This window comes from Pelophylax lessonae, assembly GCF_965119305.1.
Source record: "Pelophylax lessonae genome assembly, chromosome: 6".
Taxonomy (NCBI): domain Eukaryota; kingdom Metazoa; phylum Chordata; class Amphibia; order Anura; family Ranidae; genus Pelophylax; species Pelophylax lessonae.
The window spans coordinates 22703832-22760515 of record NC_138773.1 but is presented as its reverse complement, the minus strand read 5'-3'; the positions used below and the strand labels follow the sequence as shown (position 1 = coordinate 22760515).

The 56684-nt window shown below is 48.5% G+C and overlaps 1 protein-coding gene across 1 annotated transcript; it reads right to left on the bottom strand.

Moving 5' to 3' along the window:
* Positions 1-942: 942 nt before the first annotated feature.
* Positions 943-50091, bottom strand: MAPK7 (mitogen-activated protein kinase 7; the record flags this gene model as incomplete). Its single annotated transcript, XM_082260171.1, is given in 8 exon segments — positions 943-1180; positions 1843-1970; positions 8552-9486; positions 11202-12388; positions 19490-19655; positions 19761-19962; positions 49896-50003; positions 50005-50091. Coding segments are annotated over 8 exon segments (2967 nt in total). The 3' UTR covers positions 943-1026.
* Between the last annotated feature and the right edge of the window lie 6593 nt (positions 50092-56684).

The following is a 56684-nucleotide window of genomic DNA, read 5'->3' as shown; positions in this document are numbered from 1 at the left end:
TGCACCTTGGTCCTTGTTCACTGGTTCAGGTGGCTCAGTGCACCTTGGTTCTTGTTCAATGGTTCAGGTGGCTCAGTGCACCCAGGTCCTTGTTCACTGGTTCAGTGCACCTTGATCCTTGTTCAATGGTTCAGGTGGCTCAGTGCACCTTGGTCTTTGTTCACTGGTTCAGGTGGCTCAGTGCACCTTGGTCATAAGATACAGAAGAGGACCTGTCACACATACATGATAAAAGCAGTGGTTAACTTTGTAAGTCTCTTCCTCTTCAGGGCCCTCAGTGAATGTGCAAGGTCTGTAAATAAGAGGTGCTCATGCAGCAGACAAACCCATAAAGGTGAGGGGTCACTGCCGTGTGCTTTAATGCCATGACTTGGTGCGCACACACAGAGCAGTGCATGGCGCTGCAGCTCCTGGATCTGCTGCGGCCGAAGAGCTGATGCCCCCACCAGCACAAGTGATATGTAACCGGAGTGTGAGAAGATGGCTGCGCTCCTGATCCTCGTCATATTTCATCCTCTATTGTCTTTCCATGCAAAAAATAAGTCCGTACACAAGCATAGACCTCAAATACCAATCCAGATCTGGCTCCTGGAGACTACGGGGCCCTCACCTACCAAGAGTGTCCGGAAGAAGAACTGCCAGTGTTGCCCAGAGAAACAACAGCTAAAATCAGGCTTGTAGTGGGAGGAGCAGCTTTTTAATATGGGTGGGATGTGGAAGTACCTAGGTTACCCTACAGGAGGGAAGGGCTCAGGGTGGTGCCACCAGTGTGGTGATGACTACTAAGGGGCCAAAGAGCTTACAGGAGGCACTCCGGGACTATGAAGAGAAAAGAAGGTGAGGGATTTCATGACCAGTTCCTTCTAGTCTTCAGCCATCCCTTATTTTAATAACTGCAAATTGCCCTTTAAATCCCCGTATGGTCAATGCTCATAGAGCCAGGGGCAGATCAGACAGTTCTCATTTCAGACACACAGGATAAGTCAAGGTTCTGTCCCTCCATGAAGACCTTTGTTCTGCGTGTCCTCAGCCGTCTTGGAGGTCGGGGATGTCGGAGAGGATCATGGGAGATCCCAGCTGCAGGTCCTCCTGGAGGGCGGTAAGGTCTGCGGGATTCATGCGATGAACTTCCAGCCAATCGGCTAAGAGTGATGCTGAAAGAGGGGCGGAGTCTACCAAGCTGAAAAAGAGACAGACGCTGTGTCAAGTAAGAGGACTGCAAGTCTGGATTAATAAATCCCTGACATGTCACATTATATAATAACAGGGACCCACTGAACAGTACCAAGCCCTAATGAAGAGAGGGACCCACTGAACAGTACCAAGCACTGATGAAGGGGGACCCACTGAACAGTAAAAAGCCCTAATGAAAGGGGGGCCCATTGAACAGTACCAAGCCTGGATGAAGGGGAACCCACTAAACAGTACCAAACCCTAATAAAAGGGGGACCCACTGAACAGTACCAAGCCCTAATGAAAGGGGGACCCACTGAACAGTACCAAGCCCTAATGAAAGGGGGACCCACTGAACAGTACCAAGCCCTAATGAAAGGGGGACCCACTGAACAGTACCAAGCCCTAATAAAAGGGGGACCCACTGAACAGTACCAAACCCTAAATTAAAGGGTTACCCATTGAACAGTACCAAGCCCGGGTGAAGGGGAACCCATTGAACAGTACCAAACCCTAATGAAGGAGGACCCACTGAACAGTACCAAGCCCTGATAAAGGGGGACCCACTGAACAGTACCAAGCTCTGATGAATGTGAATCCATTGAATAGAATGAGCCCTGATGAAGGAGGAACCACTGATCCCTTCCAAGCCCTGATTAACCCTCTTACCTCTCGCGGCTCTCTGATGCCATATCGAAGGACTGGTTCAGGAACTCCTCAAGATCGAAGCCCAATCCGTACCCAGCACCACTTCCTTTTGGTGTAACAGAGAAGACGGGGGGCAGGACATCCTCTACCTGGGAGTGTTCAGGGAAAATTAAGGAGTTAAAAATTAATAGAAGAATGAAATAAGACAAGTTCATCATTACAGACTGGAGATCCAGTGACCTAATATAGACTGCCATGGGGTAAAACTGGGTAAAGGTTAACCGATTTCGGCCTAAACACCATTTTTGTAGGATGGCCTGTACCTTACACACTAAGCCTTATATTATGCAGCAATTAAAGGCTAAGTCCACCTTCAGGACCATGTTCATGTTACTGTACACCAATGTTTAGGGTGTGTCAGAAAACACTGTTGCACCCCCCCCCCTTAAACCACCCCCATTAACTTACCGCCCAGGGCCAATAATAAGGCAGTACAGCCCACCCTCTTGTACTGGGCCCAGATCCCATCAGTTCAAAAAGGGGGTCCCAGGCACCTCGTGAACAGGAGGTCCAGCTGTACTACCTTACTGCAGACACCGATCCTCTTCTGCCTTCCCCTGCAGCTTTGCCGGCTTCCATTTTGCTCCCTTCCTTCAGCTGTGCTGCAGGGGAATCAGTTCTAGAACCCGCACCCCCATCCCTCTGCTTTATGGGCCACCCTGTGCACCCCTTTTCCCCACAGCTTGGCCTTCTTCCCTCCTCTCCTACCAGCAGCTGCTGTGGGCACACAAGGAGTTGTTTTAGGATGAAGAACGGAGGAGGGCGGGGGCAGAAAGCATGTCATATAATGATTTTAGTGTATTTTTAGCAAAAACATGATATACAGTGGGTACGGAAAGTATTCAGACCCCCTTAAATTTTTCACTCTTTGTTATATTGCAGCCATTTGCTATAATCATTTAAGTTCATTCTTCTTCCTCATGAATGTACACATAGCACCCCATACTGACAGAAAAACACAGAATTGTTGACATTGTTGCAGATTTATTAAAAAAGAAAAACTGAAATATCACATGGTCCTAAGTATTCAGACCCTTTGCTGTGACACTCATATATTTAACTCAGGTGCTTTCCATTTCTTCTGATCATCCTTGAGATGGTTCTACACCTTCATTTGAGTCCAGCTGTGTTTGATTATACTGATTGGACTTGATTAGGAAAGCCACACACCTGTCTATATAAGACCTTCCAGATCACAATGCATGTCAGAGCAAATGAGAATCATGAGGTCAAAGGAACTGCCTGAAGAGCTCAGAGACAAGGCACAGATCTGGCCAAGGTTACAAAAAGATTTCTGCTGCACTTAAGGTTCCTAAGAGCACAGTGGCCTCCATAATCCTCAAATGGAAGACGTTTGGGACGACCAGAACCCTTCCTAGAGCTGGCCGTCCGGCCAAACTGAGCTATCGGGGGAGAAGAGCCTTGGTGAGAGAGGTAAAGAAGAACCCAAAGATCACTGTGGCTGAGCTCCGGAGATGCAGTCAGGAGATGGGAGAAAGTTGTAGAAAGTCAACCATCACTGCAGCCCTCCACCAGTCGGGGCTTTATGGCAGAGTGGCCCGACGGAAGCCTCTCCTCAGTGTAAGACACATGAAAGCCCGCATGGAGTTTGCTAAAAAACACCTGAAGGACTCCAAGATGGTGAGAAATAAGATTCTCTGGTCTGATGAGACCAAAATAGAACTTTTTGGCCTTAATTCTAAGCGGTATGTGTGGAGAAAACCAGGCACTGCTCATCACCTGTCCAATACAGTCCCAACAGTGAAGCATGGTGGTGGCAGCATCATGCTGTGGGGGTGTTTTTCAGCTGCAGGGACAGGACGACTGGTTGCAATCGAGGGAAAGATGAATGCGGCCAAGTACAGGGATATCCTGGACAAAAACCTTCTCCAGAGTGCTCTGGACCTCAGACTGGGCCGAAGGTTTACCTTCCAACAAGACAATGACCCTAAGTACACAGCTAAAATAACGAAGGAGTGGATTCACAACAACTCCGTGACTGTTCTTGAATGGCCCAGCCAGAGCCCTGACTTAAACCCAATTGAGCATCTCTGGAGAGACCTAAAAATGGCTGTCCACCAACGTTTACCATCCAACCTGACAGAACTGGAGAGGATCTGCAAGGAGGAATGGCAGAGGATCCCCAAATCCAGGTGTGAAAGACTTGTTGTATCTTTCCCAAAAAGACTCCTGGCTGTATTAGATCAAAAGGGGGCTTCTACTAAATACTGAGCAAAGGGTCTGAATACTTAGGACCATGTGATATTTCAGTTTTTCTTTTTTAATAAATCTGCAACAATGTCAACAATTCTGTGTTTTTCTGTCAGTATGGGGTGCTATGAGTACATTCATGAGGAAGAAGAATGAACTTAAATGATTTTAGCAAATGGCTGCAATATAACAAAGAGTGAAAAATTTAAGGGGGCCTGAATACTTTCCGTACCCACTGTATGTAGCAGAAAACAAATAGATAAAAAATTAGATTTTTTTTAATTATTTTTATTGGGAATGTTTTATAGCAGAAAGTAAAAAAATAAGTTTTTCTCTTAAAATTGTCTCTCTTTTTTTGTTTATTGCGCAAAATCTAAAAACCGCAGAGGTGATCAAATACCACCATAAGAAAGCTCTATTTGTGGGGAAAAAAAGGCCATCACTTGTGTTTGGGTACAGCGCTGCACGACCGCGCAATTTTTCGTTAAAATAACGAAGTGCCGAATCACAAAAAATGGCCTGGTCATTAAGGGGGCAAATCCTTCCAGAGCTGAAGTGGTTAAAGCGTGACATGTTGGGTATCAATTTACTCGGCGTAACATCATCTTTTATATTTTACTAAACAATGGGTATTATATTGTGTTTGATTGCATTACAATTCATTAAAAGGAGAAGTACAGCAAAAAGGTGAACTAGCTGTATTCTCCTGTGGATCACAGAAGTGCAGATCGTTCTGCACTCCTGTGACCCCATTGACAGCCCGCTGGCAGCTGACATTACTAAGCTGGTCCAGGCTCGGGAAAGATCACGACCATATGATCAGTATCCACCCACATGCCTGAACCTGCACCCATCTCAGCCTCTCAGCAATCTACTGAGAGCCTGAGCTGGCCGCTCCCGCCCCCTCCACAGCCCAGATCCAGTGAGCCATCCGCTCCCGCCCCCTCCACAGCCCAGATCTAGTGAGCCGGCCGCTCCTGCCCCCTCCACAGCCCAGATCCAGTGAGCCATCTGCTCCCGCCCCCTCCCCAGCCCAGATCTAGTGAGCCGGCCACTCCCGCCCCCTCTACTGCCCAGATCCAGTGAGCCAGTCGCTCCTGCCCCCTCCACAGCCCAGATCCAGTGAGCCATCCACTCCCGCCCCCTCCACAGCCCAGATCCAGTGAGCCATCCCCTCCCGCCCCCTCCACAGCCCAGGTCCAGTGAGGCGGCCGCTCCCGCCCCCTCCACAGCCCAGATCCAGTGAGCCGGCTGCTCCCGCCCCCTCTACAGCCCAGATCCAGTGAGCCGGCTGCTCCCGCCCCCTCCACAGCCCAGATCCAGTGAGCCGGCTGCTCCCGCCCCCTCCACAGCCCAGATCCAGTGAGCCAGCCGCTCCCGCCCCCTCCACAGCCCAGATCCAGTGAGCCGGCCGCTCCCGCCCACTCCACAGCCCAGATTCAGTGAGTGAGGAGGTGGCAGAGCTGTGGACTGACAGTCACCGGCTCTCTGCACAGGGAGCTCTGAGAACCACGCGAACGGCCGTATTTGATCACTCGGTTCTCAGTGTTAGAGGGGCTGGGGACAGATGAAGCATCGGGCCGATGCTCCATCCACCTAGGTAAGTATGTTTTTAAATAAAAAGAAAACCCATACTTCTCTTTTAACCACTTCTGGACCGGGCCTTTTTCTGACACTTAGGCCCCTTTCACACATGCTGTCCGTTTGTCCGTTTTTCATCCAATCCGTTGACGGATGAAAAACGGACATCAATGCATCTCTATGTAAAAACTGATGACAACGGATGAAAGACGGATAACAACTGACGAAAAACGGATAACAACTGACGAAAAACGGATAACAACTGACGAAAAACGGATGACAACTGACGTAGTGTGGAAGGGGCCTTATTGTTTACAAGCTAAAATCATTTAACATATATATATATTTTTTTAGTAGAGACCCTAGAGAATAAAATGGAGATTGTTGCAATATGTTTTATCACACCGTATTTGCGCATCGGTCTTACAAACGCAAATTTTTTGGAAAAAATTCAATTTTTTTCATTTAAAAATAAGAAAACAGTAAAGTTAGCCCAAAATTAGTAAATTTTTTCTATATTGTGAAAGATAATGTTACGCCGAGTAAATAGATACCCAACATGTTATGCTTCAAAATTGTGCAATCGTGGAATGGCGACAAACATTGGTACCTAAAAATTCCCATAGGCGACACTTTAAAAATTTCTACAGGTTACCAGTTTAGAGTTACAGAGGAGGTCTAGGGCTCAAATTATTGCTCTCACTCTTTCGCAGCGATACCTCACATGTGTGGTTTGAACACCGTTTACATATGTGGACGCGACTTGCGTATGCGTTTGTTTCTGTGCGCGAGCTAACGGGGACAGGGCACTTTCATTTTTTTTCCCCATTTATGTGATCTTTTATTTTTTATTTTTACACGGTCCTTTTAAAAAAATGTTTTTTGATCACTTTCATGTTGAAAAAAAATGAGCTCTCTAAAACCGTTGCTAGGAAGCGACGTATGATGTCATTCCGGTCCTCCAAGGTCATAGAGTGGAGTGGAGGCCATCTTGCCCTCACTCAACTTCCTGCCTGAGAAGAGAGCGGACCTGTTTTCCCGGTTACGGACAGCTCCAGTAAGCAGGGAAAACGTCCGGGAATCGGCGGGAGGGGGTCCCCTCTCCCGCTGCCCATAAAGGTGATCCTGCAGCGAATCCGCCACTGGGGCCACCCTTATGTTAAAGCGGACCGCCCGCCGTTTAAAAAAATACCTGGGTTATGGCAGCTATCTGCTGCCATAACCCTGGTATTTAACATCAAAGTAACTACATAAATACAGGGTGGATGGTCCAGAAGTGGTTAAAATGTATTATGTCCCCAAAAAATTGTGTTTGAAAAACAGCTGTGCAAATACCGTGTGACATAAAAAAAATTGCAACACCCTCCATCTTATTCTCAAGGGCCTCTGTTTAACCTGTTCCCGACTGCCTGCCGCCTAGATCTATGTTGGTCACACGCCTGCAGCTAGGGGGCGAGCGCGCGCCACCAGGCTGGTCCCGCCCCAATTCATCAGCGGGGACTCCGATGCACGGGGCAGGTGGCTCCAATTGCTGCCTGACACCTGCGATCGCTCCCCACTGAGAGAGAAGAACGGTCGGCTGTTGTAATCACATCTCCCTGGAATGATCACAGAGCTCCTGTGATCCTTCTATATAGGATCACATGTCTCTATGATCATTTCACAAGCCACACCCCCCACAGAATCATTCCCTAGGCTCACATTTAACCCTTGATCACCCACAGTGTTAACCTATTCCCTGCCAGTGTCATTTTTACAGTAACAGTGCATATTTTTAGCACTGATTACTGTAGTAATGTCACTGGTACCCCCAAAAGTGTCAAAAATGTCAGCTAGGGGTCCGATCTGTCCGCCGCAATGTTGCAGTCCCGCAAAAAAAAAAAAAAAAAACGCAGATCGCCGCCATTACTAGTAAAAAAAAAAAAAAAACAATAGAAATGACATAAAGTTTGTAAACGCAATAACTTTTGCGCAAACCAATCAAACTACGCTTATTGGTATTTTTTTTACCAAAAATATGTAGCAGAAAACAAATTGGCCAAAAATGTTAAGGCTCCGTTCACATGTAGGCGTTTTTGGGGAGTTTTTCTGCTCTAGGATCAGCTCTCAAAACGCCCAACAAGACAAATCCTATTCATTTCAATGGCCCCTGTTCACATCTGAGCGTTTTGACGCTGTAAGCTCAAAAAAGTACATGAGCTTCTTTTTGGGCAGATTACAGGCGTTTTCCATTGGTTTCTATTCAATATAAAAACGCCTGCACAAAAAACGCCTGTAAATCGCGGTAAAAATCGCGGTAAAATCGCGGTAAAAATTGCGGTAAAAAACGCTCAGGTGTGAATGTAGCCTAAAGAATTTTGATGTTTTTTTGGAGAATTTCATATAAAAGAATGTGAAAAATATTGTTATTTTTTCAGAATTGTCGCTATTTTTTTGTTTAAAGCGCAAAAAATAAAAATCGCACAGGTGATCAAATACCACCAAAAGAAAGCTCTGTTTGTGGGAAAAAAAGGACGTCAATTTTATTTGGGTACGGCGTCGCACGTCCGCGCAATCTCACGTTAAAGTAACGTAGTGCCAGATCACAAAATATGGCCTGGTCATTAAGGGGGCAAATCTTCCGGTCCAAAGGTGGTTACAAAAAATATATAATGTTTGTTGGTTCTAAGTAATTTTATAGCAAATAAAATACAGATTTTTAAATGTAAACCAAAAAAGTGTGAGAATTGGCCTGGCCCTGACTGGTAAGCCCCCATATATGACATTTCCAGGGTTCAGGTATAGTGTCCCCATATATGACATTTCCAGGGTTCAGGTATAGTGCCCCCATATATGACACTTCCTGGGTTCTGAGAGACGCAGTGATGGACGCTCCTACCTGAGACTTTGAGAACTGTTGGGTCACCAGGTTGATATCTGGAGAGATGGAGGTGGAGGGGTCGGTTGCGTTGAAGGTGGTGGGTCGGAGAGGTGTCAGATCTTGAGTCTTGTGTTCTTCTTGAAGGCGGCAGTCCACCCCACCGGGGAACGTTATTCCGGGGACCTGGGTTGGTTGCTCAATGTCGGTGGGGTTGCGTAGGAAGAGAGCGGGATCCACAGTGACGGAATTCCGCTTCCCGTCTCCTGTGTCCGTCGCTGGCCAGTTTTCCTGATGCCCCCCTCTGCTCCATGTTGGGTTGATCCTGGCCTGAGCGGGGAAAGCCCCAGGAAGAACCTGCCCACTGGAAATAAATTTGACTTCTGGAGGAAGCTGATTGGCAATTGGAGGAGCCACCGGCTTCACTTGGGGAGCTAGGACCACAGGGGCAATCTGGAAAGGTGCTGGGGTGGGGGGCACATAATGGAGCAGGTTGGGCACAGGGCAGGGGTTCAGGCACCTTGGAATGAACTGGATATTTGGTGCGACAGCGGGAGCGGAGATGGTTCCGTTCTGCTGGCATCGGACCTCAGGTACTGGAGTGAGATTGGCCATGCCGAACACTGTCTGTTGGGGAAGGGGCGGAGTCATGGTGCTCATGTCTGGACATGGAGCTGGTTTTGGCACGGTTGGGGTTGGGTTGGTAGGAGGCGGGGCCAGCTGCGTTTGGTCAATCATCCGTGTCCACCGTTCCAAAAGGTTCTTGTCATTTTCGCTCAAAATCAACCCTCCGAATCCGTCGGCTTTCTCACGCCGCTCCTTCTCTTTCTGCTTCTTCTCCTTCTCCCGGGCACGCTCCTGCCGCCGCCTCCTCTTCTCCTCCCGTTCACGCTGTCGCTCTTGTGCCGTGATTGGCTTCTTTGTTTCGGGGGTCTCAGGAATGGAAGTGGGGGCATCTATGGGAGAGACAGGAAGGAAAGAATTAGGGAGAACAGATTATTGGGGTAAAGATACAGGATTAGGGTTTTTGGGGAGCTTCCAGTAAGCGAGGCTTCATCCAAGTTTTACCTTTTTCCTGTCTGCATGGAGCAGCTCTCCTTTGTATGCCACTGGATCATAGGGGGCAGGGCTGCCATTAGAAAGCACTTTTATGTAGGATTTTAATTATATTTTTTAATTATGATGTTTATGTGAATGTGGACTTCAGACTTTGTGATGTATTAGCACTTTTTAGAATATAAGATTCAGTCAACAAAGAGAGGAATACAAAACGTGTGCTGACATTTTTTTATTTTTCTACATTTTTTTTTTATTGGCTGTGTTTTGTAGCAGAAAGTAAAAAATATATTCTTTTTATAATTTATGAGCAGCTTCTCATGTGGTGAGTCAGTTTGGGTGACACGGTGGAAGGAGCACGTTGGGTGTTTTGCACACGTTGTCACAGAAGAAACATATTTTTTCCTCTTTTTTTTTTAACTTTGGCACTTTTTATATCACTTGGGACTCTTACAGATTGTTTTTTAAGAATATTATAGATTTTTATCACTACATGAACCTCTTAATGAATTAATTGTTTTTTTAATAGGAATTTTAAACAGAAAAACTTTTTTCTGTATTGTGCATTTGAACAGAAAGGGCTTCTTTGATTATGTTCAAATACAGTCTTTGTAAACAAAGCCTAATCAAAGAAGCCCGTTCTGTTCAAAAGCGCAATGCAGTGTTTGTAAACAAACCCTAGCTAAAAAAAGCCCTTTCTGTTTAGCCCCCGTTCACACTGGGGCGACCTGTCAGGCGACCTTGGACCCATTCTAATAGGAGTGACACAAGTCGCTCCGACTTAGAAAAAGGGTCCGGAGCTTCTTTGGGGCGACCCGGAGCGACCTGCATAGACTTCAATGTTATGAAGTCCGTGCCGGCCGCTCCGAGGTCGCGGTGCGAGCAGCGCGCCGCGACCTGTGAGGTCCCCTGGGGAAGTCGGATCGCCCCAGTGTGAACGGGGCCTATATTGCACAGTGCAGTGTTTGTAAACAAAGCCTATCCACACAAGCCTGTACTCTAAGCTTTGTTAACAAAGACTGTATTTGAACATAGAGTGCATGCTTATGTGGATAGGCTTTGTTTACAAACACTGCATTGTGCATTTGAACTGAAAGGGCTTTTTTTTTTACAATCACTGCATTGTGCATTTGAACAGAAAGGGCTTCTTTGATTATGTTCAAATACAGTCTTTGTAAACAAAGCCTAATCAAAGAAGCCCTTTCTGTTCAAAAGCGCAATGCAGTGTTTGTAAACAAAGCCGAGCTAAAAAAGCCCTTTCTGTTCAAATACACAATGCAGTGTTTGTAAACAAAGCCTATCCACACAAGCATGTACTCTGTGTTCAAATACAGTCTTTGTAAACAAACCCTAGAGTACATGCTTGTGTGGATAGGCTTTGTTTACAAACACTGCATTGCACTTTTGAACAGAAAGGGCTTCTTTGATTAGGCTTTGTTTACAAAGACCATATTGTGCATTTGAACATAGAGTCCATGCTTGTGTGGATAGGCTTTGTTTACAAACACTGTATTGTGCATTTGAATGCAGCACAAAGCGAGGCAGTTCAGACCAGCCTCCGCGGGGTCGTCCACAAAGCATAATAAAATGGATACATGAAATGCCTTTAGCTCACCTTTGGATTTATTGCGCAGGGCTGACTTCAGTAGAGCAGCTTTCAGCGCTGCCTTGGTGTCATCCGAAATAGCGCCCTCTCTCTTTGGCACTGGCTCAGGATCAGTCTTAATTGCGGGGGCCTCCTCTTTCACCTCTGTACTTTCTCTTGGTGGCACAATATCTTCAATCTCTGAGGGAGAGGTCAAGTCAATGGTTTCCGGCTTCACTGGAACTCTTGGTGACTCCATGGGGAAATCGCCTCTTTCCCTGGCAGAGTTGGCACTTGGCATATCCACGTCGAACCCTTGAGGGGGCGGTGGGAGAGGCGGTGACTGAAAGTCGTCTGACCTAATGACGTTGTCAGTCACTGGGTCCTCCTCTGCCGGTTTTAGGACGGGCTTAAAGCTGATCTGCCGTCGGATGCCCTCTCTCCTCTGGTGGAAGCCGTCTATCTCCGCCACGATGGCCTCTTTGATCTTCTCTTTGGTCAGGATCTGCTTGTCGAAGTCAAAGTCAAACGCTGGCACGCATTCCGGCTCGTCGTCCGGGTCATGGTACTTAGACAGAAAAGGGTGCCGCAGAGCTTCGCACACGGATATCCGCTCACGCGGGTCAAACCTCAGCATTTTGGAGAGTAGATCCAAGGATTTCCTGTCTCCTTGAGGGTACAGGCTCGTCCAGGGTACCGGCTGGCGAGAGGGCAAGCTCTGGATGTATGCCCGTACCCTCTCTGCTCCGATGGCTCGGATCACCTGGCTGGATGGCGTTCCAAGCACCGTCATGATGAGCTGAAGCTGGTGGATATAATTCTTGCCAGGGAAGATCTGTTTGCGGCCCAGCATTTCGGCAAAGATGCAGCCCACAGACCACATGTCGATGGCCTGAGTGTACTCGTGGAGCGACAGCATGAGCTCCGGGGCGCGATACCAGCGAGTGGCCACATACTCCGTCATGAAGTATTTGTACTCGTCGGGCTTGGTACAAAGTCCTCGGGCCATGCCAAAGTCGCCAATCTTCAGCTCACAGTTCTCGTTGATCAGAAGGTTACTTGGCTTCAGGTCGCGGTGAAGAACGTTTGCTGAGTGGATGTATTTTAGACCCCTCAACAGCTGGTACAGGAAGTAGCGGGCGTGTTCTAAGGTCAGGGGCTGCGAGGAGTGGATGATCTGGTGAAGATCGCTCTCCATGAGATCCAGCACCACGTATCTGAAAATCAGAAAATAAATACTTTAAGAGCAGTGAAAATCTGCAACAGTCTTCCGTCAGAGTTGGTTGTAGGGAACAGAACAGGCCAGGGTGGGTTTCCGGTCACAAAAATTCAAGTTAGACTTACCGGTAACTTGTTTTCCAATAGTCTTTCAGGACAGCACCTTAGAGAGATGGCTCCTCCCTCTCCTCATTAGGAAACACCCCATCCACCAGATTTTAAAAGGAGGCTTCTCCCACCATTCATCAGTTTGTAGAAGAGTACCTCCGGCCCATGCTGGAACACATAAACAGATATGGTTAATCACAGCAATACATTTTATACAATAGGGCGGGATCCTCCTGCTGTCCTGAAAGACTATTGGAAAACAAGTTACCGGTAAGTCTAACTTGAATTTTCCCTAAAACGTCTTTCAGGACAGCACCTTAGAGAGGATTATCGAGACTTACTCAATTTAGGGAGGGACCACAGCTTGCAGGACCTTTCTGCCAAAAGCCTGATCTTCAGCTGCCAAAAGGTCCAACCTATAGTGTCTTGCAAATGTAAAGTAGCTTGACCACGTAGCCGCTTTGCAGATCTGATCTGGAGTGGCACCAGCTTTCTCTGCCCATGTAGTGGCTAACGCTCTAGTAGAGTGAGCTCTGATCCCCTGTGGGGGAGACAATTTCATTTGGGAGTAAGCCTCTGAAATAGCGGATCTGAGCCATCTGGCTATTGATCCTTTTGATGCCTGGCGACCTTTTTTGTTGCCAGAGAACAGAACAAAAAGAGAGTTTGATGATCTAAACTCTTTAGTAACCTCCAAGTAGTGTATAAGGACCCTTCTTACATCTAGGTAGTGAAAGCTTTTTTCCTTATCTCCTGATGGATTAGGACAGAAGGTAGGTAACACAATTTCTTGTGAGCGGTTTCTCTTGAAGCTACTTTTGGGAGAAACCCTGGATCCGTCTTGAGAATTATCCTATCTGGATATATGGACAAGAAAGGTTCGATAGCTGATAAAGCATGTAATTCACTGATTCTTCTTGCTGATGTTATTGCCACCAAGAAGACTGTCTTGAGGGTAAGGTTTTTTAGTGTAACCGTTTCTAGTGGTTCAAAAGGTTCCTTTGTGAAGGCCTGAAGGACCACCGACAAGTCCCATTTGGGGAAACTTCTAATAGGCACTGGTCTGGAGCGGGTAAGGGCCCTGAAGAATCTGATTATTAAAGATTCTGAAGAAATGGGCCTTTCCAAGAATACCCCCAGGGCTGTAACTTGTACCTTGAGGGTACTTACTGCCAAGCCTTTTCCTGCGCCCTCCTGTAGGAACTCCAAAATTGAAGTAATACTGTTCAATTTTTGATCTTTCGATTCACACCAGGTATTATATGTCTTCCAAACTTTTGCATATATACTCCTTGTGACTTTTTTCCTACTGGAAAGTAGAGTAGCAATTAATGCATCTGAAAATCCTTTCCTTTTCAGCAGTTGCTCCTCAGATACCAGGCGGTGAGCTTTAGCTTTTCCACTTCTGGATGATAGACTGGACCTTGAAGCAGTAGGTCTTGACGAAGAGGGAGCTGAAAAGCAGGTTTGACTGATAGTTGAAGGACAGTCGAAAACCAAACCCTTTTGGGCCAATAAGGAGTGATCAGGATCACTGAGGCTCTTTCCATTTGGATTTTTCTCAATACCAACGGAATGAGCTGGAAGGGGGGGGAAGGCATACCCCAACCTGAACCTCCGGGGATGTGCCAGGGAATCTACTCCCAGAGAGTTGTCGTTTCTGTGGAGTGAGAAGTAAAGTGGAAGTTTTGCGTTTTCTTTCGTTGCAAACAGATCCACCTCTGGCTTTCCCCAAGTCTTGGTTATCAACATAAAGACTTCTGGGTTTAAGCTACATTCTGCTTCTCGGATCTTCTGCCTGCTTAAATAATCCGCCACACTGTTTAGTGTACCTTTTAGGTGGATTGCTGACAAGGAAAGTAACTGCCTTTCCGCCCATTGCAGAATTTCCATTGCCAACAGCTGTAGGGTTTTGCTTCTTGTGCCCCCTTGCTTGTTTAGATATGCCACCGTAGTGGCATTGTCTGAAAGGACTTGAACATGAGTCCCCTGAAGATTTTGAGAGAAGGCAGCTAGAGCCAGGCCGACTGCCTTTAACTCCTTCCAATTTGAGGATTTCCTTGTCTCGGTGTGAGACCAAACCCCCTGTGCCAGGTTTTGGTTCCAGTGGGCTCCCCACCCCCAACTGCTGGCATCCGTTGTTAACCTCTGGTCTGCTGGGAAGGACCAGGCCAAACCCTGGGACAAGGTTATCGGATTTCTCCACCACCAAAGGGACCTCTTGACCTTGGTGGGGATTTTTACCTTAAAGTCCAAAGTCTCTGGATTGTGATCCCAGATTCTGAGGAGGAAATATTGGAGTGGCCGAAAATGCAGCCTTGCCCATTGGACAGCTGGAATTGATGCAGTCAGGTTTCCAAGGACTGACATGATCTCTCTGATCGACCACCACTGATTTGTTTGTAGTCTTGCTACCAAATTCTGTATTTTGACCTGTTTGTCTTCTGGTAGGAAGATTCTTTGTTCCACCGAGCATAACTGAAACCCTAGGAACTGAACCCGTTGAGCCGGTGTGAGATTCGACTTCTTGATGTTCACTATCCATCCCAGAGCTTCTAGATGACCTCTTGCCTTGTGCAGGTCCTCTTGAAGTTTTTCCTTTGACGGGGCAAAGAAAAGCAGGTCGTCCAGGTAAGGCACCACAGAGATTCCCTGAAGGCGGAGGGGAGCTAGACACTCTGCCATTACCTTCGTAAAAATACGAGGGGAGGATGATAGCCCGAAAGGGAGTGCTTTGAATTGGATATGGAGCATTTCCTTTCCCAGATTTACTGCCAACCTTAGGAATCTCTGTGAGTGAGGGGCTATAGGGATATGTAGGTAAGCATCCCTTAAGTCGATTGATGCCATGAAGCATCCTTTTGTTAACAGGGTTCTGACTGTAAGAATTGAGTCCATTCGAAACTTCTTGTACAGAACTGACCTGTTTAATGGTTTCAGATTCAGTATAAGACGAAAATCCCCCGATGGTTTCTTTATCAAAAATATGTGGGAATAGAATCCCTGATGTTGTTCCTCCACTGGAACTGGACAGACAACTCCCTGTTGCCTCAGGTCCTTTAACAGGTCCATCATAGCCAGGGCTTTTTCTGCATCTCTTGGGAGGTTTGTGACAAAGAACCTTTCGGGTGGCGTCTCTGAAAACTCTATGTTGTAGCCTTGGGACAGCATATCTAGAATATATTGATTTTCTGTTATGGCCGCCCAATAGGGGAGGAATTCCCTCAATCTTCCTCCCACCGGCAATGTCTTGTCATTGTGTTTTGTTGGTTGACACAGGAGGATGGAAGAGAACACCTCCTTTCCCTTTGGGTTTTTGTGTCGACCAGTTTCTTCTCTTCTCCTGGGGTCTGCTATTTTGCTGAGCTTTTTGAGGTCGAAAAAGCTTTTTTGCTGCCTGTTTCTTCTTCACAGGAAAAGACTTCTTTTTGTCTGCTGTTCTATCTAGAACAGAGTCTAGCCCAGGTCCGAATAATAGATCCCCTTGAAAAGGAAGTCCACATAGCTTATTTTTAGAAGCCGTATCCCCAGGCCATGTCTTTAACCAAAGAGCCCTTCTGGCTGAGTTGGATAAAGCTGCAGATCTTGCTGTCATCTTCACTGACTCTGCTGAAGCGTCAGCAATGAAGGCTATGGCCGTGGAGAGCGTGGAGAAGGAATCCAAAATTTCCTGTTTAGGTGAATCTGCTGTGATGTGTGCTTTTAGCTGGCTAAGCCAGTATTCCAGATTCCTGGACACACAGGTAACCGCCATGGCAGGCTTCAGACTCCCCATGATGGATTGCCAGGATCTCTTAAGTTGCTGGTCCATCTTCTTATCCATGGGATCCCTCAGGACTCCCATGTCTTCAAATGCTAGGTCTGTTGACCTAGAAACCTGGGAGAAGGCTGCATCAATCTTTGGCGTCTTATTCCAGGGAGCTCCTGGGTCCTCATCAAAAGGAAATCGCCTTTTAAAGGCTTTAGGGAAGAAAGTTTTCTTTTCCGGATCAGCCCACTCATGTTTTATTGCATCTGAGATGGTCTGATGCACTGGGAAGATACGGCCCTTAGGCTCTTCCAAGCCTGCATACATTCTATCATGTAGGGACAGTTCCTTCTTTTCCTCCTCTAGACCCAGGGTGATGTAAACTGCCCTCAGGAGACCATCCACTTGCTCTAAGGACAGTTTGTATTAAGAGGGCCTACTTTGTGCCCCTCCCTCCTCTTCTTCCTCTGAATCCTCTTTGGAATGTGAGGGGGAATTATCTCCTTGGGTGGAAGGAACCCCTTCTGTCCCCACCGAAGGAACCAATTGTGAACCCTGAGAGGACAGTGAGGCTGATGGCTGACTCAGGGCAGGATCCTGTAGGGATGACCGAAAAGATTGGATGGTAGCATCCAATTCCTTCCTCACAGATGCGACTAGATCGCCACAAACTGCAGATGCTTCTTCCTTTACTAGTGCATCAATACATCCCTGGCAAAGTGTCTTTTTCCAGCTTTCCGACAACTTTGCTTTGCATGAAGGACACTTTCTCTTGGAAACAATTTCAGAGCTTTTAGCCTGGAAGACATGAATGGGAAAACATACACATGCTTCTTAAGAGTCAGCCTGATTCTCAGGGTCACCAAGGTGCACAGAAAGACATTTTAAGGGAAGTCCCATGTGCCCTGACAGGCCCCCAGCCACCGGGGGGAAAGATAAAAGGGATGGAGAGAGACCCCACAGTAAGATAGGCCATAATAGAGATACCCCTTACCTGGGCCTTACTGGTGCCTGTGCCTGTCCCACTCGCTGAAGAAGCTTCCATCGCTTGGCAGCGGTATCACCCGTGGCTTCGGTACCGGTTCCGGAGACCAAAGCGCACTTGCACTGGACCGGATCCGGAATAAGGCACCAGCTTGCTCCTCCCTTCTTCCTCTGCGTCCGGCGGAAATGACGCCATACGCCCCCTGCAGAACGCTGCCCTTTCCGGAACCTCACTTCCGGTCCGGACGAGCGTCACTCGATCCGGAGAAATGGCGGGAAATTTGAAAAAAAGGCGGCGGAAGTCTAAGAAAAATCGTTCCGCTCCTTCAAGATGCCTTCCCAGGGCTGTGCTCTGCGGGGTCCTGACTCAGCCTAGAGCACTGAAGAGGAAGAAGGAGCCCATGCACTGCAGTCGGTCGCGTGAATGGGAGAAGCAATCATCTCCAAAAAAGGGTAGGTGGACGTAGGAAGCCCGGTCTCTCAGGATAGTACCTTAAGAGCCCAGCTCCCCACAGAGGTGTTCCTCGGTCGGAGGAAACACAAAAACTGATGAATGGTGGGAGAAGCCTCCTTTTAAAATCTGGTGGATGGGGTGTTTCCTGATGAGGAGAGGGAGGAGCCATCTCTCTAAGGTGCTGTCCTGAAAGACGTTTTAGGGAAAATGGAGCTAAAAAAGGCCATCATATATTAAGTCCAGACACTGTATATCCTTCATACCCAACATACAGCAAGTAGGCTGTGTGCAGCCTACCGACGCTCTCTGTATGGTCTGTCATAACCTAGGCATGATCCCCCACATGTTGGGCACCAGTGCAGAGTGGCTGTGGAAAGCTGGGTGCGGAGACGCTCCCCATACCTGGCACTAAAATAAGGCCAACTCATTAAGGCACAAGTATACTCTGCCCAACAGTAGAAGTATAGACCTAACCCAACGTCATCAGAGAGTGAGCAGCTCTGGAGTATGTGATCTGGTAAGTAAACAATGATTGGGGTTATATAACCCTGCCACTGACCACCAATGGTGGAGTGGGGTGGGTATTAACAGCACTGCCCGTGACCACCAATGCAGGGAGGAGGTTTGATGGGATCAATGTTCCTCCTCACCCAGAAATAGAGAGATGGATGTCTCCCCTGACCTAGGCATGGAAAGATCAATGTCCCCACTTACTCAGAAATAGAGAAATTGATGTCCCCCCTCACCTAGAATGAGGAGATTGTTACCTCTCTCACCTAGGAATGGAAAAATAGACATCTCCTCCTCACCCAGGAATGGAGAGATAGTTATCCTCCGTGACCTAGGAATGGAAAGACCTCAATCCCCCTTCACTCACGAATGGAGAGATCGCTATCCCCCCTCACCCAGGAATGGAGAGATCATTATCCCCCCTCACCCAGGAATGGAGAGATCATTATCCCTCCTCACCCAGGAATGGAGAGATCTCAATCCCCCTTCACTACGGAATGGAGAGATCAATATCCCCCCTAACCCAGAAATCAGATCCCTATCCCCCCTGGCCCAGGAATGGAGAGATCATTATCCCCCCTCACCCAGCAATGGAGAGCTCTCTATCCCTCCTCACCCAGCAATGGAGAGATCATTATCCCTCCTCACCCAGGAATGGAGAGATCATTGTCCCCCCTCACCCAGGAATGGAGAGATCTCAATCCCCCCTCACCCAGGAATGGAGAGATCATTATCCCTCCTCACCCAGGAATGGAGAGATCATTATCCCTCCTCACCCAGGAATGGAGAGATCATTATCCCTCCTCACCCAGGAATGGAGAGATCATTATCCCCCCTCACCCAGGAATGGAGAGATCATTATCCCCCCTCACCCAGGAATGGAGAGATCATTATCCCCCCTCATCCAGGAATGGAGAGATCATTATCCCCCCTCATCCAGGAATGGAGAGATCATTATCCCCCCTCATCCAGGAATGGAGAGATCATTATCCCCCCTCATCCAGGAATGGAGAGATCTAAATCCCTCCTCACCCAGGAATGGGGAGCTCTCTATCCCCTCTCACCCAGCAATGAAGAGCTCTCTATCCCCCCTCACCCATTAATGGAGAGCTCTCTATCCCTCCTCACCCAGCAATGGAGAGCTCTCTATCCCCCCTCACCCAGGAACGGAGAGCTCTCTATCCCCCCTCACCAATGAATGGAGAGCTCTCTATCCCCCCCCCCCCGTAATGGAGAGATCATTACCCCCCCCCCCCCCCCCCCGCAGGAGAAGGAAAATAAATGAACGGTTCTTACACAGATTTGAACTCGGTATAAGGCACAGACGGTTTCAGGATGTCTTTAATGGCGATGACGTTGTCATGTTTGAAGTGCTTCAGAATCTTCAGCTCTCGTAACGTTCGCTTGGCGTGAGTCACCACATCGAAGGCGTTGGGGATCTTCTTAATGGCGACCTTCTGACCTGCAGAGGAAGGGGAACATAAATAATATATATTTATATTTATACACACACATACACGGTATATATACACACAGTATATTAAAAGCAGTATAAAAACATGGTTACCGGTGCCTTTCCTGCGAGCAGACGACACCACGCCATAAGCTCCAGTGCCGATTGTCTCGATGATCTCGTATTCATCTCCCACGTCGAAGGTAATGTCGAAGGAACGCTCTTTCAGGATGGCGAGGTTCTTGGCTGCAGTGGACGTGCAGTGAGACTCTCTGTCCTGCTCAGGATTTCCGGGTTTCTTCTCCGCCATGGCTGCCTGCAAGAAGAATAGCGTGAGAAGAGCCAGGAATGGGAAGAACAGGGAACACCAATCGGCACAACCCGTTTGTGTGTGCATGTCTGTGTGTCTGTGTGTGTGCATGTCTGTGTGTCTGAGTGTGTGCATGTCTGTGTGTGTGTCTGTGTGTGTTTATTAGTGGGAGGGCATTAGTGGGAGGAATAGTGCCCCATCATTGGTGTCAGTGGGAGGAATAGTGCCCCATCATTGGTGTCAGTGGGAGGAATAGTGCCCCATCATTGGTGTCAGTGGGAGGAATAGTGCCCCATCATTGGTGTCAGTGGGAGGAATAGTGCCCCATCATTGGTATCAGTGGGAGGAATAGTGCCCCATCATTGGTGTCAGTGGGAGGAATAGTGCCCCATCATTAATGTAAGTGGGAGGAATAGTGCCCCATCATTGGTGTCAGTGGGAGGAATAGTGCCCCATCATTGCTGTCAGTGGGAGGAGTAGTTTCCCATCATTCAGCTTCGGGTGTGGCTGCTGGAAGGTTCTCTGGCTGTGTGTCTGTTGCTGCTGCAGGTGATCTGTGTAAGAGGGGAGTGAGGTGAAATCCCTCCCAGCTCTCCTGGCCCCCTTCTGGGGAAGCCATGGAGGCCAGCAGGGCCTCTCCTGCTGGAGGCTCTCAGACATCCCCTGGGCGGATGGATGGCACCCCTGCTCCTGTGCAGCCCGTGGTTGGTGATCTCTCTGCACCTGGTGAGGATGAAGATGCTGGATCCATTCGGGAGCGAGTGGTGGCCGGGATCAAAGTCCTCAATAAGGAGAGAGACAAGCTCTACAAGCTTAGAGCGGATTTAAAGCGCCTGAGAAAGCAGCGTGAAGGCTTGTTCAGCAAGAACCGTGGATCAATGGATTCAGAGGTCCAATTAGCGAAAGTCCGTGTGGATCATCAAGAAACTATCGTGGCCATGATGGAAGGCAGGGATGGTCCCTTCAGGGAGAAGTTTTGCAATGAACGGAGGTTTGCAAAGATGGAGGTGGAGGAGGAGACCCCCGGTTCTGACCCCCTTCCCCCTCAAGGTGAGGTAAGCAGCCCATTGCCATCTCAGGGCTCAGGAGGCATGTTGAAAGTTATACAGGTAATGGAGTCTCCAATGCAGGAAGATCAGCTGGTGTTTGGTGATGTGGAGGACTTACCTGAGAGTGTGCCTGATAAAGTAAAGTATATAAAGCCCCAGCTTACAGATAAAACAGTTTTTGTGCCTTTTAGCACCTTGCCTATTGATGGGTTTCCTAATGACACTCCGGGTGATTCCCCTATGCTCAGCAATGTTGTGCCTGCTGCTGATGTCTCTAAACGGGAAAAGTTGTGTTTAAAAAATGACATTTCTGCTGAAGAACCACAAAACCCAGAAGAGCCGATTAACCCCCCTTCTGCTGAGCTTAAAACTATTTCAGTCACTGTTGAACAGGACTCTACAGCGCAGCAGCAGGAAACATCTGGTACTGCATCAGAAACAGTTATCCCTAATAACATTGCAGGCATGGTGGATCCCACCATTATATGTGGAACTGATAATGCTGCTTGTTTAGGCCAAGCTGGTAAAAATAATAATAGTAGTGTACCTGATAATGTGACATCAGTGTGGGGTCTTGGCCCTAATAAGCCTACATTTGCACAGGTGGTAAGCTGTGCTCCTGGCAATATCACCAAGCCAGGGTTACAATCAAGGAGGAGCTCTGCTTCTAATCAGGGTTTTCCCTCGCGGGCTGCCACTATGAGCACCATTGGATCTGGTATTGGATCTATGGCTTCTGCTGGGGGTCCAAGGCGGAACGTAGTCCTCCTTAAATGGGAAGGTGGTGCAGTCCCTCTAGCAAGGCGTATGGTGGTGGACCTGATCTTAGATATGGGTTTTGGGGCTAATGACCTATATGCCCTGATACATGTGGCTGGAAGCCGGGAATACACAGTTAGTTTCACCAGACCAGAGGGTCTTGACTTGTTCTGGGAACGATATATGGCTCGGTGCAGGTCAAGACCCGAATGGGAAGGTCTGGTGCCAGTGGCAGTTTCCCAAAGGTCAACAGTGAAGAAAATTACTATTGTCCTTACAAATGAGAGTGTTCCTGCTCGGGACTTAGAGGTCTGGTTGAGAAATTATGGGGATGTTTTGACCAGGCCGGATAAAATTCATGATGAGCGTGGCATCTGGACCGGGGGTTGGTCGGTAACGGTCAGGTTGGCTAGGGATGGGAATGTTGTCCGTCACCTGCCCTCCTCTGCCTTTATAGGGAGGGATAGGATGACCATTTTTTATCCCGGTCAGCCAAAACTGTGTCACCGCTGTGGAGAAAAGGGGCATTTTAGCTCCTCTTGTTCAGCTCTGATCTGTTCAGTGTGTCGGGGGCAGGGTCATGTGGCCAGGGACTGCACCCAGGCGATAAGGTGCAACCTGTGCCTGCGCCTTGGCCACCCCTACAGCCGATGTCCTGAAGCCTGGCATAATATGGATAGAGAGGTGATAGATGATCTGTTAAGGCTGGACAGGATGGAGGATGAGGCCCCTGTTGTACCACCCTCCTCTGCGGTGACTGACCCCCCTGGTCTTGTGCAGGATCCCTCCCTAGTCCCTGTGCCCACCCCTCCTGTATCTGTAAGTTTTCCTTCTGTGTCTGTCCCTGTGTCCCCCCAGCCTACTGTACCGGCTCCTCTTGTGTCAGAATCTGCCAAGTCTGTGCCCCCTGAGTCAGTTATTCCCGATCAGTCTTCCCTTCCTAAGTGTGACCTTAAAGAAGCCCCCCACCCACCAGGAGTGGTAGAGGGTACCAAAAAGGGTGCTGCTGCGGCTTCCTCTGTAAAGAAGTCTTCTGTGAAGACTTCAAAGAAGAAGAAGAAAACAAGAGATGAAAGCATCTCTGAATCTGACCTTCAGTACCTGGAGGAGAGAAGGAAGGTTGTGAGGCGGAAGAGACAGACGGTGAGGACGGAACAGGGACAGGATGCCTCAGTGACTGTCTCCAACCGTTCTAGGGCTTCTGCTTGGGATATCTCCTCATCTGGGGATTCTTCTGAGCAGAATTCAGAAATTGAAATGGAGTTGGAGGAGGCTTCAAGAAAGAGAGAGGCTTCTGGTGATGAGCAGCAGAGGGGAGCTAAGAAGCAATCCACCCAATAACCCAAATGGCGGTTCCCCCTCCGTTAAAAGTGGTGACAATAAATGTCGCCAGCATTAAGTCGGTAAGAGCTCGTTCTATGGCCTTATTTTTGTTCAGCCAATTAGATGCTGAAATTTTATTTTTGCAGGAGACTAGGCTCACCTCCTTGGCAGATATTCATATGGCCAAGAGAGAGTGGAGGTATGGTCCATCTTACTGGTCTCTTGCGGCCGAGCCTTACGGCGGGGTGGCGGTGTTGTTTAAAACCGGCATGGTAACTGTCCGGCGGGTTATTGAGGTGGAGATTGGGAGATGTATGGTCTTAGACGTTCTTGTGGGAGGGCAGGACCTGCGCCTAATTAATATCTATGGGCCGCACACAAAGTGGGACAGGAAATGCCTTTTTACAAGGATCAAGCCATTTCTTTTTACATCCCGGCAAGTGGTTTTTGGAGGTGACTTTAATACTGTGACTAGGCCCAAGGACAGGAAGGACTTCAATGACCGGCTGGGATATGATAGCGTTTTTTTAAATAGTATGGTTAGGGATGCTGGTCTTGTGGATGTGCACATTAAGCACCTCCCGGATGACACAGGGTTCACCTTTCATCGAGGTAATAGTCAGAGTAGGATAGATAGGTTTTTTTTGAAGGAGGCCTCTGCTTTCTCACCCCCAGTGGTGCAGGCGGTGGAGTTCTCTGATCACTGTATGCTATCTGTGGTCTTGAATGCTTCAGATTTCCCTCAGAGGGGCAAAGGCATCTGGAGATTAAATTCGACTCTCCTTGAGGAAGAACATGTTAGACAATCCTTTGAGGAATTCTTTCAGGCACAGGTGACCATCCTGGACTTTTGTAGCAGCAAGGCTGAGTGGTGGGAGCTGACCAAAAAGAGGATTGCTGGATTCTTCAGGGGCCTAGCCAATAAAAAACAGTTTAATAGATACATGACCTACCAACGTTTGCGGAGGAAGCTGGATATTCTTGTCTCGAGAGGAGGAGATCCTGGGGCAATCTCTGAAGTGAAAATCCTCCTCAGGAAGTGTCAATATGACCGGCATACCTCTTTGGTTCTGGAGCGGGACTATGGGAAATACCACTCGCCTGACCCTTACCAGAACTGCAAACAGGGTGTAGCTGTTAAGATGGTCGTTGGCCTTAAGGATAGTACAGGTTCCTTGACAAAGTCCAGGTCAGGGATCCTGGAGGTCGTGAGGTCTTTTTATGCTGAACTTCTTGGGAGGAAGGAGCTTGACCGAGACAAGATGGAAAGCTTTTTGGACTCTATTCCAGGTCTAAATGGTGGAGATGTCCCTTTGATGAATTTGACAGAAGAGATCACAGTTGAAGAGGTGACGAGGGCAATTGAACAGCTTGCCATCAAGAAGTCACCTGGACCGGATGGTCTGACGGCTGAGTTTTACAAAGCCTTTAAGTCTATTCTGGCCCCACATTTGGTAGAGATTTTTAACAGTTGTCTTGCTGAGGGGGTGCTTCCCCCTTCCATGAGACACTCGGCTGTGATTCTTCTTTCAAAAGGTAAAGATCCTTCGATGATTGAGAATTGGCGCCCCATCAGCCTTCTCAATGTCGATAGAAAGGTGCTGGCGAAGATACTTTTCTGGCGCCTATCGGCAGTAGCAGAGTCTTTGCTTTCTCGCCATCAGCACTGTTCGATCCAGGGTAGGAGCACCTTCACAGCGGTTTTAGCTGTCCGGGAGGCCTTGGAGCAGTGCAGGGCTGCAGGCTGGGGAAAGTATCTACTGGCATTGGATCAGGCAAAGGCTTTCGATCGTGTCAACCATGAGTACCTGTGGTTGCTCTTTAGTAAGTACGGTCTGCCGGGTGGTTTTGTCGATTGGTTAAAAGTTTTGTATAAGGGGGCAGAAAGCTTCCCTCTTGTTAATGGTTGGGTTGGACAGTCCTTTGAGGTTGGTTCTGGGGTGCGCCAGGGTTGTCCGCTGAGTCCCCTGCTCTATGTGTTTGCAATCGACCCCTTCATCAGGAGGCTAGAGAGCAGCATGTTGTGTGGGGTACCAGTGGGAATCCCGGGTGAGCCGCCTTTGAGGGTTGTTGCCTATGCGGATGATGTGTCAGTGATTGTCACTGGGACAGATGAAGCGGAGGAGGTGGTCTCTCTGACATCACGGTACTCTGAAGCATCAGGCTCCAAGATCAATCAGGAAAAGAGTGAAGTTTTTTGGATGGGAAAGGAAGGTGAGGGGTTTGATCTCCCGGACACTTTTCCAGTGCCCCAGGAAAAAATTAAGATATTAGGCATTGAATTTGGACCTGGCGATTATGGCCTCAAAAACTGGGAGGGCAGGCTGGAAGTTGCCAATACTAAGGTGGTCAGCTGGAAGAGATGGAAGTTATCTCTGAGGGAAAGGGTTGATCTGATTAAGACTTACCTGATACCGATCTTCTTGTATGTCAGCCCTGTCTGCATCTTGCCAGTGTCTCTCTATGCTAGGATCTATAGTGTGTTCTTCCAGATGCTGTGGGGGAACAGACTGAACCCCATCAAGAGGAATGTCACCTATCTATCCAGGAGGGAGGGTGGCTTAGGTATGGTCAACCCCGTTCTTTTCTTTTCACTGCTATTTCTCAAGTTTAACATTGGTAGTATGCTTGCAGTGGAACCTCCTGGATGGGCAGGCATGTTTAGATCTTGGTTTAGGCCTTTTCTGCGACTTTGGGAAGAAGGTGGCCAAGTGAAGAATCTCAGGGGTCATCGTGGTCAGCTCCCAGCCTATGTCGCTCCGTGTCTGAAGTTGCTGCGGCAGTGGCGACTGTCGGCTGAAGATCTCAGATCCGCTCCGAGGAAAGTCCTTATGAGCCGAGTCTTGAGTGAAGTCTTTCATGACCCACTGGCCTTAAGGGATTGCCCAGGCCCAATTTTGAGGGAAGGGTTAAGATTGATTAATTTGGCTAGAGTCCCCCTTAAATTCAGGGATCTGGCCTGGTTGTGCTTCCACGGGAGGCTCTATGTTCGGGGCAATTTGAAATTCCGCAGTGGGATGGATCGTGGTTGTCCTCGGGAGGAATGTGCAGGTGAGGAGGAGACTATGGACCATTTTCTGCTTCGTTGCCCTTTTAACATAGAGGTATACAAACAGGTTGGGCGGGCCCTCGGTGTTCCTTTCCTCTCCAGGCTGGGTTATGCTGAGTGGGTGTACGGAGCATTCAATACTGGTGGGGGCTTTTGTTTGGATACACTTTTTTTAGTTAGTTTAGTAGTCCGTTATTACACATGGAACGCACGGTGTCAGGTCACCCTTCGGCGTAAAATCCTTCCTGTTCAGGTGGTGGTGTGTGACATTCTGCATGAGGTGGGGAAGATTCGGGCGCTTGAGAGAGACAAGTGGGGTCAGAGGGCTTGGCTGAAGGCGTGGAGGGGTTTCAAGCCTCCCTGACTGCCAGGAGTCTCTTTCCCGGGTGTGGCTTTCTGTCTCTTATCACCCTAGATTTTTTCTTAATGCTCAGTTTTTGATAAATGGCTGCATACATAGGTGATGGGTTGTGCCTCTTAGGCCCTCTCTGCTGCTTTATGTAAATAGTTTTCTAAGAATGTTGGAAGTGGATTATGTATATATTGTATATATTCTGCACATGGATGTGAATTCCTTTGTTTTTTTTGTTGGAATATTGTACTATAGTTCTGTTTTTTTACTTTTGTATAAAATATGTTGCTTGATTCTTTTCAATAAAAGATCAATAGTGCCCCATCATTGCTGTCAGTGGGAGGAGTAGTTTCCCATCATTCAGCTTCGGGTGTGGCTGCTGGAAGGTTCTCTGGCTGTGTGTCTGTTGCTGCTGCAGGTGATCTGTGTAAGAGGGGAGTGAGGTGAAATCCCTCCCAGCTCTCCTGGCCCCCTTCTGGGGAAGCCATGGAGGCCAGCAGGGCCTCTCCTGCTGGAGGCTCTCAGACATCCCCTGGGCGGATGGATGGCACCCCTGCTCCTGTGCAGCCCGTGGTTGGTGATCTCTCTGCACCTGGTGAGGATGAAGATGCTGGATCCATTCGGGAGCGAGTGGTGGCCGGGATCAAAGTCCTCAATAAGGAGAGAGACAAGCTCTACAAGCTTAGAGCGGATTTAAAGCGCCTGAGAAAGCAGCGTGAAGGCTTGTTCAGCAAGAACCGTGGATCAATGGATTCAGAGGTCCAATTAGCGAAAGTCCGTGTGGATCATCAAGAAACTATCGTGGCCATGATGGAAGGCAGGGATGGTCCCTTCAGGGAGAAGTTTTGCAATGAACGGAGGTTTGCAAAGATGGAGGTGGAGGAGGAGACCCCCGGTTCTGACCCCCTTCCCCCTCAAGGTGAGGTAAGCAGCCCATTGCCATCTCAGGGCTCAGGAGGCATGTTGAAAGTTATACAGGTAATGGAGTCTCCAATGCAGGAAGATAAGCTGGTGTTTGGTGATGTGGAGGACTTACCTGAGAGTGTGCCTGATAAAGTAAAGTATATAAAGCCCCAGCTTACAGATAAAACAGTTTTTGTGCCTTTTAGCACCTTGCCTAATGATGGGTTTCCTAATGACACTCCGGGTGATTCCCCTATGCTCAGCAATGTTGTGCCTGCTGCTGATGTCTCTAAACAGGAAAAGTTGTGTTTAAAAAATGACATTTCTGCTGAAGAACCACAAAACCCAGAAGAGCCGATTAACCCCCCTTCTGCTGAGCTTAAAACTATTTCAGTCACTGTTGAACAGGACTCTACAGCGCAGCAGCAGGAAACATCTGGTACTGCATCAGAAACAGTTATCCCTAATAACATTGCAGGCATGGTGGATCCCACCATTATATGTGGAACTGATAATGCTGCTTGTTTAGGCCAAGCTGGTAAAAATAATAATAGTAGTGTACCTGATAATGTGACATCAGTGTGGGGTCTTGGCCCTAATAAGCCTACATTTGCACAGGTGGTAAGCTGTGCTCCTGGCAATATCACCAAGCCAGGGTTACAATCAAGGAGGAGCTCTGCTTCTAATCAGGGTTTTCCCTCGCGGGCTGCCACTATGAGCACCATTGGATCTGGTATTGGATCTATGGCTTCTGCTGGGGGTCCAAGGCGGAACGTAGTCCTCCTTAAATGGGAAGGTGGTGCAGTCCCTCTAGCAAGGCGTATGGTGGTGGACCTGATCTTAGATATGGGTTTTGGGGCTAATGACCTATATGCCCTGATACATGTGGCTGGAAGCCGGGAATACACAGTTAGTTTCACCAGACCAGAGGGTCTTGACTTGTTCTGGGAACGATATATGGCTCGGTGCAGGTCAAGACCCGAATGGGAAGGTCTGGTGCCAGTGGCAGTTTCCCAAAGGTCAACAGTGAAGAAAATTACTATTGTCCTTACAAATGAGAGTGTTCCTGCTCGGGACTTAGAGGTCTGGTTGAGAAATTATGGGGATGTTTTGACCAGGCCGGATAAAATTCATGATGAGCGTGGCATCTGGACCGGGGGTTGGTCGGTAACGGTCAGGTTGGCTAGGGATGGGAATGTTGTCCGTCACCTGCCCTCCTCTGCTTTTATAGGGAGGGATAGGATGACTATTTTTTATCCCGGTCAGCCAAAACTGTGTCACCGCTGTGGAGAAAAGGGGCATTTTAGCTCCTCTTGTTCAGCACTGATCTGTTCAGTGTGTCGGGGACAGGGTCATGTGGCCAGGGACTGCACCCAGGCGATAAGGTGCAACCTGTGCCTGCGCCTTGGCCACCCCTACAGCCGATGTCCTGAAGCCTGGCATAATATGGATAGAGAGGTGATAGATGACCTCTTAAGGCTGGACAGGATGGAGGATGAGGCCCCTGGTGTACCACCCTCCTCTGCGGTGACTGACCCCCCTGGTCTTGTGCAGGATCCCTCCCTAGTCCCTGTGCCCACCCCTCCTGTATCTGTAAGTTTTCCTTCTGTGTCTGTCCCTGTGTCCCCCCAGCCTACTGTACCGGCTCCTCTTGTGTCAGAATCTGCCAAGTCTGTGCCCCCTGAGTCAGTTATTCCCGATCAGTCTTCCCTTCCTAAGTGTGACCTTAAAGAAGCCCCCCACCCACCAGGAGTGGTAGAGGGTACCAAAAAGGGTGCTGCTGCGGCTTCCTCTGTAAAGAAGTCTTCTGTGAAGACTTCAAAGAAGAAGAAGAAAACAAGAGATGAAAGCATCTCTGAATCTGACCTTCAGTACCTGGAGGAGAGAAGGAAGGTTGTGAGGCGGAAGAGACAGACGGTGAGGACGGAACAGGGACAGGATGCCTCAGTGACTGTCTCCAACCGTTCTAGGGCTTCTGCTTGGGATATCTCCTCATCTGGGGATTCTTCTGAGCAGAATTCAGAAATTGAAATGGAGTTGGAGGAGGCTTCAAGAAAGAGAGAGGCTTCTGGTGATGAGCAGCAGAGGGGAGCTAAGAAGCAATCCACCCAATAACCCAAATGGCGGTTCCCCCTCCGTTAAAAGTGGTGACAATAAATGTCGCCAGCATTAAGTCGGTAAGAGCTCGTTCTATGGCCTTATTTTTGTTCAGCCAATTAGATGCTGAAATTTTATTTTTGCAGGAGACTAGGCTCACCTCCTTGGCAGATATTCATATGGCCAAGAGAGAGTGGAGGTATGGTCCATCTTACTGGTCTCTTGCGGCCGAGCCTTACGGCGGGGTGGCGGTGTTGTTTAAAACCGGCATGGTAACTGTCCGGCGGGTTATTGAGGTGGAGATTGGGAGATGTATGGTCTTAGACGTTCTTGTGGGAGGGCAGGACCTGCGCCTAATTAATATCTATGGGCCGCACACAAAGTGGGACAGGAAATGCCTTTTTACAAGGATCAAGCCATTTCTTTTTACATCCCGGCAAGTGGTTTTTGGAGGTGACTTTAATACTGTGACTAGGCCCAAGGACAGGAAGGACTTCAATGACCGGCTGGGATATGATAGCGTTTTTTTAAATAGTATGGTTAGGGATGCTGGTCTTGTGGATGTGCACATTAAGCACCTCCCGGATGACACAGGGTTCACCTTTCATCGAGGTAATAGTCAGAGTAGGATAGATAGGTTTTTTTTGAAGGAGGCCTCTGCTTTCTCACCCCCAGTGGTGCAGGCGGTGGAGTTCTCTGATCACTGTATGCTATCTGTGGTCTTGAATGCTTCAGATTTCCCTCAGAGGGGCAAAGGCATCTGGAGATTAAATTCGACTCTCCTTGAGGAAGAACATGTTAGACAATCCTTTGAGGAATTCTTTCAGGCACAGGTGACCATCCTGGACTTTTGTAGCAGCAAGGCTGAGTGGTGGGAGCTGACCAAAAAGAGGATTGCTGGATTCTTCAGGGGCCTAGCCAATAAAAAACAGTTTAATAGATACATGACCTACCAACGTTTGCGGAGGAAGCTGGATATTCTTGTCTCGAGAGGAGGAGATCCTGGGGCAATCTCTGAAGTGAAAATCCTCCTCAGGAAGTGTCAATATGACCGGCATACCTCTTTGGTTCTGGAGCGGGACTATGGGAAATACCACTCGCCTGACCCTTACCAGAACTGCAAACAGGGTGTAGCTGTTAAGATGGTCGTTGGCCTTAAGGATAGTACAGGTTCCTTGACAAAGTCCAGGTCAGGGATCCTGGAGGTCGTGAGGTCTTTTTATGCTGAACTTCTTGGGAGGAAGGAGCTTGACCGAGACAAGATGGAAAGCTTTTTGGACTCTATTCCAGGTCTAAATGGTGGAGATGTCCCTTTGATGAATTTGACAGAAGAGATCACAGTTGAAGAGGTGACGAGGGCAATTGAACAGCTTGCCATCAAGAAGTCACCTGGACCGGATGGTCTGACGGCTGAGTTTTACAAAGCCTTTAAGTCTATTCTGGCCCCACATTTGGTAGAGATTTTTAACAGTTGTCTTGCTGAGGGGGTGCTTCCCCCTTCCATGAGACACTCAGCTGTGATTCTTCTTTCAAAAGGTAAAGATCCTTCGATGATTGAGAATTGGCGCCCCATCAGCCTTCTCAATGTCGATAGAAAGGTGCTGGCGAAGATACTTTTCTGGCGCCTATCGGCAGTAGCAGAGTCTTTGCTTTCTCGCCATCAGCACTGTTCGATCCAGGGTAGGAGCACCTTCACAGCGGTTTTAGCTGTCCGGGAGGCCTTGGAGCAGTGCAGGGCTGCAGGCTGGGGAAAGTATCTACTGGCATTGGATCAGACAAAGGCTTTCGATCGTGTCAACCATGAGTACCTGTGGTTGCTCTTTAGTAAGTACGGTCTGCCGGGTGGTTTTGTCGATTGGTTAAAAGTTTTGTATAAGGGGGCAGAAAGCTTCCCTCTTGTTAATGGTTGGGTTGGACAGTCCTTTGAGGTTGGTTCTGGGGTGCGCCAGGGTTGTCCGCTGAGTCCCCTGCTCTATGTGTTTGCAATCGACCCCTTCATCAGGAGGCTAGAGAGCAGCATGTTGTGTGGGGTACCAGTGGGAATCCCGGGTGAGCCGCCTTTGAGGGTTGTTGCCTATGCGGATGATGTGTCAGTGATTGTCACTGGGACAGATGAAGCGGAGGAGGTGGTCTCTCTGACATCACGGTACTCTGAAGCATCAGGCTCCAAGATCAATCAGGAAAAGAGTGAAGTTTTTTGGATGGGAAAGGAAGGTGAGGGGTTTGATCTCCCGGACACTTTTCCAGTGCCCCAGGAAAAAATTAAGATATTAGGCATTGAATTTGGACCTGGCGATTATGGCCTCAAAAACTGGGAGGGCAGGCTGGAAGTTGCCAATACTAAGGTGGTCAGCTGGAAGAGATGGAAGTTATCTCTGAGGGAAAGGGTTGATCTGATTAAGACTTACCTGATACCGATCTTCTTGTATGTCAGCCCTGTCTGCATCTTGCCAGTGTCTCTCTATGCTAGGATCTATAGTGTGTTCTTCCAGATGCTGTGGGGGAACAGACTGAACCCCATCAAGAGGAATGTCACCTATCTATCCAGGAGGGAGGGTGGCTTAGGTATGGTCAACCCCGTTCTTTTCTTTTCACTGCTATTTCTCAAGTTTAACATTGGTAGTATGCTTGCAGTGGAACCTCCTGGATGGGCAGGCATGTTTAGATCTTGGTTTAGGCCTTTTCTGCGACTTTGGGAAGAAGGTGGCCAAGTGAAGAATCTCAGGGGTCATCGTGGTCAGCTCCCAGCCTATGTCGCTCCGTGTCTGAAGTTGCTGCGGCAGTGGCGACTGTCGGCTGAAGATCTCAGATCCGCTCCGAGGAAAGTCCTTATGAGCCGAGTCTTGAGTGAAGTCTTTCATGACCCACTGGCCTTAAGGGATTGCCCAGGCCCAATTTTGAGGGAAGGGTTAAGATTGATTAATTTGGCTAGAGTCCCCCTTAAATTCAGGGATCTGGCCTGGTTGTGCTTCCACGGGAGGCTCTATGTTCGGGGCAATTTGAAATTCCGCAGTGGGATGGATCGTGGTTGTCCTCGGGAGGAATGTGCAGGTGAGGAGGAGACTATGGACCATTTTCTGCTTCGTTGCCCTTTTAACATAGAGGTATACAAACAGGTTGGGCGGGCCCTCGGTGTTCCTTTCCTCTCCAGGCTGGGTTATGCTGAGTGGGTGTACGGAGCATTCAATACTGGTGGGGGCTTTTGTTTGGATACACTTTTTTTAGTTAGTTTAGTAGTCCGTTATTACACATGGAACGCACGGTGTCAGGTCACCCTTCGGCGTAAAATCCTTCCTGTTCAGGTGGTGGTGTGTGACATTCTGCATGAGGTGGGGAAGATTCGGGCGCTTGAGAGAGACAAGTGGGGTCAGAGGGCTTGGCTGAAGGCGTGGAGGGGTTTCAAGCCTCCCTGACTGCCAGGAGTCTCTTTCCCGGGTGTGGCTTTCTGTCTCTTATCACCCTAGATTTTTTCTTAATGCTCAGTTTTTGATAAATGGCTGCATACATAGGTGATGGGTTGTGCCTCTTAGGCCCTCTCTGCTGCTTTATGTAAATAGTTTTCTAAGAATGTTGGAAGTGGATTATGTATATATTGTATATATTCTGCACATGGATGTGAATTCCTTTGTTTTTTTTGTTGGAATATTGTACTATAGTTCTGTTTTTTACTTTTGTATAAAATATGTTGCTTGATTCTTTTCAATAAAAGATCAATAGTGCCCCATCATTAATGTAAGTGGGAGGAATAGTGCCCCATCATTGGTGTCAGTGGGAGGAATAGTGCCCCATCATTGCTGTCAGTGGGAGGAGTAGTTTCCCATCATTCAGCTTCGGGTGTGGCTGCTGGAAGGTTCTCTGGCTGTGTGTCTGTTGCTGCTGCAGGTGATCTGTGTAAGAGGGGAGTGAGGTGAAATCCCTCCCAGCTCTCCTGGCCCCCTTCTGGGGAAGCCATGGAGGCCAGCAGGGCCTCTCCTGCTGGAGGCTCTCAGACATCCCCTGGGCGGATGGATGGCACCCCTGCTCCTGTGCAGCCCGTGGTTGGTGATCTCTCTGCACCTGGTGAGGATGAAGATGCTGGATCCATTCGGGAGCGAGTGGTGGCCGGGATCAAAGTCCTCAATAAGGAGAGAGACAAGCTCTACAAGCTTAGAGCGGATTTAAAGCGCCTGAGAAAGCAGCGTGAAGGCTTGTTCAGCAAGAACCGTGGATCAATGGATTCAGAGGTCCAATTAGCGAAAGTCCGTGTGGATCATCAAGAAACTATCGTGGCCATGATGGAAGGCAGGGATGGTCCCTTCAGGGAGAAGTTTTGCAATGAACGGAGGTTTGCAAAGATGGAGGTGGAGGAGGAGACCCCCGGTTCTGACCCCCTTCCCCCTCAAGGTGAGGTAAGCAGCCCATTGCCATCTCAGGGCTCAGGAGGCATGTTGAAAGTTATACAGGTAATGGAGTCTCCAATGCAGGAAGATAAGCTGGTGTTTGGTGATGTGGAGGACTTACCTGAGAGTGTGCCTGATAAAGTAAAGTATATAAAGCCCCAGCTTACAGATAAAACAGTTTTTGTGCCTTTTAGCACCTTGCCTAATGATGGGTTTCCTAATGACACTCCGGGTGATTCCCCTATGCTCAGCAATGTTGTGCCTGCTGCTGATGTCTCTAAACAGGAAAAGTTGTGTTTAAAAAATGACATTTCTGCTGAAGAACCACAAAACCCAGAAGAGCCGATTAACCCCCCTTCTGCTGAGCTTAAAACTATTTCAGTCACTGTTGAACAGGACTCTACAGCGCAGCAGCAGGAAACATCTGGTACTGCATCAGAAACAGTTATCCCTAATAACATTGCAGGCATGGTGGATCCCACCATTATATGTGGAACTGATAATGCTGCTTGTTTAGGCCAAGCTGGTAAAAATAATAATAGTAGTGTACCTGATAATGTGACATCAGTGTGGGGTCTTGGCCCTAATAAGCCTACATTTGCACAGGTGGTAAGCTGTGCTCCTGGCAATATCACCAAGCCAGGGTTACAATCAAGGAGGAGCTCTGCTTCTAATCAGGGTTTTCCCTCGCGGGCTGCCACTATGAGCACCATTGGATCTGGTATTGGATCTATGGCTTCTGCTGGGGGTCCAAGGCGGAACGTAGTCCTCCTTAAATGGGAAGGTGGTGCAGTCCCTCTAGCAAGGCGTATGGTGGTGGACCTGATCTTAGATATGGGTTTTGGGGCTAATGACCTATATGCCCTGATACATGTGGCTGGAAGCCGGGAATACACAGTTAGTTTCACCAGACCAGAGGGTCTTGACTTGTTCTGGGAACGATATATGGCTCGGTGCAGGTCAAGACCCGAATGGGAAGGTCTGGTGCCAGTGGCAGTTTCCCAAAGGTCAACAGTGAAGAAAATTACTATTGTCCTTACAAATGAGAGTGTTCCTGCTCGGGACTTAGAGGTCTGGTTGAGAAATTATGGGGATGTTTTGACCAGGCCGGATAAAATTCATGATGAGCGTGGCATCTGGACCGGGGGTTGGTCGGTAACGGTCAGGTTGGCTAGGGATGGGAATGTTGTCCGTCACCTGCCCTCCTCTGCTTTTATAGGGAGGGATAGGATGACTATTTTTTATCCCGGTCAGCCAAAACTGTGTCACCGCTGTGGAGAAAAGGGGCATTTTAGCTCCTCTTGTTCAGCACTGATCTGTTCAGTGTGTCGGGGACAGGGTCATGTGGCCAGGGACTGCACCCAGGCGATAAGGTGCAACCTGTGCCTGCGCCTTGGCCACCCCTACAGCCGATGTCCTGAAGCCTGGCATAATATGGATAGAGAGGTGATAGATGACCTCTTAAGGCTGGACAGGATGGAGGATGAGGCCCCTGGTGTACCACCCTCCTCTGCGGTGACTGACCCCCCTGGTCTTGTGCAGGATCCCTCCCTAGTCCCTGTGCCCACCCCTCCTGTATCTGTAAGTTTTCCTTCTGTGTCTGTCCCTGTGTCCCCCCAGCCTACTGTACCGGCTCCTCTTGTGTCAGAATCTGCCAAGTCTGTGCCCCCTGAGTCAGTTATTCCCGATCAGTCTTCCCTTCCTAAGTGTGACCTTAAAGAAGCCCCCCACCCACCAGGAGTGGTAGAGGGTACCAAAAAGGGTGCTGCTGCGGCTTCCTCTGTAAAGAAGTCTTCTGTGAAGACTTCAAAGAAGAAGAAGAAAACAAGAGATGAAAGCATCTCTGAATCTGACCTTCAGTACCTGGAGGAGAGAAGGAAGGTTGTGAGGCGGAAGAGACAGACGGTGAGGACGGAACAGGGACAGGATGCCTCAGTGACTGTCTCCAACCGTTCTAGGGCTTCTGCTTGGGATATCTCCTCATCTGGGGATTCTTCTGAGCAGAATTCAGAAATTGAAATGGAGTTGGAGGAGGCTTCAAGAAAGAGAGAGGCTTCTGGTGATGAGCAGCAGAGGGGAGCTAAGAAGCAATCCACCCAATAACCCAAATGGCGGTTCCCCCTCCGTTAAAAGTGGTGACAATAAATGTCGCCAGCATTAAGTCGGTAAGAGCTCGTTCTATGGCCTTATTTTTGTTCAGCCAATTAGATGCTGAAATTTTATTTTTGCAGGAGACTAGGCTCACCTCCTTGGCAGATATTCATATGGCCAAGAGAGAGTGGAGGTATGGTCCATCTTACTGGTCTCTTGCGGCCGAGCCTTACGGCGGGGTGGCGGTGTTGTTTAAAACCGGCATGGTAACTGTCCGGCGGGTTATTGAGGTGGAGATTGGGAGATGTATGGTCTTAGACGTTCTTGTGGGAGGGCAGGACCTGCGCCTAATTAATATCTATGGGCCGCACACAAAGTGGGACAGGAAATGCCTTTTTACAAGGATCAAGCCATTTCTTTTTACATCCCGGCAAGTGGTTTTTGGAGGTGACTTTAATACTGTGACTAGGCCCAAGGACAGGAAGGACTTCAATGACCGGCTGGGATATGATAGCGTTTTTTTAAATAGTATGGTTAGGGATGCTGGTCTTGTGGATGTGCACATTAAGCACCTCCCGGATGACACAGGGTTCACCTTTCATCGAGGTAATAGTCAGAGTAGGATAGATAGGTTTTTTTTGAAGGAGGCCTCTGCTTTCTCACCCCCAGTGGTGCAGGCGGTGGAGTTCTCTGATCACTGTATGCTATCTGTGGTCTTGAATGCTTCAGATTTCCCTCAGAGGGGCAAAGGCATCTGGAGATTAAATTCGACTCTCCTTGAGGAAGAACATGTTAGACAATCCTTTGAGAAATTCTTTCAGGCACAGGTGACCATCCTGGACTTTTGTAGCAGCAAGGCTGAGTGGTGGGAGCTGACCAAAAAGAGGATTGCTGGATTCTTCAGGGGCCTAGCCAATAAAAAACAGTTTAATAGATACATGACCTACCAACGTTTGCGGAGGAAGCTGGATATTCTTGTCTCGAGAGGAGGAGATCCTGGGGCAATCTCTGAAGTGAAAATCCTCCTCAGGAAGTGTCAATATGACCGGCATACCTCTTTGGTTCTGGAGCGGGACTATGGGAAATACCACTCGCCTGACCCTTACCAGAACTGCAAACAGGGTGTAGCTGTTAAGATGGTCGTTGGCCTTAAGGATAGTACAGGTTCCTTGACAAAGTCCAGGTCAGGGATCCTGGAGGTCGTGAGGTCTTTTTATGCTGAACTTCTTGGGAGGAAGGAGCTTGACCGAGACAAGATGGAAAGCTTTTTGGACTCTATTCCAGGTCTAAATGGTGGAGATGTCCCTTTGATGAATTTGACAGAAGAGATCACAGTTGAAGAGGTGACGAGGGCAATTGAACAGCTTGCCATCAAGAAGTCACCTGGACCGGATGGTCTGACGGCTGAGTTTTACAAAGCCTTTAAGTCTATTCTGGCCCCACATTTGGTAGAGATTTTTAACAGTTGTCTTGCTGAGGGGGTGCTTCCCCCTTCCATGAGACACTCAGCTGTGATTCTTCTTTCAAAAGGTAAAGATCCTTCGATGATTGAGAATTGGCGCCCCATCAGCCTTCTCAATGTCGATAGAAAGGTGCTGGCGAAGATACTTTTCTGGCGCCTATCGGCAGTAGCAGAGTCTTTGCTTTCTCGCCATCAGCACTGTTCGATCCAGGGTAGGAGCACCTTCACAGCGGTTTTAGCTGTCCGGGAGGCCTTGGAGCAGTGCAGGGCTGCAGGCTGGGGAAAGTATCTACTGGCATTGGATCAGGCAAAGGCTTTCGATCGTGTCAACCATGAGTACCTGTGGTTGCTCTTTAGTAAGTACGGTCTGCCGGGTGGTTTTGTCGATTGGTTAAAAGTTTTGTATAAGGGGGCAGAAAGCTTCCCTCTTGTTAATGGTTGGGTTGGACAGTCCTTTGAGGTTGGTTCTGGGGTGCGCCAGGGTTGTCCGCTGAGTCCCCTGCTCTATGTGTTTGCAATCGACCCCTTCATCAGGAGGCTAGAGAGCAGCATGTTGTGTGGGGTACCAGTGGGAATCCCGGGTGAGCCGCCTTTGAGGGTTGTTGCCTATGCGGATGATGTGTCAGTGATTGTCACTGGGACAGATGAAGCGGAGGAGGTGGTCTCTCTGACATCACGGTACTCTGAAGCATCAGGCTCCAAGATCAATCAGGAAAAGAGTGAAGTTTTTTGGATGGGAAAGGAAGGTGAGGGGTTTGATCTCCCGGACACTTTTCCAGTGCCCCAGGAAAAAATTAAGATATTAGGCATTGAATTTGGACCTGGCGATTATGGCCTCAAAAACTGGGAAGGCAGGCTGGAAGTTGCCAATACTAAGGTGGTCAGCTGGAAGAGATGGAAGTTATCTCTGAGGGAAAGGGTTGATCTGATTAAGACTTACCTGATACCGATCTTCTTGTATGTCAGCCCTGTCTGCATCTTGCCAGTGTCTCTCTATGCTAGGATCTATAGTGTGTTCTTCCAGATGCTGTGGGGGAACAGACTGAACCCCATCAAGAGGAATGTCACCTATCTATCCAGGAGGGAGGGTGGCTTAGGTATGGTCAACCCCGTTCTTTTCTTTTCACTGCTATTTCTCAAGTTTAACATTGGTAGTATGCTTGCAGTGGAACCTCCTGGATGGGCAGGCATGTTTAGATCTTGGTTTAGGCCTTTTCTGCGACTTTGGGAAGAAGGTGGCCAAGTGAAGAATCTCAGGGGTCATCGTGGTCAGCTCCCAGCCTATGTCGCTCCGTGTCTGAAGTTGCTGCGGCAGTGGCGACTGTCGGCTGAAGATCTCAGATCCGCTCCGAGGAAAGTCCTTATGAGCCGAGTCTTGAGTGAAGTCTTTCATGACCCACTGGCCTTAAGGGATTGCCCAGGCCCAATTTTGAGGGAAGGGTTAAGATTGATTAATTTGGCTAGAGTCCCCCTTAAATTCAGGGATCTGGCCTGGTTGTGCTTCCACGGGAGGCTCTATGTTCGGGGCAATTTGAAATTCCGCAGTGGGATGGATCGTGGTTGTCCTCGGGAGGAATGTGCAGGTGAGGAGGAGACTATGGACCATTTTCTGCTTCGTTGCCCTTTTAACATAGAGGTATACAAACAGGTTGGGCGGGCCCTCGGTGTTCCTTTCCTCTCCAGGCTGGGTTATGCTGAGTGGGTGTACGGAGCATTCAATACTGGTGGGGGCTTTTGTTTGGATACACTTTTTTTAGTTAGTTTAGTAGTCCGTTATTACACATGGAACGCACGGTGTCAGGTCACCCTTCGGCGTAAAATCCTTCCTGTTCAGGTGGTGGTGTGTGACATTCTGCATGAGGTGGGGAAGATTCGGGCGCTTGAGAGAGACAAGTGGGGTCAGAGGGCTTGGCTGAAGGCGTGGAGGGGTTTCAAGCCTCCCTGACTGCCAGGAGTCTCTTTCCCGGGTGTGGCTTTCTGTCTCTTATCACCCTAGATTTTTTCTTAATGCTCAGTTTTTGATAAATGGCTGCATACATAGGTGATGGGTTGTGCCTCTTAGGCCCTCTCTGCTGCTTTATGTAAATAGTTTTCTAAGAATGTTGGAAGTGGATTATGTATATATTGTATATATTCTGCACATGGATGTGAATTCCTTTGTTTTTTTTGTTGGAATATTGTACTATAGTTCTGTTTTTTACTTTTGTATAAAATATGTTGCTTGATTCTTTTCAATAAAAGATCAATAGTGCCCCATCATTGGTGTCAGTGGGAGGAATAGTGCCCCATCATTGGTGTCAGTGGGAGGAATAGTGCCCCATCATTGGTGTCAGTGGGAGGAATAGTGCCCCATCATTGGTGTCAGTGGGAGGAATAGTGCCCCATCATTGGTGTCAGTGGAAGGAATAGTGCCTCATCATTGGTGTCAGTGGAAGGAATAGTGCCTCATCATTGGTGTCAGTGGAAGGAATAGTGCCTCATCATTGGTGTCAGTGGAAGGAATAGTGCCTCATCATTGGTGTCAGTGGGAGGAATAGTGCCCCATCATTGGTGTCAGTGGGAGGAATAGTGCCCCATCATTGGTGTCAGTGGGAGGAATAGTGCCCCATCATTGGTGTCAGTGGGAGGAATAGTGCCCCATCATTGGTATTAGTGGGAGGAATAATGCCCTGCATGCAGGTCAAGGCAAAAAAAAGGACCACATCAGTTTTGATATTGTTGGACTAGTGAGGGTGATGTCACTACCGGAGATGCAGAAGCCCGGGGTGAGGGAAGTATAAATCTAACATACAGTAGGGATTTGTAAAGAGGGAGGGGTTTGGGCAAAGAGTGGACTTTACATTTGCAAGTGGTGCTCTTGCCCTCCGACTGCAGTCATGCTCTCCTCTATGGCCTTCACACTACGAGAGGAAATCCACTCTGGACCCGACTCCTCTCACCCACCCTCCTCCATTCATCCCAATGATTGACATATCTGAATGTACACAGCACAGAGCAGTGACGAGCGTTCACTCACCCTTCTGAAAGAGCTCCAACACATGACCTCAGCTCAAAAACAGGGAACCGAACCAGAACTGACCGGATATCGATAAGGACTGACCCGATCTCAGATCTGTGAATGCTGGAAATCTGCATCCCTTCCTTATATAAGACGTCCTTCCCATATACAGGTGCTTATTTAATCTTTGGGAAGGAGGGTATGTACATACACAGGAAGGTGACCTCCAGCTCCAATACAACCAGAGGGGTTGGTATAGAAGACCAAAGCTGAATACCAGGTGTGGTCTGCATGGCATAGATATGGAGGACACTCATTATCCGATCAATGTGTGATTCAATCAAAACGATCGAATACTCATAACTTCTGAACCATTTACATGGTAGTCACTCAAACTTTACTGACCGTTGTGCTTCGGTCGGTTGAGGTGAACCCCCCCCCCCCCCCCCGCTTTCTGAAGCCGTCGGTAGCAGGAAAAACAATCTGATCCTCTGTGTGGATGGGCAGGAAGTCGAGTGAGGGCAAGATGGCCCCCGCTCCACTCCACTCTATGCCCTTGGAGGAACAGAGCGATGTCAAATGTCACTTCTGCCCAGTGGCCTTAAAGGGCCAATTTTTTTTTTTTTTTTTATTAATTACTTTTTTTATTGCTTTTAAGTGTAAATGCGAGATGTGAGGTCTTTTTGACCCCCAGATCTCACATTAAAGAGGACCTGTCCTGCTTATTTCTATTAAAAGGGATGTTTACATTCCTTGCAAAAGGAATAAAAGTGATAAAAAAGGGACAGTGTAAAAATAAAAAGTAAAATAAATAGAAGATTTTTTTTTTTTTTTTTTAGCCCCCTTAGCGGTAACCCCGAGCGTGACTCGGGGTGGATTTTTCATACCAGGATCGGTATCCCCGAGTCACGCTCGGGGTGGATGTGCAGAGCGCGCAGCGGTGTCTCTTACCTTCTCCTGGCGATCCAGCGATGATCTCCCATTGCTGTGACCGCCAGCCGAGATCCCCGCCGCTCTCCGTCAGTCTGATGACTTCCTGGTTCCGTTCCCTGCAGCAGCAATGCTGCATGGGAGCGGAACTAGGGAGGGAAATTCAAACGTTGCACAAAACACAAACACATAAAAAGGAGGTGATACAATGTGATCTGAGAGGATTATACTGTATCACCTTAGTATCAGAAAATATCAAATATTATAAATTATAATTATAATTATAAAATTATTAATATATATTATATATATTATAATATTTATATTTTATAATATATATATATATATATATATATATATATATATATATAATAAATATCAAAAAATTGTACCGCTTTTGGTACATAATTCCTGACATAATCATACCGCCAGGGAGGTTAAAGCGCCCCGTCCCTCTGAGCTCGCACACAGAAGCGAACGCATACGCAAGTGACACCAACTTATGCACACAATGTTCAAACCACACATGTGAGGTATCGGTGCAATCACTAGAGCGAGAGAATTAATTCTAGCCCTAGACCTCCTCTGTAACTCTAAACTGGTAACCTGTAGAAATATTTAAAGCGTTGCCCATGGAGAATTTTAAGTACCAAAGTTTGTCGCCACTTTTAAACTATTTTAAAGTATGACATGCTGGGGATCAATTTACTCGGCATAACATTATCTTTCACATTGTAGAAAGAAATTGGGCTAACTTCACTGTTTTCTTATTTTTTAATTGAAAAAAAAGTGTATTTTTTTTTAGAAAAAAAAAAAATTGCGTTTGTAAGACCGCTGCGCAAATACGATGTGACAAAGTATTGCAACAATCTCCATTTTATTCTCTAGGGTCTCTGCTAAAAAAAATATATATAATGTTTGGGGGTTCTAAGTAATTTTCTAGCAAAAAATACTGATTTTTAACTTGTAAACAACAAGTGTCAGAAATAGGCTTGGTCCTTAAGTGGTTAATCGCTGGGGTTTTTATTTTTTGCTAAACAAACAAAAAAAGACTGAAAACTGGGCAAAATTTCTGTTACAAAATTTAGCAAAAAAGCCATTTTTCTTCTTCATTGATGAGCACTGATGAGGCTGCACTGATGGGCACTGATGAGGCTGCACTGATGGGCACTAATGAGGCTGCACTGATGGGCACTAATGAGGCTGCACTGATGGGCACTAATGAGGCTGCACTGATGGGCACTAATGAGGCTGCACTGATGGGCACTGATGAAGCAGCACTGGTGGGCACTGATGAGGCACTGATGAGGCAGCACTGGTGGGCACTGATGAGGCAGCACTGGTGGGCACTGATGAGGCAGCACTGGTTGGCACTGATGAGGCTGCACTGAGAGGCACTGATGGGCACTGATGAGGCAGCACTGTTGAGGCACTGATGAGGCTGCACTGATGGGCAATGATGAGGCTGCACTGATGAGCACTGATGAGGCTGCACTGAAGATCAGTGCCCTGATTATCAGTGTAAACAAAGTACTGACAGTCCTGCTGGTATCGGCTGTCCTTTCCTCACACAGACACAGCAGTAACTGGCCAGTCTGTTTACATGTGATCAGCCATGATTGGACACAGCTGATCATATGATAAAGGCCTGCTGTGATTGGCCCTTTACCACAATCTGTGATTACGATCATGCGGGCCCCAAAACTTGACGCCATAGACACCCTCTCAGTACCGAATGTCCGCAATGTAGCCATCTTTTGGCTACAGTGCAGTTGGGAAGTAGCTAAAGGCAAACTCCAGACTCAGTACCTCCCCCTAGGGGTCTTCCTCATGTTATTGTTTGCTTATTTTTTATACTCACTCTTTTCCAAAGTCTTCAGATTGGTCACATGGCACACAGGGTCTTCTTCAGGTCTTCTCCTGGCAGTGGGCGGTCCTCAGTGATATCAGTGCTGCTCTCTGCATGCGGGGTGAAATGGTTAAGGGTCCCTCAGGGGTGGGTCCATGACACCCTATACACTGACAGTATATCCTCAGGCTTCCAGGTTGAAGACACTAGAGCAATGGTTATCATTGTATCAGCTAAAGGGGGGCCTAGAATACGTGCCGAAGGGCTCCATATAATGTTCAGTATATGTAATGTTGGAGAGGAGTGTCAGAGACTGCAGACCTAATAGAGGAAAGGAGGGTCAGAGAGTGAGGGCAGGACACATTGTTGGTGGGGAGATGCTGCAGAAGACAATACGAAGCTGGGAAGAGGTTCCATGAGGCTAGTAGAGATCAATGCTATTACCCCATTCAGTGTTCCCACTACAGACAGCTGAGGTCCGAGGGCCACAAATCAAATACTATAGGGCCGGATATAGCCCTTGGGCCACAGGTTAGACACCAGGACACTAGAGGGTCTATTTATTAAAAACAAATTGCAGTGCTGTTTGTCTAAAAAAGTGTTTGCACATTTATTCTGAAGCTAAATCAAATGTTCTTAAGCTATTTTCTCTTCTGGTCAAATGTTCTTCAAATACCATGAGCAGGTAAAGACAGGTCCATTCATAATAAACATAATGTGACTACGGATAATACCACATTATGGCCACCAGATGGAGCTGAGGAGCCTAAAGAATAAATACATCTTGGTAAGAAAAGATACAATGTAACAGTCCTGTAGAACACTGGAGGAAAGTAGCAAAACAATGGAGATCCTGTAGTAGCAATCGTTACATTTCTTGGCTTATTCCCTCCTCTAGGAAGATACATTGTATCTCTTCTTACCTAGATGTGTTTATTTCCTATGATCTCCAGCGCCATCAGGTGGCCACATTTAAGCATATGAGAGAATGAAGGCTTTGATTTTTCCCCATTTTACAGAACAGCTGGGTAATTTCCTGTACACAGAATTTCATTGGACGATTTATTTTATAAATACACCCATTCAATCCATGAGTGAGGACATCTTGTGGTGAAAAAGGGGTACTACAGGGGAGTATTGCAGCTGTAATATCTTTCTATTCAAACATCTCCCTGGCCAGAGATAGGGGATAAAGAGAACCCGTCACCACATTCTACAGCATCTGCCAATCACATTCCTGCAGTCTCTACACTATGTACTTACATTATCCCCCGCTGTACTAGAGATCTGTACAGTCTAGGCAGAGTTATGTGATGATGGGGCTACCAATGCTTATTATGTCCGTTATATACCCCCAGTGATGGTGTTCCCCCTATTATATACCCCCCAGTGATGGTGTACCCCATTATATACCCCCCAGTGATGGTGTTCCCCCTATTATATACCCCCCAGTGATGGTGTACCCCCATTATATACCCCCAGTGATGGTGTACCCCATTATATACCCCCAGTGATGGTGTACCCCCATTATATACCCCCAGTGATGGTGTACCCCCATTATATACCCCCCCAGTGATGGTGTACCTCCATTATATACCCCAGTGATGGTGTACCCCCATTATATACCCCCAGTGATGGTGTACCTCCATTATATACCCCCCCAGTGATGGTGTACCTCCATTATATACCCCAGTGATGGTGTACCTCCATTATATACCCCAGTGATGGTGTACCTCCATTATATACCCCCCCAGTGATGGTGTACCCCCATGATATACCCCCAGTGATGGTATACCCCCATTATATACCCCCCCCCAGTGATGGTGTACCCCCATTATATACCCCCAGTGATGGTGTACCCCCATTATATACCCCCAGTGATGGTGTACTCCCATTATATACCCCCAGTGATGGTGTACCCCTATTATATACCCCCAGTGATGGTGTACCTCCATTATATACCCCCAGTGATGGTGTACCCCCATTATATACCCCCAGTGATGGTGTACCCCCATTATATACCCCCAGTGATGGTGTACCCCCATTATATCCCCCCAGTGATGGTGTACTCCCATTATATACCCCCAGTGATGGTGTACCCCTATTATATACCCCCAGTGATGGTGTACCTCCATTATATACCCCCAGTGATGGTGTACCCCCATTATATACCCCCAGTGATGGTGTACCTCCATTATATACCCCCCCAGTGATGGTGTACCTCCATTATATACCCCCCAGTGATGGTGTACCCCCATTATATACCCCCAGTGATGGTGTACCTCCATTATATACCCCCCCAGTGATGGTGTACCTCCATTATATACCCCCAGTGATGGTGTACCTCCATTATATACCCCCAGTGATGGTGTACCCCCATTATATACCCCCAGTGATGGTGTACCCCATTATATACCCCCCAGTGATGGTGTACCCCCATTATATACCCCCAGTGATGGTGTACCTCCATTATATACCCCCCCAGTGATGGTGTACCTCCATTATATACCCCCCAGTGATGGTGTACCCCCATTATATACCCCCCAGTGATGGTGCACCCCCATTATATACCCCCCAGTGATGGTGTACCTCCATTATATACCCCCAGTGATGGTGTACCCCCATTATATACCCCCAGTGATGGTGTACCCCCATTATATAACCCCCCAGTGATGGTGTACCCCATTACATACCCCCCAGTGATGGTGTACCCCCATTATATACCCCCAGTGATGGTGTACCCCCATTATATACCCCCAGTGATGGTGTACCCCCATTATATACCCCCCCAGTGATGGTGTACCCCATTACATACCCCCCAGTGATGGTGTACCTCCATTATATACCCCCAGTGATGGTGTACCCCCATTATATACCCCCAGTGATGGTGTACCCCCATTATATACCCCCCCAGTGATGGTGTACCCCATTACATACCCCCCAGTGATGGTGTACCTCCATTATATACCCCCAGTGATGGTGTACCTCCATTATATACCCCCAGTGATGGTGTACCCCCATTATATACCCCCAGTGATGGTGTACCCCCATTATATACCCCCAGTGATGGTGTACCCCATTATATACCCCCCAGTGATGGTGTACCCCCATTATATACCCCCAGTGATGGTGTACCTCCATTATATACCCCCCCAGTGATGGTGTACCTCCATTATATACCCCCCAGTGATGGTGTACCCCCATTATATACCCCCCAGTGATGGTGCACCCCCATTATATACCCCCCAGTGATGGTGTACCTCCATTATATACCCCCAGTGATGGTGTACCCCCATTATATACCCCCAGTGATGGTGTACCCCCATTATATACCCCCCCAGTGATGGTGTACCCCATTACATACCCCCCAGTGATGGTGTACCCCCATTATATACCCCCAGTGATGGTGTACCCCCATTATATACCCCCAGTGATGGTGTACCCCCATTATATACCCCCCCAGTGATGGTGTACCCCATTACATACCCCCAGTGATGGTGTACCCCCATTATATACCCCCAGTGATGGTGTACCCCCATTATATACCCCCCCAGTGATGGTGTACCCCATTACATACCCCCCAGTGATGGTGTACCTCCATTATATACCCCCAGTGATGGTGTACCCCCATTATATACCCCCAGTGATGGTGTACCCCCATTATATACCCCCCCAGTGATGGTGTACCCCATTACATACCCCCCAGTGATGGTGTACCTCCATTATATACCCCCAGTGATGGTGTACCTCCATTATATACCCCCAGTGATGGTGTACCCCCATTATATACCCCCAGTGATGGTGTACCCCCATTATATACCCCCAGTGATGGTGTACCCCATTATATACCCCCCAGTGATGGTGTACCCCCATTATATACCCCCAGTGATGGTGTACCTCCATTATATACCCCCCCAGTGATGGTGTACCTCCATTATATACCCCCCAGTGATGGTGTACCCCCATTATATACCCCCCAGTGATGGTGCACCCCCATTATATACCCCCCAGTGATGGTGTACCTCCATTATATACCCCCAGTGATGGTGTACCCCCATTATATACCCCCAGTGATGGTGTACCCCCATTATATACCCCCCCAGTGATGGTGTACCCCATTACATACCCCCCAGTGATGGTGTACCCCCATTATATACCCCCAGTGATGGTGTACCCCCATTATATACCCCCAGTGATGGTGTACCCCCATTATATACCCCCAGTGATGGTGTACCCCCATTATATACCCCCCCAGTGATGGTGTACCCCATTACATACCCCCAGTGATGGTGTATCCCATTATATACCCCCAGTGATGGTGTACTCCCATTATATACCCCCAGTGATGGTGTACCCAATTATATACCCCCAGTGATGGTGTACCCCCATTATATACCCCCAGTGATGGTGTACCTCCATTATATACCCCCCAGTGATGGTGTATCCCATTATATACCCCCAGTGATGGTGTACCTCCATTATATACCCCCAGTGATGGTGTACCCCCATTATATACCCCCAGTGATGGTGTATCCCCATTATATACCCCCAGTGATGGTGTACCCCCATTATATACCCCCAGTGATGGTGTACCCCCATTATATACCCCCAGTGATGGTGTACTCCCATTATATACCCCCAGTGATGGTGTATCCCCATTATATACCCCCAGTGATGGTGTACCCCCATTATATCCCCCCAGTGATGGTGTACCTCCATTATATACCCCCAGTGATGGTGTACCCCCATTATATACCCCCAGTGATGGTGTACCCCTATTATATACCCCCAGTGATGGTGTACCTCCATTATATACCCCCCAGTGATGGTGTACCCCCATTATATACCCCCAGTGATGGTGTATCCCCATTATATACCCCCAGTGATGGTGTACCCCCATTATATACCCCCAGTGATGGTGTACCCCCATTATATACCCCCAGTGATGGTGTACCCCTATTATATACCCCCAGTGATGGTGTACCCCCATTATATCCCCCCAGTGATGGTGTACCTCCATTATATACCCCCCAGTGATGGTGTACCTCCATTATATACCCCCAGTGATGGTGTACCCCCATTATATCCCCCCAGTGATGGTGTACTCCCATTATATACCCCCAGTGTTGGTGTACCCCTATTATATACCCCCCAGTGTTGGTGTACCTCCATTATATACCCCCAGTGTTGGTGTACCTCCATTATATACCCCCAGTGTTGGTGTACCCCTATTATATACCCCCAGTGATGGTGTACCCCCATTATATACCCCCAGTGTTGGTGTACCTCCATTATATACCCCCAGTGATGGTGTACCCCTATTATATACCCCCAGTGATGGTGTACCTCCATTATATACCCCCAGTGATGGTGTACCCCCATTATATACCCCCCAGTGATGGTGTACTCCCATTATATACCCCCAGTGATGGTGTACCCCTATTATATACCCCCAGTGATGGTGTACCCCCATTATATACCCCCAGTGATGGTGTATCCCATTATATACCCCCAGTGATGGTGTACTCCCATTATATACCCCCAGTGATGGTGTACCCAATTATATACCCCCAGTGATGGTGTACCCCCATTATATACCCCCAGTGATGGTGTACCTCCATTATATACCCCCCAGTGATGGTGTATCCCATTATATACCCCCAGTGATGGTGTACCTCCATTATATACCCCCAGTGATGGTGTACCCCCATTATATACCCCCAGTGATGGTGTATCCCCATTATATACCCCCAGTGATGGTGTACCCCCATTATATACCCCCAGTGATGGTGTACCCCCATTATATACCCCCAGTGATGGTGTACTCCCATTATATACCCCCAGTGATGGTGTATCCCCATTATATACCCCCAGTGATGGTGTACCCCCATTATATCCCCCCAGTGATGGTGTACCTCCATTATATACCCCCAGTGATGGTGTACCCCCATTATATACCCCCAGTGATGGTGTACCCCTATTATATACCCCCAGTGATGGTGTACCTCCATTATATACCCCCCAGTGATGGTGTAGCCCCATTATATACCCCCAGTGATGGTGTATCCCCATTATATACCCCCAGTGATGGTGTAGCCCCATTATATACCCCCAGTGATGGTGTACCCCCATTATATACCCCCAGTGATGGTGTACCCCCATTATATCCCCCCAGTGATGGTGTACCTCCATTATATACCCCCCAGTGATGGTGTACCTCCATTATATACCCCCCAGTGATGGTGTACCTCCATTATATACCCCCAGTGATGGTGTACCTCCATTATATACCCCCAGTGATGGTGTACCTCCATTATATACCCCCAGTGATGGTGTACCCCCATTATATCCCCCCAGTGATGGTGTACTCCCATTATATACCCCCAGTGTTGGTGTACCCCTATTATATACCCCCCAGTGTTGGTGTACCTCCATTATATACCCCCAGTGTTGGTGTACCTCCATTATATACCCCCAGTGTTGGTGTACCCCTATTATATACCCCCAGTGATGGTGTACCCCCATTATATACCCCCAGTGTTGGTGTACCTCCATTATATACTATTTTCCATCCTCAGTGAAGGGGACGGTACAGTTCATAGTTCTGTACACAGACAAGGTAACCGGAGAATAGCCCTCACACCCCCAGCACCCCACCCGGAAGAGTCAGGCACAGCGGCCCCTTTAAGAGAACTTACCCAGCGGCCGAGCCGCCGCAGGACCCGGATGTTCGGCGGACAGACGAGGGCGTGTCCAGAGTCACCGCTGTCCACAGAACAGAAGCGCCTCCACCAATCAGAGGAGGAGGAGAACGCAGAGCGACGGAGGGGAAAGAAGCGAGCATAAGGAGGCGTGTCTTATCTCTAGGCAACGGGGGAGGCCGAGCCCGCCCATTATAGAGAAGCATCTCAGACACAGAGTGGGTGCGGCACTTCGTATACAGGGGCGGAGCTAGCCTGTTAGAGGGTGTGGCTGTAGGCGTGGCCTTCATATCGCCATGCATGTTCCTCGGCCACGTGGTGTAATGTCTCTTCCAGACTGTGTGAGATCCATAGACAGTGTAACCGGAGAACCGCCACACCCCCTCCATCCTCCCCACCCAGGAGACTCGGGCACAGCCGAAAACTATAACTTGTCGAGAGCACCACACACGTCACTTCCGGTTGGGGCTCACGCTAAATTGCCGCTACTGCGCATGGGCGCGAAAGGCCATGAATATAGCACTCATTCACAGTGCATGAGAGCGGGAGTTTTCCGCAGAATGTATGGCGCTACTGGGCATGCGCCGTGTGACTATCTATTCATCACAGAGCCTGACAGGTGGAGGTATTGGTAATCCACCCAACAGTACAATACAAGGGTGAGCCTCCCTATTCCCTGTATGAGTGGGCGGAGACACAGGCAGGAGGTAGTATGAGTGGGCGGAGACTCAGGCAGGAGGTAGTATGAGTGGGCGGAGACTCAGGCAGGAGGTAGTATGAGTGGGTGGAGACTCAGGCAGGAGGTAGTATGAGTGGGCGGAGACTCAGGCAGGAGGTAGTATGAGTGGGCGGAGACTCAGGCAGGAGGTAGTATGAGTGGGTGGAGACTCAAGCAGGAGGTAGTATGAGTGGGCGGAGACTCAGGCAGGAGGTAGTATGAGTGGGCGGAGACTCAGGCAGGAGGTAGTATGAGTGGGTGGAGACTCAGGCAGGAGGTAGTATGAGTGGGCGGAGACTCAGGCAGGAGGTAGTATGAGTGGGCGGAGACTCAGGCAGGAGGTAGTATGAGTGGGAGGAGACTCAGGCAGGAGGTAGTATGAGTGGGCGGAGACTCAGGCAGGAGGTAGTATGAGTGGGCGGAGACACAAGCAGGAGGTAGTATGAGTGGGCGGAGACTCAGGCAGCAGGTCGTATAAATGGGCAGAAACTCAGGCAGGAGGTAGTATGAGTGGGTGGAGACTCAAGCAGGAGGTAGTATGAGTGGGCGGAGACTCAGGCAGGAGGTAGTATGAGTGGGCGGAGACTCAGGCAGGAGGTAGTATGAGTGGGTGGAGACTCAGGCAGGAGGTAGTATGAGTGGGCGGAGACTCAGGCAGGAGGTAGTATGAGTGGGCGGAGACTCAGGCAGGAGGTAGTATGAGTGGGAGGAGACTCAGGCAGGAGGTAGTATGAGTGGGCGGAGACTCAGGCAGGAGGTAGTATGAGTGGGCGGAGACACAAGCAGGAGGTAGTATGAGTGGGCGGAGACTCAGGCAGCAGGTCGTATAAATGGGCAGAAACTCAGGCAGGAGGTAGTATGAGTGGGCGGAGACTCAGGAGGTAGTATGAGTGGGCGGAGACTCAGGCAGGAGGTAGTGTGAGTGGGCGGAGACTCAGGCAGGAGGTAGTATGAGTGGGCGGAGACTCAGGCAGGAGGTAGTGTGAGTGGGCGGAGACTCAGGCAGGAGGTAGTATGAGTGGGCGGAGACTCAGGCAGGAGGTAGTGTGAGTGGGCGGAGACTCAGGCAGGAGGTAGTATGAGTGGGCGGAGACTCAGGCAGGAGGTAGTGTGAGTGGGCGGAGACTCAGGCAGGAGGTAGTATGAGTGGGCGGAGACACAGGCAGGAGGTAGTATGAGTGGGCGGAGACTCAGGCAGGAGGTAGTATGAGTGGGCGGAGACTCAGGCAGGAGGTAGTATGAGTGGGCGGAGACTCAGGCAGGAGGTAGTATGAGTGGGCGGAGACACAAGCAGGAGGTAGTATGAGTGGGCGGAGACACAAGCAGGAGGTAGTATGAGTGGGCGGAGACTCAGGCAGCAGGTCGTATAAATGGGCAGAAACTCAGGCAGGAGGTAGTATGAGTGGGCGGAGACTCAGGAGGTAGTATGAGTGGGCGGAGACTCAGCCAGGAGGTAGTGTGAGTGGGCGGAGACTCAGGCAGGAGGTAGTATGAGTGGGCGGAGACTCAGGCAGGAGGTAGTGTGAGTGGGCGGAGACTCAGGCAGGAGGTAGTATGAGTGGGCGGAGACTCAGGCAGGAGGTAGTGTGAGTGGGCGGAGACTCAGGCAGGAGGTAGTATGAGTGGGCGGAGACTCAGGCAGGAGGTAGTGTGAGTGGGCGGAGACTCAGGCAGGAGGTAGTATGAGTGGGCGGAGACTCAGGCAGGAGGTAGTGTGAGTGGGCGGAGACTCAGGCAGGAGGTAGTATGAGTGGGCAGAGACTCAGGCAGGAGGTAGCTAAGCCTGAAAGGGACATGCTGGGATTTGTAGTTCCTCTACATAAAATAAATGCCACAATTGCCTGGATGCAAAGCTGGTTCCAGATGCAGTGTGACCTCTCAGAGATGTAGAACACCGGACAGTCTGATTGGCTGATTCCCCTGCTGGTGTCCCCCCCTCCCCCATGTGGCAGACGTAGAGATCATCCCAAACTCCCACCCATCACAACTACAGAACACCAGGCCAATCTATATCCATCCAATGGGGACAATGAACCACATTCACATCACAGATTGTATGGTGACCCTACGTGAGATTGTACATAAGATTGTACAGTGTATGGTAACCCTATGTGAGATTGTACAATAAGATTGTATAGTGTATGTGGTGACAATCGGGTTAGACCCTTCTCCCCCGATCGCTCAGTTTGGCCGGACGGCCCGCTCTAGGAAGAGTCCTGGTGGTCCCAAACTTCTTCCATTTATGGATGATGGAGGTCACTGTGCTCATTGGGACCTTCAATGCTGCAGAAATGTTTCTGTACCCTTCCCCCGATCTGTGCCTCCATACAATCCTGTCTCAGAGGTCTACAGCTGTGGCCAAAAGTTTGGAGAATGACACAAATATTACAAAGTCTGCTGCCTCTGTTTTTTTGATGAAATTTTGCATATATTCCAGAATGTTATGAAGAGCGATCAGATGAATGAGATCCATCTTTGCCATGAAAATGAACTTAATCCCATGTAGCCCCCACCTAGGTAGGTGCTAGGGAGAGAGTATAGTTTGAGCTCTGTCTGCTTATCAGAGGGGCTGCAGGTAAATCTATATTGTTCTCTGCCTATCAGAAAGCGGGATCTGTTAGTGAGGTCTGCTCATGGTGCTCAGGTGCAGCTCATTCAGTCTGGAGAGTGTTTCACGCTGGTCCAATAGGACGACATGTTGGACAGTGAGAGGAAACCTGATGAATGGGTGCATGGACTTTTGATACAGAGGGAGGGTGCATGATGGGATACTGTATAAAAGCCAGGAGCACATGTGCTCAAGGTCTTTTGTTGGATAGCGGAATCCCGGAGGGAGGGGGCGGCTGCCTCCACCTCTGTAGAGGTGCCATGTGGCCTCAGGGGGGGGGGGGGAGTAGCAGTGAGGAGCTGAACCCTGAGGTTCAGAGAGGCTGACTGAGATGGAAGACACTGGAGGATCTGTCTCTGCAGTATCATGAGTACAGGAAATTGTGTCAAGGGGCCTGACCTGAGGGGGGCCACCCCTGTTCTTAGGATAGTCAGTGGACGGGTGTCAGCTGAGAGGGGATTCTAGCAAGAGTGTCCTGAAGATAAGTTATCCACCAAGTCATCTTGTCAGAGAGTAAAGAGAACAAGATAATTAACCCTATCTACACTTGTGGCAGTGTGGATTAAGAGCCTTGCTGTTCCAAATTCCCAAGCAAAGTTCTGAGAATAGAAGTCCTCAAACCATGTGAATAGTTCAATTGGAGTATCCCACGATCCCAGTAATGGGGAACCTTGGCACCCCAGATGTTTTGGAACTACATTTCCCATGATGCTCATGCACTCTGCATTTTAGTTGAGCATCATGGGAAATGTATTTCCAAAACATCTGTGGTGCCAAGGTTCCCCATCACACCCCTATCCCAGTTCCAAATAAACAACAAAAACCAACGTGACGAGCCATCAGAAGCAAGGAGGGATCCCAGGACTTATTGCAAAGATAATTGAGTGCTGGTAACCAGGGGAGCCCGTCAAGGCAATACTTAGCAGTTCCTGCGGGGGGCAGTGCTACACCCATAAAAACATTTCCACTGCATTTGTGAAGAAGGCTTCGGGGCACCCAAGAAAGTCCAGCAAGTGCCAGGACCATTTCCATCTCTACTGCGTGATCGGGACACCATCAGTGCAGAGCTTGCTCAGGAATGGCGGCAGGCAGGTGTGGGTGCATCCGCATGAACAGTGAGGAGAAGACTTTTGGAGGATGGCCTGGTGTCAAGAAGGGCATCAAAGAAGGCACTTCTCTCCAGGAAAAACATCAGGGACCGACTGGTATTCTGCAAAAGGTACAGGGACTGGACTGCTGAGGACTGGGATAAAGTCATTTTCTCTGATGAATCCCCTTTCCCAATGTTTGGGGCGGGGCAGACTGGCAAATTTTGGCCCAGGGGACAAGTACAAACCAGAGGCCCATGGTGCAGAGACTTGGCCCCCCTCCCTCTCTCCCTCTTCCCATCCTCCTCCTGACCCCCATTCCAGACTGAAGCCCCGCTCCAGGTATTCTCCACTCACCAGCTGAATTCAGGTTCCCAACCTGGCCAGCAGAGGGTGTTTGGAGGGAGCTGGGACAGCTCGGTTGGGGCTGGCCAGGGGAGGAGGAGGGGCATTGAACCTGGCCTCTGCTCAGACACAGCTTACACCATTCATGCTGGAGAAGGAGGCCTGCGCTCTGTCTTGGTCTTCAACCCACACTCAGTAGGTCAGTGGCGTGGACTTTTTACTTCTCTTCACCAGGAATTCTTTAGGCATATCTGTGGCAGAACTGGTGCAGTCTTTTTTACAGGACATCAGAGCGGCCCAGGGGGCAAATGCCCCCTGGCCCAGTCTTCCCCTGGTTTGGGGCATCTTAAAAAACCTTGTCTGGGAGAAGAAAAGGTGAGCACTACCATTAGTCTTGTGTCATGCCAACAGTAGAGCATCCTGAGACCATTCATGTGTGGGGGTGGGTTGCATCTCAGCCAAGGGAGTGGGCTCACCCACAAAGAAGACCACCATGAATAAAGATCAAACGTTCTCTGAGAGCAACTTCTCCCAACCATCTAAGAAGAGTTTGGTGAGGAACAATGGCCTTTTCCAGCATGATGGAGCTCCTTGCCATAAGGCAAAAGTCATAACTAAGTGGCTATGACATCAAAATTTTGGGTCCATGGCCAGGAAAATCCCTAGACCATAATCCCAAGAACTTGTGGTCAATCCTTAAGAGGCGGGTGAACAAAACAACCCCACGAATTCTGACAAACTCCAAGCATTGATTATGCAAGAATGGGGGGGGGGGGGCGGCCATCAGTCAGGATGTGGCCCAGAAGTTGAATGACAGCATGCCGGTGAAAATTGCAGAGGTCTTCAAAAAGAAGGTTCAACGCTGCAAATATTGACTCTTTGCATAAACTAAACACTTCCATACCACGCAAATTCCGACATTCCTCTTCTACATGGAAAAATCATCATTGTTTTTTTTTTTTTGCTAGAAAATTACTCTAAAAGAACCCCCAAACATTATATATATATACTGTATATATGTGTGTGTGTGTATATATATATACAGTGCATTGCGAAAGTATTCGGCCCCCTTGAACTTTTCGACCTTTTGCCACATTTCAGGCTTCAAACATAAAGATATAAAACTGTAATTTTTTGTGAAGAATCAACAACAAGTGGGACACAATCATGAAGTGGAACGAAATTTATTATAAACTTTTAACAAATAAAAAACTGAAAAATTGGGCGTGCAAAATTATTCAGCCCCCTTAAGTTAATACTTTGTAGCGCCACCTTTTGCTGCGATTACAGCTGTAAGTCGCTTGGGGTATGTCTCTATCAGCTTTGCACATCGAGAGACTGAAATTTTTGCCCATTTCTCCTTGCAAAACAGCTCGAGCTCAGTGAGGTTGGATGGAGAGCATTTGTGAACAGCAGTTTTCAGTTCTTTCCACAGATTCTCGATTGGATTCAGGTCTGGACTTTGACTTGGCCATTCTAACACCTGGATATGTTTATTTGTGAACCATTCCATTGTAGATTTTGCTTTATGTTTTGGATCATTGCCTTGTTGGAAGACAAATCTCCGTCCCAGTCTCAGGTCTTTTGCAGACTCCATCAGGTTGTTTTTCCAGAATGGTCCTGTATTTGGCTCCATCCATCTTCCCATCAATTTTAACCATCTTCCCTGTCCCTGCTGAAGAAAAGCAGGCCCAAACCATGATGCTGCCACCACCATGTTTCACAGTGGGGATGGTGTGTTCAGGGTGAGGAGCTGTGTTGCTTTTACGCCAAACATAACGTTTTGCATTGATGCCAAAAAGTTTGATTTTGGTTTCATCTGACCAGAGCACCTTCTTCCACATGTTTGGTGTCTCCCAGGTGGATTGTGGCAAACTTTAAACGACACTTTTTATGGATATCTTTAAGAAATGTCTTTCTTCTTGCCACTCTTCCATAAAGGCCAGATTTGTGCAGTATACGACTGATTGTTGTCCTATGGACAGAGTCTCCCACCTCAGCTGTAGATCTCTGCAGTTCATCCAGAG